At 54.1% G+C, this 70,602-nt stretch overlaps 3 protein-coding genes across 3 annotated transcripts; 1 reads left to right on the forward strand and 2 right to left on the reverse strand.

The window, feature by feature from the left end:
* Positions 1-11,429: 11,429 nt before the first annotated feature.
* Positions 11,430-30,194, reverse strand: LOC144937823 (gelsolin-like). The gene is made up of 17 exons (XM_078865312.1): positions 30,080-30,194; positions 23,339-23,553; positions 22,676-22,830; positions 21,706-21,867; positions 21,098-21,247; positions 20,719-20,808; positions 19,876-20,008; positions 19,077-19,165; positions 18,372-18,587; positions 17,653-17,774; positions 16,748-16,838; positions 16,063-16,233; positions 15,384-15,561; positions 13,503-13,624; positions 13,169-13,246; positions 12,982-13,042; positions 11,430-12,490 (listed from the first exon to the last, which is right to left on the reverse strand). Exons 2-17 carry the CDS (start codon positions 23,532-23,534, stop codon positions 12,327-12,329), a joined length of 2,178 nt encoding a protein of 725 aa, XP_078721438.1. The 5' UTR covers positions 23,535-23,553; positions 30,080-30,194; the 3' UTR covers positions 11,430-12,326.
* A 1,452-nt stretch (positions 30,195-31,646) lies between these two features.
* On the reverse strand, positions 31,647-52,225 carry LOC144937825 (gelsolin-like). Its single transcript, XM_078865313.1, has 17 exons — positions 52,070-52,225; positions 46,165-46,361; positions 44,798-44,952; positions 43,601-43,762; positions 41,525-41,674; positions 41,022-41,111; positions 40,534-40,666; positions 39,967-40,055; positions 39,134-39,349; positions 38,595-38,716; positions 38,304-38,394; positions 36,621-36,791; positions 36,185-36,359; positions 35,500-35,621; positions 34,587-34,664; positions 33,996-34,056; positions 31,647-33,248 (listed from the first exon to the last, which is right to left on the reverse strand). Exons 2-17 carry the CDS (start codon positions 46,355-46,357, stop codon positions 33,067-33,069), a joined length of 2,190 nt encoding a protein of 729 aa, XP_078721439.1. The 5' UTR covers positions 46,358-46,361; positions 52,070-52,225; the 3' UTR covers positions 31,647-33,066.
* Positions 52,226-54,135: 1,910 nt separating this feature from the next.
* On the forward strand, positions 54,136-59,254 carry ZBTB12 (zinc finger and BTB domain containing 12). The gene is made up of 2 exons (XM_078865708.1): positions 54,136-54,261; positions 57,159-59,254. Exons 1-2 carry the CDS (start codon positions 54,213-54,215, stop codon positions 59,252-59,254), a joined length of 2,145 nt encoding a protein of 714 aa, XP_078721834.1. The 5' UTR covers positions 54,136-54,212.
* The last annotated feature ends 11,348 nt before the right edge of the window (positions 59,255-70,602 follow it).

Consider the following 70,602-nt stretch of genomic DNA (forward strand, 5'->3'; position numbering starts at 1 on the left):
TCCGGAGTCTGAGACCAGGGAAGGCACCGGGCAGAGATGATCTCCCAAGCGAAATGCTGAGGGAGGGTGGCGTTTGTGCACAGACTGGCCTATATGACATCATAACAACAGTCTGGACCACTGGACGGGTTCCGCAGGACTGGAAGGATGCCCTGGTGGTCCCCCTCTTTAAGAAGGGGGACCGTACCGACTGTAACAACTACAGGGGCATCTCACTCCCCAGTGTGCCGGGTAAGGTCCTGGCAAGGATTATTCAACATCGCCTTGCTAGGCACGCTGAGGAGAGGCTTGCGGAGCCCCAATGCGGTTTCAGGAAAGGGCGGTCCTGCACAGATGCCATATTTTCTGTCCGTCTGCTACAGCAGAGGTGTAGGGAATTCTAAAAAGACCTACATCTCTGCTTTATTGACCTGGTCAAGGCCTATGATACCATCAGTAGGACTGGGCTCTGGGTTGTTCTTCGTGCTTTCGGAGTCCCTGACCCTCTGCTCACGATCATTAAGGACCTTCATGATGGTGAGCGGGCCCGGGTAAAACTACGTGGCCGGGAGTCGGAGCCTTTCCCTGTACACCTTGGGGTGCGACAGGGATGTCCTCTGGCTCCCACATTATTTAACATCTATTTCGACTGCGTAGTTCGTGAAGCCTTCAATAGCTGTACCGGGGGAATTACCATTTGGTACAGATATAATGGGAGGCTGATCGATGCCCGGGTGCGATCAAGGGATGGCTCCCTATTGGTCAACCACGTTATGTATGCCGATGATTTGGTAATAGCTGCTCATTCAGAAGAGGAGTTGGAGACGCTGCTGCTGAGACTGGAGTGTGCCACTAAGAGGTGGGGCCTTACCATCAGCCCCACCAAAACTAAGCACCTGCCTGGGTATTTTGTACCATCCGGCACTCCACCCCCACAACTCCCAATCGGTGATGGGGCAGTTGTGGAGAGAGTGGAGAGTTTCCCATACCTGGGCAGTGTGCTTATGACCGGCTCCAGTTTATCAGCAGAGGTCTCACTCCGAATCAGTCGAGCGGCAATATCTTTTCATCGGTTGCGTAACGCTGTGTGGAAGCTACCTGGTCTGTCGCTCCGCACGAAGCTTCAGGTCTTCTCGGCCACGGTCATTCCCTCCCTTCTCTACGCTTGCGAAACGTGGACCCCCCTAGTGGAGCATCTTCGCCGGTTGGAAACATTTAGGCTGGCCTGCCTACGATCCATCCTGGGTTTAACCAGGCTGGATTGTGTGAGGAGCTCACAAGTCCTTGAAAGATCTGGGCAAAGTCCCATCAGTGAGCTCCTCCGGCAGGCAAGGCTGCGTTGGCTGGGTCATGTAGCCCGCATGCCCAGCCACCGCATGCCTAAACAGCTTTTGTTCGGCCGGATCGAGGGGGCTAAACGGGCGCGGCACGGGCTAGAGAAGAGATGGAGTGATGTGGTACAGGAGGATGTGGAGCTGAGTGGACTTGCCGATGACTGGTACCAGCGGTGTCAAGATCGGCCTCAGTGGAGGAGGCTCGTGAAGGACGCTACTGGGCAGTTGGAGGCAGTCGCCCTCCAACAACAACGGAGGGCGGAGGAGCGACGCTCACAACAACGAGCGGAGCGCCGGGTGGCTAAAGCACAGCAAGTTGGCACAGTAGGGGGCACAGGTGGTGCATCAGCCAGTCATCTCGGTCATCTCGGTCAGTCGACCCGTGGCACCTGGGTCTGCCCCGTGACCTCCTGCCAGCGGGCGTTCGACACTTCACGTGGCCTCAGGGTGCACATGGCCTGGCACAAGCGTCGTGGTGACGTCACCGCCACTTAGTGGCGAATGGCGGTTGTTGTTGTTGTCTGTAGTTGTGTGTGTGTGGGCGTGTGTGTAGGTATGTGTGTCTGTAGGTGTGTGTGTGTGGGCGTGTGTGTGTGTGGGCGTGTGTCTGTAGGTGTGTGTGTGTAGAGGTGTCTGTAGGTGTGTGTGTAGTTGTGTGTGTCTGTAGGTGTGTGTCACTTGACGGTGGTCTGTGTCCGTAGGTGTGTGTGTCTGTAGGTGTGTGTCACTTGACGGTGGTCTGTGTCTGTAGGTGTGTGTGTGTAGGTGTGTCTGTAGGTGTATGTGTAGGTGTGTGTGTCTGTAGGTGTGTGTCACTTGACGGTGGTCTGTGTCTGTAGGTGTGTGTGTGTCTAGGTTCCTGGGGAACGGTAGTGTAGCGGTTAGCGCGCTGCGCTATGAACCCGGCGACCCGAGTTCGATTCCCGCTCACGGCCAACACCAGTGACGATTATCTGAACCGGTCCTGGGCCTCCCCTAGGTCGACTCAGCCTCAAATGAGTACCCGGTGCGATGTGAAAACATCGCCACTGGGGAGACAAAGGCGGTCGGGCGTAGTGCTGGCCCACCCAACCCCACGTGTACCGTTCCGGCCTTCATAGGTGCTCGCTAACAGCACCTGCCCCTACAGTCTGTTACAGGCTATACGGGGGAACTTTGTTGTGTGTCTGTAGATGTGTCTGTAGATGTGTCTGTAGGTGTGTCTGTAGCTGTATGTGTGTCTGTAGGTGTGTGTCACTTCACGGTGGTGTGACTTCAATTGTGGGGAGCGGTGGTGTAGCGGTGAGCGCTACGCTGCGCTACGAACCCGGCAATTCGGGTTCGATTCCCGCTCACGGCCAACCCCAGTGACGATTATCTGAATCGGTCATGGGCCTCCCCTAGGTCGACTCAGCCTGAAATGAGTACCTGGTGCGGTGTGTAAACATCACGACTGGGGAGACAAAGGCGGCCGGGCGTGGTGCTGGCTACCTTACCTCCTCGTGTGACGTGTCGGCCTTCATCAGTGCTCGCTAACAGCACTTGCCCCGACAGTCTATTAAGGCTATACGGGAGATCTTTGTTTTTCACGTGGACTAAAAGTGTACCTAGCCTGGCACAAGCGCTGTGGTGACGAATGGCGGCTGTTGCTGTTGTTGTGTCTAACTTGTGAGTTTGTGTATGCACGGTAATTCTTCATAACGTGCAGGGTCACTCTTTGACACCTCGTTCGGACGCTTTCTCAATCGCCCGTACCTGACCCAGGCTGTGTCACTGCGTCTGATCTCGTGGGATCGACTCAAGCTCAGCAGGTGGTGAGCCTGGTGGGTTATTGTACTGTACTTGGGTGGGTGGCCACCGGGGCTTGCCAGGTGTTATATGCTTGCGGGGGGCGAGGCTGGTGGGTCTACGTGATGGTCAGTCGAGGAGAGTCAATATTTTACGACAGATTCCTCGCCTAGCCCACTCTACAGGTGCCTCGTGTCAGTATGGGTGATTTTGCATAAGGAATCGATCGATGGGTTTGCACTCGTAATTTGTTATTCGATTTTTGTGAAAGACCCAAGGCAGAAAGTGTCCTGGTTTTGATCATCCGCGAAGATGCTCACGGTCCACCCGCACAAACCACAGCAGCAGATGCGGATACCCGATGCACACATTGGAAAATAAAAAAACTAACAAGTAGCAGTGTGACATCACTGCGGTCATCCAGAACACGACCGCTCCACAAATACGAAGAAGACATCACCGCAGTGATGATGATGATGCACGATCACTCCGCTACTGCTCCTGCTGCTGCTCTTATCTGGACTTTACCAGCTGAATGTGACATGTCTAAGTTGTTTGCTCTGCATCGCCATGGGCCGCACGAAAGAAGATGAATTCGTTTTCCGTCACCCACCGCTCCTCCTCCAGCGATTCGACATCACCGAAGTAAACCAGTAATGTCAACAAACCACAATCGCATTGCTATCGGAAATAGAAATCGCCAGAAGGGCGAAGGCGATTAACCGTATCCCCGGTTCAGCATCAGGCAAGTCTTAACGAATCAAATACAGTGCGGGCTTACGGTAAAATGTTATTTAAATTAAGTAATAAAAATAAATAAATTAATGTAAACGCTGAAAGTTAAGTCATCGTTGCCAGGAAGCCGTCGCCTGCAACAGAATTCTCAGAAGTGGAGCTCTCGATCCGGGCCGGTTGGGGAGCGTTGGCGGTCGTGGTTGCGCGCTTTGTTGGTCTCGAGCGCTCGGCCTTGCTTGTGTCACAGCGACATGTCGTAACGCGAGCAATGCTCATCATGGCAGCGAGCGGTGTGTGGGCGCAATGGCAACTTGCATAACGGGAAGGAACATTTTTTTGTTCGAATTCAGTAACAACAACAACAACAAAAAATACCCCTCCTCGATATTTAAAGAGCCGCAGTGCACTGCACAATATACTACACAATACACTACACAATGCACTACACAATGCACTACACAATGCACTACACAATGCACTACACAATACACTATACAATGCACTACACAATACATTACACAACACACTACACAATACACTAAACAATGCACTACACAATATACTACACAATGCACTACACAATACACTACACAATACACTACACAATGCACTACACAATACACTATACAATACACCACAATGCACTACACTATACAATACACAATACAATAGACAATCCACAATACACTAGACAATACACTACACTATACACTACACAATGCACTACACAATACACTATACAATACACTACACAATACACGACACAATACACTACACAATGTACTACACAATACACTACACAATACACCACAATGCACTACACTATACAATACACAATACACTACACAATACACTACACAATGCACTACACAATGCACCACACAATACATTACACAATGCAGCCCTTTGTCAATCCACTGCTGGATGGTGGCCTGTTCCTCTTGGGGGGCGGGGGGTGGGGGGGTGTTTGACCATACTTCACCACGCTGAGTCAGGGCGGATTGGTGAATGTGTGGAGACCCAGAATTGGTTCTGGTATTATGATTAGTCTCTGACAGCGCTGGTGCGATCCAACTCCAGTGACCGGCCCGGGCTACAGCTGAGTATGCGAGCCGCTGCTACACTTGGACACAACACCCCTTTGTAAATCCACTGCTGGATGAAGGGCGCATGTACAGCACAGTCCACACACGCGCATGTACCTACAACACAGCACAGTACGTACACATGTAGATTCAACTTCTGCAAAGCTGCCAGGACGTGTTGGGGTGGGGCTGTTTGGCCATACTTCACCGCGCAGGTCAGGGTGGGCTTTGTGGAAGAGGCAGGAAACTCCGGGAGACGGCTCAGCTGTCACTCACCGCTGACTCGTATTCGCCGTGGCCGGGAATCGAACTGGGGTGGGCCGAGTTCGTAGCGCAGTGCGTTGAACGCTCCACAATTCTGCTTATAGATAATTTGGTGATTATGCATTTGGCAGTGGTGCACAGGCAAAGTAGCTACTACATCTGCTACGGGCCCCGCACTTTCAATGGCTCCGCGCTAAACGCTTTCAAGCTATCAATGCCGATTCAGTGATTCTGCACTTGCTCTATTACTATAGTACTATACTGCCTTCAACTTTTATGAACGACTAGGTGTTTAAGGTTAACGATTTGTCGTGTTATCTGGCTGTATATAAAATAGAATAAACACAATTACTTTACTATACAAGTAACATAAAAAAAGAATTTGTGTGTGTGTTTTTTTTTATCCAGGGCCCCGTTATAACATCCGGCACTGCGCAGGCACAAATCATTAATTTTCTATGAAGGAGGGCCATTGCCCGAAACGTCGTCTATTATTTTAAGGCCACGGTGTTTTTGACCAATGTATTCTCTTCTTTCACTTTGTTTAAATGACACTGAGAGCGGCGTGTGGGTGGTGGGGGTGCCGGAGGCTGTCACGCAAGGGTCGCTCTTTGTGTGCTGATGGTGGTGGTGCTGGCGGTGATGGTGCTGGTGGTGATGGCGGTGGTGCTGGCGGTGGTGATGGTGGCGAGACAGCGTCGTGGTGAGCGCTGCGCTACGAAACCGGCGACCCGCTCACGGCCAACACCACCAGTGACGATTATTTGAACTGGTCCTGGGCCTCCCCTAGGTCGACTCAGCCTCAAATGAGTACCTGGTGCGGTGTGTAGACATCGCTACTGGGGAGACAAAGACGGTCGGGCGTGGTGCTGACCACCCACCCCTTCGTGTGCCGTGCCGGCCTTCATAGGTGCTTGCTAACCGAACTTGCCCCAACAGTCTGTTACAGGCTATACGGGGGATCTTTGTCTTTGTATCGTGTGGTGTGTGGAGCGGTGGCGCAACAGTTATGGCACTGGGCTGATGCACCCTGTGGACCAAGTTCCGGCGGGAGCGGTGGCGTTGTGGTTAGCGCACTGCACTACGAACCCGGCGACCCGAGTTCGATTTCCGCTCAGGGCCCGACACTAGTGACGATTATCTGAACATTAGTAATGGTGGGGGAAGGGGGAGAGACAAAGGCGGCCGCGTGTGGAACTGTCCACCAATCCACCCCGCCGTGTGCGCCGTGCCGTTCTCGCTAACAGCACTTGTCCCAACAATTTTTCAAAATCCATACGGGGGATCTTTGTCTTTTGTATACATGCACTAGCATAAGTACCCGGCGTTGCCCGGGTGAAAAATATATTTCTTAATAACCTTACATATATACACACCCTCACCACTCACCACTCACCCTCATCATTCACCCTCACCACTCTCCCTCACCACTCTCCCTCACCACTCTCCCTCACCACTCATCCTCACCAATCACACCCTCACCAATCACCACTCACCCTCAACACTCACCCTCACCACTCACCACTCACCCTCACCATTCACCCTCACCACTCTCCCTCACCACTCTCCCTCACGACTCATCCTCACCAATCACACCCTCACCACTCACCCTCAACACTCACCCTCACCACTCTCCCTCACCAATCACACCCTCACCAATCACCACTCACCACTCACCCTCAACACTCACCCTCACCACTCACCCTCACCACTCTCCCTCACCACTCTCCCTCACCACTCTCCCTCACCACTCATCCTCACCAATCACACCCTCACCAATCACCACTCACCACTCACCCTCAACACTCACCCTCACCACTCACCCTCACCATTCACCCTGACCACTCTCCCTCACCACTCTCCCTCACCACTCATCCTCACCAATCACACCCTCACCACTCACCACTCACCCTCACCATTCACCCTGACCACTCTCCCTCACCACTCTCCCTCACCACTCATCCTCACCAATCACACCCTCACCACTCACCCTCATCATTCACCCTCACCACTCTCCCTCACCACTCTCCCTCACCACTCATCCTCACCAATCACACCCTCACCACTCTCCCTCACCACTCACCCTCACCACTCATCCTCACCAATCACACCCTCACCAATCACCACTCACCACTCACCCTCAACACTCACCCTCACCACTCACCCTCACCATTCACCCTCACCACTCTCCCTCACCACTCTCCCTCACCACTCATCCTCACCAATGACACGCTCACCAATCACCACTCACCACTCACCCTCAACACTCACCACTCACCCTCACCATTCACCCTCACCACTCTCCCTCACCACTCTCCCTCACGACTCATCCTCACCAATCACACCCTCACCACTCACCACTCACCCTCAACACTCACCCTCACCACTCACCCTCACCACTCACCCTCACCACTCAACCTCCCCTCACCACTCACTAATCACCACTCACAATCGCCACTCACAACCGCCCTCACCATTATATTTTTGCCCCAGTCAACGCCGGATATTTCCCATTCGTAGCAGTTTATATCAACTCTATAAGCAACTTATATTAAACAGGAAGCGCGATCCTAAAGTAATTTACAACCTTCGATTAGTCCTTTGTGCGATTCAAAGAATCGATTCCTGGCATGTTGGGGGTTTACATTTTGAATGATAGAGTTTCATTTTCATTGTTATTTTATTTTTTTATTTTTTCAGGAGTTTTTAATTACATTTTTGCCCCGGTTAACGCCGGATATTTCCCGTTCGTAGCAGTTCATATCGACTTTAAGCAACTTATAGTAAACGGGAATCGTCCGAATCTAAAGGAATCTACAACCTTCGATTCCTTTGCGCGAACCAGAGAATCGATTCTTGGCGCGTCGGCTTTAAAAGTAATAACACAGTTGTTTTTTCATTGGTATGTAATGTTTGAAAGTTTTCATAAGATTTTAAATGTATTTTCCCCCCGGGCAACGCTGGGTATATCGAGTTTATACCACAAATGCGTGCGCATATTTTTAACGGAAATTAAGAATGGCGTCCACCCGGCAGCGAATGCGTCGCTACCCGTTGCCAGGGGCAACCGCCGTCCAATGAAACTGCGTATGGTCCGGCGACACACAGACACACACACAGACAGACAGACAGATTTGCGATTTTATATATATAGATGCACGCGTGTGTGTTTAATGCGTGCGTGTGTGTGTGTAGCGTGTGTGTGTGTGTGTAGCGTGTGTGTGTGTATAGCGTGTGTTGCGTGCGTATGTACACACTCTTATCTGTATAGCACACAATGGCACGCGCCAAACATCTGGTGGCTTTAACAATGGCCTCGTGAATAACAACAGCAGTCATCACCACCAAAGACAAAGATCCCCCGTATAGCCTTAATAGACTGTTGGGGCAAGTGCGGTTAGCGAGCACCTATGAAGGCCGGCACGGCACACGAGGGGGTGGATGGCCAGCACCACGTCCGGCCGCCTTTGTCTCCCCAGTGGCGATGTTTACACATCGCACCAGGTACTCATTTGAGGCTGAGTCGACCTAGGGCAGGAGGCCCAGGATCGTCACTGGTGTTGGCCGTGAGCGGGAATCGAACTCGGGTCGCCGGATTCGTATTGCAGTGCGCTAACCGCTACACCACCGCACCCCACACACCCCACACACACCCCACACACGCACGCGCGCACACACGTGAGCCACTCGACGCAGTTGTTTTGCACAGATGTCTTCATTTGCAACACCCGTCCTGCTGTATGTGCTTTGCCTTTGTCATATTTGGTGACACGTGCAAGGTCGCTTTTGCAAATTGAGTCTTCATCCTGGTCGCTTTTGCAAATTGAGTCTTCATCTCACCCCGTAACGCAAATCGACTTGAATTCACGAACTCCCATAACCACTCACTCACCCACACACTCCCCCACCCACCCATTCACCAACTCACTCACCAACTCACTCACCCACTCACTCACTCACCCACCCACCCATTCACCCACTCACTCACCCACCCACTCACTCACCCACTCACTCACCCACTCACCCACTCACCTCACTCACCTCACCCACCCACTCACTCACCCACTCACCTCACCCACCCACTCACCCATTCTTGTGAATGAGACTCTTTCTCCCGGTCTCTTGAGTTATCTCACCCTGCTTACACGAAATGCGACGTGGGAAACACCGACACGCGTGCACCTTGACACAATGCACACATCTTTTGAACGACCAAACAGACCGATTCGACCGAACAGACAGACGGGGCAATCTTGACTGCTGCACTGCCATCTACCGCTCGCCTCCACCATTGCTACTGTCATCACGTGGATGTCTCGACATCCCACTTCCCTCCACACTCACGTCACACATCGGCCACACTTCACCACGCTGGTCAACGCGTGTTCGCAAATCAGGACCCGTTTCAGGTATAACCATCCACTGCAAACCCGACAAGCCTCCAGCGGTAAAATTTTGACTTAAAACTTTCGTGACTGCAGGAATTCATGTTCTAGAATCTAGATAGATAGAAAAAATAAAAGTAAATACAAATTAAAAGTCAATAAAAAAATACAAATAAATAAAATAAAAGTAAATAAAAATTAAAAGTCAATAAAATAATAAACGTAAATATAAAAATTATTTTATTAACTTTATTTGTTTCCATCTACGTGACTTTACCGAAAGAACCAAAGAATGAGCCTCCAGCGGCCCCTGGGCCAGGCATTTCCGCCACGGGCCGTCGTAACAGCCCCCCCCCCGTGAGTGACCCACGGCGTCCCGGCCACATCTGCCGCGGTGTTCTGCCGGCGAGTGCCTGGGACAGCCACAGACCGAGACAGTTCTCCCCCCGGGGCACGCTCGTCCACAGACGGCTGCGACTTCTTCTCCTTCTCCTTGTTGCCTGCATTGCTCTCGGCCGTTTAAACATACAAAGAAGCTAAGATCGTTCCAACGCATGTTCCTCGCTACTCCGCGGCAGTCGTATAAAGGGCGGGTGAAGTTTAACAGTGGCTGGGTGAGAAGCAGGGGCAGCTATTTTAGCTTGGGGGGTGTGGGGAGCACTGTATATTATATATGTTCGATTCCTTCCCCTCGACTCTCTTAGCGCCCCCCCCGCCCAACATTCCCCATTGTGACTCACCCGGATTGTTTCCGAGTTAAAGACAAACTGCAACACTCGGCAGTGCCGCGCGCTTAGGGGTCGTCCATAAATGACGTCACGCGGTTTTGGACGATTTTTTTACCCCCCCCCATCGTCACACGGCGTCACAAAAAGTCAGACCCCCCCCCTGAAATATGACGTCACAAAGCTCTGCCCCCCCCCCAAAAAAAAAAACATGCTTCAAATCGCTTTAAACTATTGTCATTGTAGTGCGTATTTAATGTACCGCTGCACTCTGATGTTGTAGGAAAAAACATTTAAAAGTCAATTTAATTAAGTAGAACGTGTTGTCTATATTTATGTAAAGTTTGATGTGACGTCACATTTCTCACCCCCCCTCGTCACACATCGTCACAAATGTTTGACCCCCCCCAGGTGCGTGACGTCATTTATGGACGGACCCCATCGCCTGTAGGAATGCGCACAGCAATGCCGTGGCTTTAACCACCAACATCTCCGATAGGATTTATCGGCGTTTCCATCATTGTAAAGTGCGATAGATATTTTTTGTGGGCTTTAAAAAATATATGTATATATATGAGTGCCACGATGGCGAGATAGTAACTCCCTCGCCTGGTATGCAGCGCATGGGTTCGACCCAGACCCTGGCGCCTGCTGCTGTATATTTGGAGTTTGCGCGCCTCGCTCTCTCCCCGTGGATCTCTCTCCGGGTCCTGCGGGATTTCCTCCTCCCCATTTAGAGAATCAACAATCACGCGTTTAGAGTTATTTGGCTGCTGTGAATGTCCACGTGATGATGACGATGAGAAGCCACTTCGTTGAGCTATCATTTGTGGTCAGGTCGCTTCCAGAAAAAGAAAAGCTGCACAAGCTTAAATGGGCCCTACCTGGTGATAAAACTTGTTTATATAGTTTATATATTCGGGGGTGGGAGGCTAAAACAAATCTGAGGCCCTGGTTTGCACTGCAGTCGCAATAGCAGTAGTCCTCAACATTTGTTGGCATCTAACCGACGTTCCCAGTGCACTAGAAATTTCTCCTGCACGGTATCCATGCAGCAGCCCACAAAACGTCCCTGCGTTGACCCAGGCCCTGGTCACACAAACACACCAGCAGCAGCAGCCAACTTGTTTTTTTGTATTCTTTATTTTGCTCGAGTGGCAGTTTTACACGCAGACGAAAACTCTCCAACAGCCATACCAATTGTAGCAGCCCCCATGAATTCCAGACAAGCAATCGTAACCACATCATCAACCCCCTCTCCGAAGAATGGTTCAGTCCAAGCAAACTCCCCCAACCACCATTGTACCTGGCGTGGGGAATGGCTCACCCCGTGTGAAGTAATGTGGGGCTGCGGCCAATGAAATATGAATAAATGAGCATCACTGAAGAAACAGGAGGCACATACTTGGAATTACACCGAGAGACAGAGGAACACATGAATTACACAAAATACATTGACTCTCTTGACTCTTAAGTTGGTGGATTTGGCGAGGGCACATCATGGCTGATGGTGACGAAGCGCGATGGTCAAGACGGCTAACTGAATGGCAGCCCAAGAAGAGAAGGTGCCCGAGAGTTTGACGACCGCAGAAATGGAGCTATGCGATCAGCTGGTATGCACACACTTGCGATTAGATCAATGCTGTGGGGAGCCCTTCGTCCAGCAGTGGATAGACCATGGCTGCTGCTCCTGATGATGACGACAAATCACACAATTCACTGCTCTCGACCACGCACGTGAAGTGCTCAACATACGCACAATGGAACATCCCGCCAGGGCCCACGACGACCGTGGCTGGAATGCACCACGAACCCGATTGAGCTTGTGGAAGAAAAAAACAGCGATAGAATAAAAAAAAGACTCGATGGCATTGCTGCAGTTTTCAAAACAGTTTTTTTCGGCCTTCGGCACAGATTCGGAGCAGGGGGATGCAAAAAAGGGCCCTTGCCGATAACAGAGACAGGAAAGGTGGCAGATTGTAGCGGAGTCGAGGAATTGTAGGCCCCAGTCTGGTTGTGGACAGGGCCCGGGCTGTCGCGGCCGTCACGAACTTAGAGGGAGGCCTTCATCGCCTCGAAGGGGTCCGAGTCCCACTTGGTGGGGTCCCAGGCGAGGAACCAGCCGGAGAAGGTGGGGGGCTCGTGCCCCTGCTTCACCACCACCACGGGGGTGTTCTTGCTGCGGCCCGACGGGTCCGTCTCCAGGTACGATGTGGCTGAGACGGGGAAACGAAAACCCGAGGGGATTGCAAAGAAATCACAAACGACGATGTTCATGCCGAGCCCCCCCACCCCCCCCATGCAATACATTCTGGGGTGCCCTCCGCCAAAAGGTGGCAGCTGCCTCTGTGTGGCACAAGATGAACGCAGCACCGGACAGCAAGTGGGGGCGTACGGGGGGGTTCACTCTGCTTGCGCAGAGCAGTGGCACACCGCTTCGTGTTGAAGACGAAAGTGGAGATCTCGGAGCTACTTGTGAGATTCCTGCACAGTCGGGGGGCACCACATTCCCACTCTGTCCTACAACACAAAGCAGCAGGGTGGCTGGATGCACGTGTTGTTGTTGTTGTGGTGACGTCTCAGTGGTGATGGGATAATGTCGGTGGTGATGGGATGATGTCCCGGTGGTGATGCGATGTCGGTGGTGATGGGATGTCGGTGATGATGGGATGATGTGTCGGTGGAGATGGGTTGATGTCATCCTCACCGCATTTCTCAGCTTCCTGTTTCTCGCTGTCGTTGGCCTCGTTCCCGATCCAAACGAACACCTGGGGGAGGGAGGAGGGGGAGGGGGTAAGGAGGAGGGTGAGGAGGAAGGTGAAGCAGAGGTAAAGATCGTTTCTTACTGCAGCATCTTGTTTGTCTCGCTCTCTCTCTCCCCAGGCAGTGCTCACCTGGTCCCACACGTCGAGCAGCATCACGTCGTCCGTGGCCATGTCCTCCTGGGTGAAGTCCCCAGGCACCTGCTCCACCTGTCACCCGCACGACGTCACACTCCGCAACGTCACACACCGCGTCACGCCCCACGTGACACCGCGTCACACCCCACAACGTCACACCGCATCACACCCTACAACGTCACACCACACCACGCTACCCCAACACCGTACCAAACAACTCGACAGGCCACGTGTGTAGCCATCGCCGCCAAAATCATTGTCGTCATCGCGTCATAATCGTCATCATCGTCGTCATCCGGCAGCACAGCAAGCGGGGTGGCTGCCGTGCCTGGAAGCGGCCGGTCTTGTTGGAGCAGGCGAAGAGGCGAGGCGGGTGGTCGTAGATGCTCGACGCGAGACGCAGCGACGTTTGGTACTCCTTCTTACCGCCCAGCGCCGACCAGAACTCCGCTGCGCCGGGGACGGACGGAGGGAGGCAGGGAGGGAGAGAGGGAGGTCGTGGGGATTATTTGACCATACTTCACCACGTGGGGCGGGTTGTGGTCACAGAGTGCGTGTAGACGTGGACGCGCGTGGAGTTGGCCACCGACCCTGTGGTGTGCCGTGCCGGCCTTCATAGGTGCCACTCACTAACAGCACGTGCCCCCAGAGTCTGTTAAAGGCTATTGGGGGGGGGGGGGGGGGGAATTTGTTTTTATTTTTAAATGTGCCACAAATATTACACGTATACCGCGTACAGCGCTGATTCGTTTGTTCTCAGGGGGAAATGAATTTAAAAATATATATGTACAGTTTATTCAAAACATCAACACAAGGATCAAAATCCGTACTCGAGGGGGAAGTCAAGTTACAGGTTGGACTGTGCCACTCACACAAGGGGAGAGGGGGGGTCAAGTCACAGATTGGACTGTGCCACTCACACAAGGGGAGAGGGGGGGTCAAGTCACAGATTGGACTGTGCCACTCACACAAGGGAAGAGGGGGGGGTCAAGTCACAGATTGGACTGCACCACTCACACAAGGGGAAGGGGGGGGGTCAAGTCACAGATTGGACTGCGCTACTCACAAGGGGAGAGGGGGGGGGTCACAGATTGGACTGCACCACCAGGCGCAAGCTGCCAAGTTCACCATATCAGAGTCGCACCATGCACCGGCGATACAGTTTATCTTATTTAACATTTTTGTACCATTAATAGTATTTATAAGTCATGTTTATCATCTGTATTATTGTTCCAATAACCCAATGAAGTCCAAATGTGTTGGCCGTATGCATAGGGCCTATGGAGAACACATCTCCATAGGCCCCATGCTAGACTGACCCCGTGTAGCGCTGATTCACTTAGTGCTCTCTTTTCCAGGCACACATCCCCTGTACTACAAAGGGGTATGCGTGTATTGTTCGTGTTGCTTAATCATTAAAATTATTACGTTGTGTAGTGACGTAAATAGAGTCACTATGGCGTTTAGCGCCAGCTATTGTCACAAGAGTTGAACTGGGTACTAGGGGGCATGGTTCTGGTGACGGTCAGAGAGAGGGCAAGTGACAGTCTGGGTGCACCCGAGAGGGCACGTGGCCTGGACAGGGTAGCGAGGGGGCCCAAAGGGTGGCTTGAAGGACACGTGGTGCTCGGTCGAGAACCTTCTGGTAAGATCCAGAAAGGGGCGTGGCCGAGGGCGGAGCGAGGCCACGCCTAAAAGGGAGGTCCCGAGAGCAATCGTGGCTGTCTGAATGGAACCTGTTGGTGCTACGTCTCTTCGATCCTCGGTCTTCAGTATTTACGCTCGGCATCATGGGTCAGGCAGTGGGTTACTGACTGACCCGGTGATGTAGTTACCCCGTTGTGGTCTTAGAATAAACGTGTTGCCTCCAAGTTCAAGTGTGTGTCTCCGTAGAACCCACTACATATGGACCTATCCCTACACTAACTGGGTTCTGTCTCCCCTGATGCAAGGAGAAGGGAGATCGCTCCCTGCGTGGGCGGTGTTAGTGGTTGAGTGGGTGGTGCTAGTGGTTGAGTGGGCGGGGCTGGTAGTTGAGTGGGTGGTGCTAGTGGTTGAGTGGGCGGTTCTATATAAAAGTGGGCGGGGTCCGCAAAGAAAGCAGCTTTCGGCTTGCCCACGTGTCCCCCGCCGAGCCCCCCAACTCACCCCTCCCCTGCCCCCCCTTCCCACCCCTCCCCCTACCCCCCCCCCCGCCCCCCCAACTCACCGGGCTCCTTCCCCTCAGCCACATCTTTGACCCCGCCACCCCCCAGCAGCTTGGCGACGTAGGCGGCGGCCTCCTGCTCGGCCCTCTCGGCTCCCTTGCCCTTCCACACGGTGGCGCTGCCGCCCGCCAGCAGCACGAACGCGTCGCTCGAGTTCAGGGAGGCGGCGCTCAGCACCACCTGCGGGGAGTCACGCGGCACAACGGGCCGGTCGGCGCGCTCTCTCGGGTGTTGGCCGCGCCGGCACGGCACGCCGGCCCGGCGGTTCGAGTCCAGCGGCCCGCCCCGGTGGATTACGCAGGTTTCCTGGGGTTCGATGGTCGGTGCGGGCCGGCTATGCCGGGGAGCTTGGATGTACCGCGCAATGACACGTGTTCATTGCTACCGTGCCCACTGCTCTCCCCCCACCCCCACGACCCTAACACCGCACATCCTCGTGGTTCATATGGGATGGAGGGCAGGGCCAGGCGTCCTTTGATCGATCGTCGCTCTGCGTGTGGCAGCCCCACGAATCCGTTCCAACCGTCCGCGGTGCGCTGTAGAAGTTGTCACGGGGCCGTGTCCAGCTCACCGTCGTCAGTCGGTCGTCATCGGTCGTCGTCGTTCGATAGCGGAGGAGTAGAAGCCATCACGTGGACGTCGTCAGTTCCGCCGCCGGGTGATCGAGTGCCGGTTCCTCACCTGGATGGCGCGCAGGCCCCCTGCGGCGGAGCTGCGCACCTGGTAGAGGCGCGTGGCCCCGCTGGCGCTCTGCCCCCCCTTGCGGGAGGTGCCCCCCGCGTGCACCACCAGGGGCTTGCCCCCAAACAGGCTCAGCAGGTGGGGGGGCTCGTAGCCCTGGACGACGCGCACCTGGGGGAGGGGGGGGGGTGAACGACACGCGGCGGCGGTGTGTTGGTGTCATCATGGTCATGACGCTCGCCGATTCCTCCTCCTCCACACACGTCGAGGACTTGCCCTTTAGGACCTACCTACTCACTCATTCACCTACCTACCCACTCACTCATCCACCTACCCACCCACTCACTCACTTACTTACCTACTCATCAACCTACCCACTCACTCACTCACGTATCCACCCGTCTTACTCATCCACTCACCTCACTCACCCCACTCTTCTATCACTACCGCCATGGTTGCCGTTCCCGTGAACTTCACTCGTGAATTCCACCGCCAGTGTCAAGGGACGACTCGCGCAGGGGCCACTGCTCGCATGCCTCGGCCACCTCAAAGCACCTCGCATCACTCGCACGTCATCACAACTGTTCCATTGCCCTGCTGCGGTCGGTCCAGCCGAAGGGAACCCCCTCCAGCCCTGCCGCGCCAGCGTCAGCCGTCTCTGTGTGGCGCGAGGTGTACGTGGCACCTGCACGGGCGATCCTCCCTGGGAGTTGTCGAGCTGCACGGTGAGGAAGGCGGAGCGCGCGAGCTCGTCGCTGCTCGCCTTGAGGCCCTGCCTGGACAACGCGCGCACGCAGAATGCCGCTGGGTCACCACGTCGTCCACTCCTCCTCCAACCCAGCTGATTGACTCGTGCCACTCAGCCATCCAACCACCCAGCCAACCACCCACCCAGCCAACCACCCATGCAACCACCTATTCTCCAACCCACTACACAGCGGACTCACCCACTCGCTCGCTGAAAGCGAAACATTTGCACCAATGGTATTCGCACAAATCTGCCATCCCGAAGGAAGGCGCCGTGTTTCACAGACGGGCATGGTCTGCGGTGGATTCGCAGTGGTGGTGCGATGCTGCTGCTGCTGCTGTGTACAATCCCAATTGAGTAATTTGAGGTCAATGTTCAGCATTGGGATGTTTGGCTAATACCGGCTACTTTATATGTTTTGTTTTTTAGGTTTTTTTTTTTGCTCTGGGAGGAAACCGGAGAACCCGTAGAACACCCACGCAGAACAGGGGGGAGAGTGTACACGTGTGTGCATGTACTGTAGAACTTCTTTCGCACCGTACATAGCCAACCATGCTAATCAGAGGTGCAGGGGAAGGACAAACTAAACACAAAAAGCATTTCTAAAGAAATAATTTTTCAATCTACATGATTTCAAATTGCATAGCTCCAGTGGCTTCCTAATATCGGAAGGATGAGCGTTCCAGACTAGTCCAAACTACACCCTCGGAGGAGGCGCCCAAGTCGAGAAAAGAGCCCAGGTCCCTTTTTGCTGCGGGGCACAGGCGCTGCCCCCGCTGCACCGCCACCACCCTGCCGCTCTAGTCGACAGCACGTTTGTGGTTGGAGGTGGCGGTGCTCACCAGGTGTAGATGATCTGTCCCGTCTTGTAGGTGTACAGGATGATGTAGCAGTCTCCGCCGTAGAACTGTCCGTAGGTGGCGCGATCCACGGACACCTTGTCCAGGCCCTCGATGCGCCACACCTGGTCGGCCCGGACAGCGAGTTGGGGGTTGGCAGATCAGTGGCTCCGCGAGTGTGCGTGTGCGCATGTACGTTCATGCGTGGGTAGGAAGGCATGAATGTGTGTATGTCTGTTATGTACAATATGCGTGTGTGTCTGTGTCTTTTTAGGCGTTTCTGTGCATAATGATGCGATTTATTTCTATAGGGAAGCACTACCACCGAGACAATTCTGTTATTATTACCTACCTCTCATATCCCATCATGCGAGTGGTAAGTGGGCGAGTGGTTGAGTGGGCTATTGGGTGGGCGGGTGGGCGAGCAAGTGGGCTATTGGTTAGCGGGTGGGTGGTTGGGTAAGTTAGTAAATGGGATATTTGTATTTGGTGAATTGGCGAGTGCGTGGGCTATTGGGTCGGTGGTTGAGCAGTGGGTGGTTGGGTAGGAAAGTGGGCGGGAGGGTAGGTGGGTGGGCTAGGGGTTGAGTGAGTGAGTGGGTGCCTTGGTGACTGAATGGGCGAGGCAGCGTTGGTGGGGGATCGCGCGGGCGAGGTCAACAGCAGCCTCTGTCGTGTCCCGTTACCCCCCCCTTCACCCCCACCCCCTCCCCCCTGCTCACCTGAACCTCTCCCTTGCCGTCGTCCACCATGCCGTACTGGGCGGCCATGGCGGGGCTGGAGTGCAGGGTGGAGGCGTCGAAGGGCACCTGCTGGATGCGGGCGACGCTGCCCACGGTGTAGACAGCGCCGGGCCCCGTCGAGTCCCCGGGGCTGTGCCACTTCTTGAAGAACTGCTTGAAGAGCGGCGTCTCCCCTCCCTCGGGCAGCACTTGCACCTGCGGTGGGGGCATAGGCGAGCGGGCGAGGGCGTGGGCGAGCGAGTCGTTCGGTGGGCGAGTCGGCGAGCAAGTTGGGTTTCAGAGTGGGTGGGTTTTTGGGAGTGGGTGGGTGGATGAGTGGGCAAGTCATTCATTGAGTTGGTGGGTGAGTGAGCAGTGGGATATGAGAGGTGGGCGAGTTGGTGAGTGGGTCAGTACATTGGTAGGTGTGAGGATGCACGAGTGAGTGAGTAAAGTGGTTGTCCTCTGGATAGGCTGGTCACCACCATGGGAATGTAGAATTTCCACCACTGGCCCACGACAACCAATGTAAATCAGCACCACTCATTTTAGCCAGGAGACATCCTGCCATTCCATGCAATTATACTAATAGTTTAAACACACACACACACAAAGACACACACACCAATGTAAATCACTGTCGCTGTGATGTCGAAATGTCCACACGGTGTCATGGATGCAACACACAGGTGCGTGGCCTCTCACCTGCGTGTGCTTGGCGTACCCCATCCGCGCGATGAACGCCTCCGCAGCCTGCAGGGAGGCCTTGCGCTCCTCGGCACTCGCCTCCTGGCCTGGGCCACGCGACACGCGACCCACGACCCACGTGACTCCCTCCACCCCCCCGCCGCTCATCTCTCCCTCCTCCCGCTTCCCTTCCACTCCCTCCATCCATCCCTGCCCATCCTCCCTGCCATATTTTCTGCTCTCCTTTCCCTCTCTCCATCCCTCTCTTTTCTCCTCCTCCTATCCCATTTCCTCTCCATCTGTCCCTTCTATACTGCTCCCATCACCGTCTGATCACCTCCATGCTTGACTGCTCCCCCCCCTCTGCATTCGCTGCCTTCTCCACTACCTCCACCCCCCCCCCCCCTCTCTGCTCCTCTTCCTCCACCCTTCCCTGCTCCTTACCAGTTCCATTCCAGTGGAGGTGCGCCGTAGCGTGATTTACATCGGCCCTGGCTCAAGGAATGCACATCTACGATTGGTTGGGATTCTCTACCGCGATTGGTTACGCTGCTGTGCGAGAGATCTGAATGACTTCTTAGTCTCGTGACACGGCACCAATAGCACAACATCATCATCACCATCGTCATTTGCCACGTGAAATCCATTTCTGGATTAAGGCCTCCCCAAGCCACCACTGCCACGACCTCTTGCAATCCTGCGATGTCATAATTTGACAGATATCACTCGATGGGGGTTGTGGGGGGGAATAATTAACTTTTTGTAATGAATCTAAATCGATCGATGTGACCCGCATTCCACCCGTGCCGCCGCTTACCCTTCCACACGAAGATGCGCCCCCCTCCTCCGTTGTCGAGGATGAAGCAGTCGCCGCTCTGCAGGAGTTCCTGGCGGAACGGACTCTGACCTCCGACCTCGGACGTGACCAGCCCCCCCGCGGCATCCGACACCTGCGCGCAGGTGAGAGCGAGAGTGGCGGCAGCGGGGGTGGCAGAGAGAGAGAGAGAGGGGGGCGTTTGGATGAACTCTCTGGGTCTCCGTTAAGGGGGAGTGTGGAAAAAACAAGGATGAAAAATCACACATAATGCAGGGTTTTGTGTAAAACCGCGTCACGCGCGGTTGCCCTCGGAAATACCGAGTCCGCGATGATGACGTTGCTGTTGAAGCCGCGCAACGGTACGGCATCACGCGGCACACGCGACGGGTTTAGCCGCTTGACTGCTGGCTTCTAGCGCCAGGTTCCGGGCAAAACAATCATTAACTTCCACCAACTGAACGGGGCGAATCGTCGATAGCAAGACGACGTCATACGAACGCTTGGTTTTATGTATCGGACCATCTTTAACGGGTGTTCCGTGCCTCCATCTCCCGTCACGGATGGACGGAGCGAACGACACCACCGCGGTGGGGTGCTCGCACGGAGCCAGCGGGAGCAGCACAGCAGAAGGAGAGGAGGTTGCCACAGTGAGGGGGGTGAGGGTGGCTATCGCAGAACGAGGTGGTCCCCAAGAGCAACGCAGCTTTACGCGATGGTTCCGTGGACGCTCCGTGCTAGCGTTACCGTGACCCCCGACCCTTCCCCCGCGACACGCGCACAGACGGAGCGAGCGCGCTGGCGCTATCGAGAGCGGCAGCTGGTCAGCGGTCGCCGTGCGCTCGCCTTGTAGAGCTTGGCCGAGCCCCGATTGGACAGGTCCACCTGGTCGTCGTCCTCGCTGGCGGCCGGGAGAGAAGGCTTCGCGCCGAGCACCTGGAGGTCGAAAATCATAAACTAGTCACCGCCACCGTCACCGCCAGTCACCGCCACCATCAACAGCACCAGCAGCAGCCGTGACCCGTCCACTGCTGGATGAAGTCCTCCCCCCAAAACGGCTCCTTCTCTCGCCGCGACGGCCGTGCGACGCCACGGTCCGTCCGAGCTCGTGCGGCCGCGAGAGGCCCTCGTCGCCGCATCCCCGTGGTGCACGCCGCCACGGCCAATCCCAGCCTCTCGTCAACCGAACCCTTCGGGTTGACCCGACCTTCCCGGGGAGCCTCACCTCGAGGACGGCTGCAGGCTCGGAGCCTTCGTCGATGATCTCGATGCTTCCGCGACCTCCTCGCTCCTCGTCGCGGATCCCTTTGGCCACCTGGGTCGCCTTCAGCTTCTCAAAGCGGTTGCTGTTAGAGCCGCACCACTGGTAGATGTTCTGTGCAGGGAGACCGCGAGCAATCATCCCCCCCCAGGTCAGTAAAACGAGGACCGCTTTATTATAAAGTCTTTTGCAATCTGCAAGTCTCTGTGCAAGTGTTCATCTGCGCGTGTGTGTGTGTGCGGGCGCGAGTTTGTGTGTCCTTGTAAGGGGAGCGGCAGCGTTGCGGTTAACGCGATGTGCTAGAAATCCGGCGACTCGAGTTCGATTTCCGCTCACGGCCACCAACACCGGCGGTAGCGATTATCTGAAACGGTCCTGGGCCTCCCCTAGATCGATTCAGTCTCAACCTGGTACGGTGTAAACATCGCCACTTGGGAGACAAAGGCAGCTGGGCGCAGTGCTGACCACTGTTCCGGCCTTCACAGGTGCTACTCGCAAACAGCAGTTGCCCCAGAGGCCTTGTTACAGGCTATTCCGGCGGGAACTTTGTCTTTGTGCGTGCCCATCCTCACCGCCCCCAGGTCGATGATGAAGCAGTCCCCCTGGTTGAAGCTTTCCCAGGAGAGCGGCACCTCGGTGGCGCGCACCGTGCGCCGCCCCTTCACGTGCAGCAGCCGCTTCACGTCCGCCAGGTTGGGCACCACGTGCTTGAAGCCCGAGGCCACGCCGCCCGCCTGCACGGGAGGGGTCAGAGGCGTTGCTTGCGATGAACGTCGTCCAGCTCGGGCCGACGGCGTAATTTGCTCAGGCCCGGCTGTCCAACCGAGTCCGTCAGTCAGTCAACTCCCGTGACCTCCTGCCAGTAGGCGTTCGACACTTCACGTGGCCATTAAGGACACATAGCCTGGCACAAGCGCCGTGGTGACGTCACCACCACTTAGTGGTGAATGGCGGTTGTTGTTGTCGTTGTCGTCGAATGGGTATACGGGGAGCAATGGCAGAGCGGTTAGCGTGCCGCGCTACGAACCCGACAACGCGAATTTGATTCCCGCTTACGATTAATCACAGTGGCGCGTATCCGAACCGGGTCTGGGCCTACCTTAGGTCGACTCAGCCTTCAATGAGTACCCGGTGTGCTGTGTAAACATCAGGGAGACAAAGGCGCTTGGGCATGGTGTTGGCCACCCACCCCCTCGTGCGCCCTGTCGGCTTTCATAGGTGCTGCTCACTAACAGCACTTGCCCCAACAATCTGATATAGACTACCTGGGAGATCGTTGTTTTTGTAACGTTGGGGGGGGGGGGGGGGGTCACAATGACTTCTCGTGACGATCGTCCAACGCGAATTGAAACTTGAGCGTGACGTTGCGTTGCCGTTCGGGACTCGCCCTCCAGAAAGGTGGCCGGATTGATCCACGTCCCAGTTGGCGACGTATACCGGCGGGCGCGACATCGTGCAACCTCGTGGGACAAGGCGCCAGCGTATCGCTGCGGGAGTGCAAAACGGGAGGGCGAGCGAGCGAGCGGGCGGGCGGGCACGCACCCTGTACTTGATGCCGCCCTTGAAGTAGGAGAGGAACGAGTTGGACTCGTGTCCCTGCACCTCGCGGTACTGCACGGGCCGCCCCCCCAGGGAGTCGTCCAGCTGCACGGTGAGCAGGGCAGCAGCGCCGGACTCGTCCTGAGAGCACTCGCTACCTGCGGCGGGGAAACACGTGGGGACACACGGGGGGACACACGGAGACATAATATAATGCGAGTTGTGTATCTGCACCGGACTCATCCTGAGACCTCGCTATCTCAGAATCCAAATATTTATTTACACTGGAGGAATGCGATGAGCTATAAAGCTCTTTGTTACAGTTTAACGCGTAGGCTTATGCGACCAATATTATCCATTGTAGAGGTTTTTGGGTTATGTCGCGTAAATACATCGTAAATGTTGTGGATGTATTTACTCTCCAACACACCGGTGTGTTGAACTAGTAACGAATTTGCACGATTCTGTTTACGTGTGGTGGCGGGTATAACGACACATTTATATTTACGCGATCGAACCCAAAAAAAATTCTATTATGGACACTTTTTCACAGATGTCCAGTGGGGGCAGGCATGGTGGGGACACGGGGAGTTGAGTGGAGACAGGGACATGAGTTGGGGGGGGGGGGGAGAGACACGGGGGAGGGGTGACAGGGGACCCACGCACCGAGCCAGAAGTGCAGGCTGTACTGCAGGGCAGCGCCACGCTTCGTCTCGACGCTGTCGAGCACCACGTAGGCGTCCCCCGTGAAGAAGTTGCCGTACTGGTTGCGCGCCACGGCCACGGGACTCAGCTTCTCCACCCTCCACACCTGCAGCCCCGCCTCCTGGCCCGCGCCCTTGAACCCCGCGTGCAGCACCATGGCTTCAGGTCAGGGAGTTCTGGGGGTCAACAGGACGAGGGAGGACGTGAGGGGAGTGAGATGGAACGAGACGATGAGATGTGGGCCGTGAAGCTGTGGGGATGGCCGGGAGGACCCCTTGCGACCGTGCGCCATGGAAGCGAGGGTTGGAGGATCACGTGGAGAGCTGGGCCAGGCGATAGCAGTACAGCAAGTGGGTTTGTATTTCAGCGGACCCAGGAATCGCGCAAGGGGTGCGGCGATGGGGGGGGGGGTGTAACCTGCGGTTGTCCCATGGCGATCAAACCACGATGATTGATTCTCAGAATAAGCAGGATACGGTGAAATCCACATGGAATGAATGCGGTGGGTTACTTTTGGCGAGTGGGTTGGCACCGTCGACTCAACTATGCAGGAGAATGAGGTTTCGTCACGGGTGGCTGAAAAACCTGGTTTTGGACCCAGGCTCCGAGTGGAGCTGGCACTGTCTTTGTGTGCATCTCTCTCTGCCTGTGCTGTCCCCGTGTCTGTGTTTTATCATTCAGTCTTACCGGATGATGGTTGCTTGTGTTGCAACCGAAACGTCGTATTCTATTATTATTTGATTTTATTTTCTCCGTGACTTTACCGAAAGAACCAAAGAGTTTTTATACGTATATAGCATCGTCGTTCATTTTAAATTACATCTGTCACGGTTGGCGAGGAACCACGGGCAAAGCGGCAGCAGCAGCCAGCAGCCGGGCTCTACCAGAAGTTGCCAAAGCTCAGTAGGTGTATCAAATCACGCACGGTGAGAAGCGATTTCTTTCCATCGAATGCGATTGGAATGTGCGAACTGGGGATTGTTACTCTTTCACGCAGAATTGTTATGATTCTTCTACTCAAGAATTACCATCGTCTCATTTTATATTGCTGCATCCACACAGGGTTTGTTCACTCACTCGGCGTAAGGTGGAACAATTTGCACAAAGGAAGTAGTCCCTTCTCACGCGAATAGCTGAGCGTGTGGGCGATGGTAGCCGTCTGATTTTCGGTGACGCTGCTGCTGCTGCCGCCTCATTGGCAGCGGTGCACAAGAACAATTAACAACCTTCACACCTTCATCAATAACACCGTGTGCATGTGTAGCTTTAAAAGGATAAATACATAATCGGCGACGTTTCAGGCAATTGCACTGCTTCATGGCACAAGTGTGAACACAACTGATGAATGAGACTTATTTGCTGAATAAATTATCAATAAAGTACCGAATTTTAAATCCCGATTGAGTAAACTTGTCAGAATAAATAATATTGATAATGTTGGAATGAAGAGCAGATTGAGACTTGAATGCATGTGGTCCCTGGCGGTGCAGCGAGACAGGAATGTTGTCGGGTTTGTGGTTGTCACCCTCACCGCGGTGCGGCAGGGTCCAGAGCCACATCGCCTGGGGGTCGTGTCGGGGGTCGCCACTCCCCCCCCGCCAAGTCACGGCGCCAGCCAAGTGAGAGGCTCAACGCTCTTCGTTAAAGAAGCCATCCGAGCCATGTTCTTGCTCGGATGGGCGTCGAGGTGGCGCCCACCTCTCCTGGACGACAGACTGAGGAGCCAACGGTGGAAATTCCACATTCCTAAATGGGCGCGCGGGGCTCTGTCAGCGCACTGCGCGAGCGAGCAAGTAAAGCGACGGTCGAGAACGTCGATGGAGCGGCAGCCAAGGAATGCAACGCGACCCCGAGGGGTCACGTCGACCGCGGGAGACGGAGCGGTGAAATCGGCTCGTGCGCAACGCGGTGCCGGGCGCACCGCGGGATCGCGAGTGGTGGCGACGGCTCGGGGAGGCATTTCATCCGGCAGTGGATTAATAATAATAATGCAATTTATAACGCGCGCAAATTTACTGATGTAACGGCCGCAACTCAGAGGCGCGGAGCCAAGCTCAGAGTCACTCGAAAGCGTGGTTGTAGAGGGGAGTTTTAAAGTTTCTCTTGAAGGAGACGATTGAGCGGATGTTGCGAATGTGCAGAAGGATGGCGCTCCAGACTGTAGGGACAGCCACCGAGAAGCGGCGCATGGACGTGACCGTCCTGGATCTTGGTATCGAGAGGAGGTCGCGAGTCGCGCTGCGCAGGCATCTGCCGTGTGCTGAGCTGCAAGTCGTCGATAGTGAAGACAGGTATGGGGGGATTGAGCACGGAGTTTTGTCTCGGGCAGCCCAGAGCTGTTACAGTCCAGTGTGTGTGTGTGGGTTCGCATGTTGTATGGTGGATTCAGATGTTGTATGGCCCTGAGTGTGCTCATGTTGTCTAGGTGTAGGAGTGAGTGTGCATGTACGTTCATAGTGTATGTTGAATGGGTGTGCGAGTTGTATGGGTGTGTGTTCATGTTGAATGGGAGAATGTGTGTGTGCTGCATGAATGTGCAGCGTACGCGCGTGTTGCATGGGATGTGTTTATATACACTTGCTGTACGGTGTGTTACATGCGTGTGTCGCGTGCACTGCACGGCTGTGTTATACGAGCTTGTTGTAAGTGGGTGTTGCGAGGGTGGTGTGGTCCAGGTGAATTATTGTGGAACAACCCAGCCAACCGGTTCTCAGCGCTGCTGTAACCCGAATCTGTGAGGCTCCCTGCCTCCCGTAAGCCCCGATCCTGTAGATACGATGTGGGGTCAGAACGTCACAACAACAAATAATGCAAAAGCACGGCAGCATTGTCACCCCACGCCCCCATCGCGGCGAAAGCGCTTGCGCTCTACGGGCGGCGTCAAATCCCAATGCACCGACGAGCTGCCGAGCACCGCAGCTGCTGGCATCGAATCTCGTGAGCGAGTTTCTGTCGTCTATGAGACAGACGAGGGGGTGGCTCCGTGAGAGCCTGACAATGGCTGTGCACGGCACCTTGAGGGGCTTTCTTTCATTCTCTCCTGGCGGGAGTGGCAATCTCCTGGCTCAGCAGGTCACGCGGGGAGTCGCCCAACTCCCCACCCGACGCTGGTTAAGTATAAGCGACCCACACCCCCTAACCCCACAGTCCCCCCCCCACCCTGCCCGGTTGCCACCTGGCCAGGTTTGCCTGGCATCGCCCACTTGTCGAGGTGGCTGCTGCCCTGGGAAACCTGTAAGTATCTCCGGGACATGAAACGTTTCAGTCTGTTGCATAATAATAATAATAATTCACTCAATTAAGACAATGCATTCAAAGGAGACACTCCCCCTCCTGGTATTGGGAGTTATTATCCCCCCCCCCCTGGGGCACCTACAATACATCACCTGCTCTAAAGTTACCTGTTCAGCCGGCTGTCACGCGGAGCCTATCCCTTGTCAGGGGACGCCTGCGGGGTGGGGGGGGGGCGTGCGCCAGGTTTGAGGGCCCACGGCTCTGGCACCCAATGCCACACAACCACAGCAACCAACGGGGCCCTATCTGGGCCCCTGTCTGGGCCTCTGTCTGGGCCCCTGTCTGCCTTGTTTGTCCCAACTTGTCGTTCCAGTGCCCGGGGAAAAGTTAGAATAACATTTGGCTCACGTACGGCGATGGAATAATTTAACGTTTTGATTTACTATGTCAATCATTGCCTAATGTTTATGGGACGGCCCAAAACTATTTGGCTCGAGTTGGCCTCACTTGCTCTCGAGGTGAGACGCAGCTCCTTGTGTGTATAGGAGAAATAAATACAAAAAGTCCACAATATATCGGTGCAATAGCTGAAGAAAAATGAGGATTGGCTAAAACATAAAATGCAATTTCCATGATTTTCAGAGTTATGCAATACATCAGCGACGAAATGCAAATCGCATGCATCACATTGATTACGTGGGCTTGGCCAGGACACGTTGGGGCTAAAGAAAGACTTTTGTTATTTTGCCAGGTAAGGCCCACTGAGCTGTATAGCTCTTTTTCAGAAGCGACCTGGCCACAAATGATAGCTCCACAAAGTGGCTTATCACGTGGACAATTATAGAAGCCAAATACTCTAAACGTATATTGGTAAATGTGGAGAGAAAAAAGTCCACTCGATCACGGGAAGAGAGATAAGGAAACTCCAAATATACAGGCGTTGGGGTCGGGATAGATCCCAACGACCCAGTGCATACCCGGCGAAGTAGTTAACATCTCGCCACGCTGGCACCCACAGATAGACGAGAATGGTTTCGGAATGGCAGCCAAAGTATAGAACTTCTCCTGGGAGGACTATCACCGCGGAGATGGAGCGACGGGATCAGTCGATGTGCAGGAGTGAGCATGAATGTGGCATCGCAGGGTCATGATGGATTGCGATGACGCTGGTGCCTCGTGTACGCTGGGGGTTCGCGTCTCCCCTGCAGCAACTGAAGGCGCTGACGTTCACCAGCAACATTAAGTAAACATAATTAGCTGAAATCGGGAATCTGAATAATTGCACCCCTATTAACACCAAACTGGACACCTTGATTAACTTATTTTTAGTACAGTTAAGATAAAACTAAAACTATATTCACCCGCGATTTCGAATGCGAGAGACAAAGTTAACACCCCGTCCCCTCACCAAATATCGAAGTCAAAATCGAGTCTATTGGTGCCTGCACGTGTTTAAATCTATTTATTTATTCTATAATCCAGTAAAATTATTATAAATGTTAAACACCACCTGGAAAATAACTTTGCTTATGCACTTATGCAAAGTTTCACTCGTCCATATTTGGTGATTCCCCTTTACGCGAGGTCATTAGATATTTGGGTCACGCATTTACTGCTCTTTGTAAATCCACTGCTAGATGACGGCCCTCACACAGCGCCTCGTGGGCCGAGAGGGTATTTGACCAGACTCCACCAACCGGGTGAGTACGGGTTGCAAGCTGGCTCTGCACCACCCTCTACTGCCCGCAGTGCCCGCTACACCCATCATCCTACACCCATCATCCTACACAGCACTCATGGGTGGTGGCGATCACCCCTCCAAGGGCTGTTCCAGGCTCTTTCACTGCTCGGCTGTCGTGACCTGACGTGTAGATCTGAGATGGTGGGGACTCCCTCTAGGTCTGTCGAGTCCTAAATGAGCACCGTCTACACACTGCTTGCTCTAGGAGGAAACAACAGCAGCGGTGAGCAGTGCAGGGAAGGAAGAATTAGCAACGAACAGCGCGGAGTCACTTCTAAGTGTTCACTTCGAAAGGATGACGATGCAGGAGAAGTTGAATGTCAAGCAATTGGGTCCCGATCAACCGAACATCGATATCAGCCAGCCCTCATGCGATCGGGGGAAAGCATCCCGTGAGGACATTTCGCCAGAGCTGCGATGTTAGACATGCCAGGCTGCAGTGTGGATGTGCAACGCAGAATTCACTTGTGTGGTTCCCTCGCGCCTTGGCTAAGTTGTCGTGCCAGCCCATCTTGAATTGTCCTGTAGGCTCTTGGCATTGTCAAAGGGAACCTGGGGGTCATGGGGGCAGCGTTTGGACTGCTCTGTTGTTTGGAAGAGAAGGCGGCTACATCACTTTCACGGGGAAGGCCGATAACATGACGAGGTTGTCAGAGGCCACTCACAACAGCCCCACCTCGTGGACATGGCACGAGCCGCCACCGCCACCGGGGAGACAAAGGCGGCCGGGCGTGGCGCTGGCCACCCACCCCCTCGTGTGCCGTGCCGGCCTTCGTATGGGCTACATCACTTGCCCCAAAGGTCTGTTCAGGCCACACGGGGGATCTTTGACTTTGTCAATGTTTAAAAGAGCCGGGCGTGGTCTTCACCACACCCATCGTTGTGTTGCCCTGACAGGCGCTCTCTAAACAACATCATAGAGATGAAGGGAGTCGTTATCTCGAGTGTGCGTGTGTCAGCCTCAAACGAGTACCTGGCGCGGTGCGTAAACATCGCCACTGGGGAGACAAAGGCGGCCGGGCGGGTGCTGGCCACCCACCTCCTCATGTGCTACTCGCTAACAGCACTTGCCCCTACAGTATGTTACAGGCTACACGGGGATCTTTGTCTGTGTGCGCCCAAAAATATATTTGTTGTGTGCACCTAGCCTGGCACGAACGCCGCGGTAACGTCACCGTGGCAAATGGGAGTTGCTGTTGGGTGCGTTTCGGAGTGCACGTGTGGAACTCTACAGCATTCACTTGTGCACGCCGGTAAGGGGAATTTAACAGAGGACCTTTTGTCGCGTGCATGAGTGTGTGTCTGTGTCGGTGTGTACGAGTGTGTGTCTGTGTGTATGAGTGTGTGTCTGTGTGTATGAGTGTGTGTGTCTGTGTGTGTGAGCGAGTAGTATGTGCACAGGTCGTGAGCCTCTGCTAGGTAGACTCAGTCGTAAATGAGTAAAACATGAGCACCGGGAAAGACTAAGATGGCCGGACGTGGTGCTGGCCACCTTTGATAGGTGCTCACAAACAGCACTTGCCCCAACAGTGTGTTGTAGCTATACGGGTGCGTCTTTGTATTTCTGTGTGTATGGTGTACTGCACACACACACACTACACACATGTTCCTGTACGTGTGATCGCCTGCGCACATTGTGTGTGTATGCATGTCTCTGTGTGTATGGTGTACTGCACACACACACACTACACACATGTTCCTGTACGTGTGATCGCCTGCGCACATACCTGTAACACGCAGGGCACTGGAGCGATACCTGCAGTGCAGCGACGGTGACGAGAGGGTGGGGAGACCCCCCTTCATTTATATATGTGTGTACCGAAGGGGGAGGGGTGGCTGGTATTGGGTCTGACGTGTCACAACCACACCCTCGTCGAGGAACCGCCCCGACTGTAGAGAGTGTGTGTGTGTGGTGAGTGTGTGTGTGGTGAGTGTGTGTGTGTGGTGAGTGTGTGTGTCTGTAGAGTGTGTGTGTGTGGTGAGTGTGTGTGTGTGGTGAGTGTGTGTGGTGAGTGTGGTGAGTGTGTGTCTGGTGAGAGTGTGTTATGTGTGGTGAGTGTGTGGTGTGTGTGTGGTGAGAGTGTGTGGTGATAGTGTGTGTGGTGAGTGTGTGTGTGTGGTGAGTGTGTGTGGTGAGTGTGTGTGTGTGGTGAGTGTGTGTGTGTGGTGAGTGTGTGTGTGGTGAGTGTGTGTGTGGTGAGTGTGTGTGTGGTGTGTGTGTGTGGTGAGTGTGTGTGTCTGTAGAGTGTGTGTGTGTGTGGTGAGTGTGTGTGTGTGGTGAGTGTGTGTGTGTGGTGAGTGTGTGTGGTGAGTGTGGTGAGTGTGTGTCTGGTGAGAGTGTGTTATGTGTGGTGAGTGTGTGTGGTGAGTGTGGTGAGTGTGTGTGTGGTGAGAGTGTGTGGTGATAGTGTGTGTGTGGTGAGTGTGTGGTGAGTGTGTGGTGAGTGTGTGTGTGTGGTGAGTGTGTGTGTGTGGTGAGTGTGTGTGTGGTGTGTGTGGTGAGTGTCTGGTGTGTGTGTGTGTGGCGTGTGTGTGTGTGGTGAGTGTGTGTGGTGAGAGTGTGTGTGGTGAGTGTGTGTGCGGTGTGGTGAGTGTGTGTACAGTCTGGTAAAGGCTACACGGGGGATCTTCGTCTTTGGGTGTAGGGGTCGATGCGAATGTGTCAGTGTGTAAATGTCGCAGCGGTGAGCACACCGCGCTACAAACATGAGTTCAAGCCCCAGCCAGGGGGGGCTCACATCGTTCCTCCCTTATCTCGGCCAAACGTCCATAGAGGGGTCCTCGAAGTTTGGCAGCATTGGTTGTGAGAATCCCGATTGCTGATGTATTACACCAATGCTGACTACACGAAGCCACCGACGAGACTGCGTGGCTGATGGAGTGGTGATGTACCATCAGGTATGTGCAGGCCACGGGACGGAGGCAACACGATGATTACACTGAGGCTTGTGTTCCGCACAATGACGCTGATGATTACTTCCCATGAGATGTTGCAGAATCGAGCTCTGGCAAACAAGCAGCAATTTAGTTTTACCATCGACTTACACCGAGACCCATAGACTCCCATACACGTACATGATCCATAGACTGGCGTATACACCCATAGACCTGCAAGCACTTACATGGTCCATAGATTCACATAGAGATTCATAAACTGACGTGCACTTACACGATCCATCCACGAGCAGAGACTCTTCCAAGCCCAATAGCCTGTCCGCGTATCTAGCTCGTGTGATATCTGAACCGGTCCACAACAACAACAACAACAACGATAAGAACAATACAAACTCGATCCCGAGATGCCCAGCGTTGGTCTTCGCGGAGTGAGTTTAATTCCACGGTGCAGGGGGTGGTGACAGGGGCCGTACAAAACGAGCGGTCGAACGACAACAAAAACCTCGCACGGAACCAAAGACGCACGGAGTTCGGCAGGCTGAGCGCGCGGCGGGGGGCTCAAGACGTCTCGCCGCCGTGGAAGAGTAGGCCAAATATCGTCTGGAGGGGGACATTTGAGAGCTCCCTCTAGTGGAGGCGTTTCCACCAGCGGTGGCGTGAGCGAGCACTTGCAGCGCTGCGCCTTCACCTTGGTGACATCGAGTGGAAGGGAGTCACCGGCTGGGTGGCGACCGGGCTATAGGGCGGAGCGCTGCTGCTGTTGCTGATGAGCGCCATACACAGCGAATCCCACCGCACGGAACGCACTTCGTACGCCCCTCCCCCCCACTGCGTTGACGGGAAAACTCTCGCACCCGAAATTGGTGGAAACCTCCACCGGGCCAGTTGGGCCATTTATTTACGGCAAAAAAGCACCGATCAGCTGGCGGTCGGATTTTCCGTCGACTCGCGGCTCGGACCCTCGAGGTGTCGCTCCGCTCGTGCGTTTCACTGCGCCCCAAATGAGGAGCTCGTCGCACATCGCCCCTCCACGACGGCGTCGAACACACGCACAGCCCGTGGCTCACAGTGGCTCACGGCCCGCGGCTCACCGCCAGTGGCTCACGGCTCACGGCCCGCGGCTCACGGCCAGTGGCTCACGGCTCACGGCCAGTGGCTCACGGCTCATGGCTCACGTCCACAGGTCGGTCGATCTGAGAAGCCATCACGAAACTCAAAACAAAACCAACATTAATACTTTCATCATCGTCGTCGTTGTCGTCAATATGATCAAGATTATTACTATGATCATCAGAAAAGTGAATATCTAAAATGGAACGAGGCTGCAAATATATGGCAAAGTGGGTAGCTGATGATAGCGATGTTTATATTCTTTGTGTTGCTGATGCTGCTTTTGTTGCTGCTGCTGCTGCTGATGATTATGTTTATGTTGAAGATGCTGCTGATGATTATGTTTATATTGCTGCTGCTGCTGATGATGCTGGTGATGTTGAAGATGCTGCTGGTGCTGACGATGCTGATGACAACGACGATGCAGCTGCTACCGTTGAAGGCGCTGATGCAGGTGACACTGTTGGCAGTACTCATGCTGCTGGTGATCGTAGCGCTACTGCTGGCGCTTCAATTTATCTACTGCATCTTTATTGCTGCTATGGTTATTATAACTAAAGGTTCCTGCTGCTGACGGTACTTCTACCGCTGGTGCTGCTGCTGCTTGTTGTGCTACTTCTGCTCGTGCTGTGTCTGCTGGTGCTGCTGCTTCTTCTGCTGTTGCTGCTTGCGCTGGTGCTGCTAGTGCTGCTGCTGCTGGCAGCTCCCGTCACATGGGGTTTCCGGCCTCCAGCTCGGCCTTGGCCCTCTCGAAGGGGTCCTGCTGCCAGTAGTCGGAGTCCCAGGCGAGGAACCAGCCGGTGAAGGTGGCGGGCTCGTGCCCCTGCTTCACCACCACCACGGGGGTGCGCTTGCTGCGGCCCGACGGGTCCGTCTCCAGGTAGCGCTCCGCTGCCGGGTCGGGGAGACGCGAGGGGGTCACGCGGGTGGCGGCGTTAGTTTTGTGTTTTGGGGGATTTCAAAAATATATTTTAGAATAAAAAATGTTTTTGCCATGTCGGCGAAAACAACCGTGGCCGCGGTTTTGCCGCTGTAGTTGCTGTCGAGTCAAATTCACGGTCGCGGTGCGGGTAGGGGGGGGCTGAAAACCACCGCCGTGATTTTTCGGAAAATCAGTTTTTAGCCGCTTCTGATCGAAACGATTTGACGCAATTAAAATGGAGGCGCCCGGTTCGCGTAGGAATGCCGTGCCAATCGACGCGGTACGACTGGCGGTACAGCACGACTGTGAACACCCGCGTGGGTGCGTTACGCATCGTCAATTACAGCCACAGCGTTCTCCAAACGTGGCAATGTAATGGCGACTCTCCACAGGGAGACTTGAGACTCGGTGCTTCTCTGGGTAAGCAAATATCATGACTGTACTGCGCGCGTGTGTGCGTCTGTGTGTGTGTGTGTGCGCGCGTGTGTGTGTGCGTGTGTGCGTGGTACTGGGCCTCGCCTAGGTCGACTCAGCCTCAAATGAGTACCTGGTGCGACGTGTAAACATCACCGCTGGGTAAAGGCGACCAGGCGTGGTGCTGGCCACCCACCCCCTCGTGTGATGCGCCGGCCTGTATCGGTGCTGCTACTCGCTAACAGCACCCAGAGTCTGCTGAAGGCTGCACGGGGGATCTCTGCCTTTGTGCATGAACACACCTGACTGCAGGGATTCCTTCTTCTCGACGTCGTTTGCATCGCTGCCGATCCAGACGAAGATCTGTGGAGCAGAACGAGGTGAGAGGCGATACAAATCCCACACAGGCACGGGTACACGGTAGGATCACATACTCCCCCCTGCATAATAACACCACCGCCCAACACAACAACAACATAGCACACATAATCACGGGATACACGACAGCGCATAAGACGCTACCCAGCCCACTCCATATGATGTTATATGCACATAAGACACACAATCACATAACACACAACCTGGTCCACTACCAACAACATCACACTACACACAGACACACCAACGCACACCGCAGCACACACGCCATCACATCACACACACCGCCACACACCACGACAACAACACACACCGCAATGCATTACACGCCGCAGTAAAATACACCTCACACCGCATTGCACAACCGACAACAACACACACCACTCTGCTGCGCAAGCTGGGGTCCCACCCACCTCACCACCCCCTCACCACCCCCTCACCACCCGCTCACCACCCGCTCACTACCGCTCTCCGAGGGCACCGCGTGAAGGCGAGACGCGCAGGCCTTGTCTCACCTGGTCCCAGGCGTCGATGAGCATCACGTCGTCCGTGGCCAAATCCTCCTGCGTGATTTCTCCGGGCACCTCCTCCACCTGCAAGGGCAGGAGGCACACGCACAGCCTGGCTGCCTCACCTGGGGGCAAGGTGAGTGAGTGTGTGTGTACATTTGTGTGTGTACGTGTGTGGACGTGTGTGTACGTGTCATCTCGGTCAGTCGACCCGTGGCAACTGGGTCTGCCCCGTGACCTCCTGCCAGCGGGCGTTCGACACTTCACGTGGCCTCAAGGTGCACATGGCCTGGCACAAGCGTCGTGGTGACGTCACCGCCATTTAGTGGCGAATGGCGGTTGTTGTGTGTGTGAGTGTGTGTGTGTATATGTGTGTGTGAGTGAGTGTGTGTGTACGTGGCCTGGCACAAGCGTCGTAGTGACGTCACCGCCACTTAGTGGCGAATGGCGGTTGTTGTTGTGTACGTGTGTGTGTACATGTGTGTGTGAGTGTGTGTACGTGTGTGTGAGAGTATGTGTACGTGTGTGTATACGTGTTTGTAAGTGTGTGTGAGTGTGTGTGGGAGGAGCGGTGGTGCAGCGGTTAGCACGCCGTGCTACGAATCCGGCGACCCGTGTTCGATTCCTGCTCACGGCCAACACCGGTGACGATTATCTTAACCGGTCCTGGGCCTCTCCCTAGGTCGACTCAGCCTCAAATGAGTAGCTGGTGCGGTGTGTAAACATCATCGCTGGGGAGACAAAGGCGGCCAGGTGTGATGCTGGCCACCCACCGCCTTGTGTGCCGTGCCGGTCTTCATAGGTGTTCGCTAATAGCACTTGCCCCAACAGTCTGTTAAGGCTAGACAGGGGACTTTTGTCTTTGAGGAGTGGTAGTGCTGATGATGGAGATGATGACGCTGCTGCTGATGATGTTCACCGTGAATCTGCCGGACTTGTTGGAGCAGGCGAAGAGGCGTGGGGGGTGGGTCTCCGTCTTGTTGCGGAGTCGCGATGAGGTTTGGTACGAAACCTTGCCTCCCAGCAGCGACCAGAACTCATCTACTCTCACACACGCACGGAGCACACACACACGGAACACACACGCACACACGCACGGAGCACTCTCGCACGGAGCACACACGCACACACGCACGCGGTGCAACCAGTGCCATTTCCACTAGGTGGGGCTGTTGTGAGTTACCTCTGACAATGCGGAGTTCTGATTAAGAAAACCTCATCATGTTATTGGCCTTCCCATGAAAGTGATGGAACTGTCTAAATTTATAAACAATACTAAACAAAACAACAAAGCACTCCAAACGCTGTCTCCATGACCCTCAAGTCTACACTACACAACTCCTTTGACAATGCCACTGCCAAAAGCCTGGAGCGTGTAGGCCGTGACCTGCTCTATTTGCACAGTGCCACCTCGAGTTGTGACATCGTCCCATTACAGCCACGGGCGCCTTTTTCACTGCCCTGAATGGGTCTCAAACGGTGTGGCTAAAATACGAAACTGATCGCAACGAATGAATGGAAATCTCCCACTTGGCCGAAACGCCAGCGGAGGGAGAGAAGAGTCCCCGGGGGGCGGCCGCGCGTGGAGAGAGAGCGATCGTCACCTGGCTCCGAGTCCTCGTTCACCTCGGTGGGCTGCACCCCGAGCAGCGTGGCGACGCTCGCCGCCCCCTGGCGCTCGGCCTCCACCGCCCCGCGGCCCACCCACGTGTAGGCCACGCCGGGGCCCACGAGCACGAACGCGTCGTTCGAGTTGAGGCGCGACGCGCTGGCCTCCATCTGGCGGGCACGCATGCATACACACGCGTGAGTGAGCGAGCACGTGGGCGAGCACTTTTTTTTACAATTAGTTCATTGAAAAACCTCCTGCATACCAGGCGAGGTCGTTAACATCTCGCCACCATGGAAGATGGAGCTCATTCATCAGAGTTTGATTCCCGGCCACGGCTAACAGCAGTGGCGAGTGATATCTGAACTGGCCCTCAAACTGCACTTTATCGGGTAGCTCCGCCCACTGCTCTGGTAGCCCCACCCACTCACCTCGATGGCGCGCGTCCGGCGGGCGGCGTTGCGCCGCACTTGGAAGAGGCGCACGTCGGCCGGCTGGCTCTGGCCACCGTCGCGTGACGTGCCGCCCCGGTACACCACCAGCGGCTTGTCGCCGAAGATGCTCATGAGGTGCGCCGGCTCCTTGCCCTGCACAACGCGCACCTGGGGTGGGGCGGGGGGGCGGTGAGCGCAGAGCCACGCGATCGAGGCAGAGGTCCCTGGGCATCCTCGGCAACTGCCACTGGAACTCGGCGACGGCGAGTAATCAGCCTGCACGTCCGCTATCGGCGCACTCTGACGAGTCTGGTGCATCGTGAACACACCGCCCCGATGGCGCGCCGTAGGCTCGTACCCTGGCTGTCTCTTGCCGCCCGGGCTGTCCCTGGGGGCTCATTTTAGGGCCCCTGTCCCTCCGAAGTTTTTTGTTCTGCGATCGCGGTTGCCGAGTAATGGGCCAAAAACGCCCAGCGACCGGCAACAAACAGCGTGCCCCGAGACTCGGTGCACTGCTCGCTGCAAGCGGAAACCTCTCCAGAGTGGCACAACTGGAATAGCAATCGATGGATAAAGAAAAAAAATCGCAATCAGAAGATGATGGAAGTAACGGTCACACGCCACGCTCTCTATTTGTAAGTCTCCACGTCGCCCTCCCTCCCGCTACCGGAGGCCGCTGCATCACCGCCACAAACAACTGCAACCTTGATTCTCAACACGCATAGTTTGAAGCCCTACCGCCCACAACGTACCCATCCACTGGGTTCCGCGTTCGGGAGCAGACGGGAACGGCTGGGAGTCAATCTGCTCTCGTCGGCGAAGCGTCCTCGCTGTTGTTGCCATTGTTTTTGTAATTGCCATGGGAATGTGGAGTTTCCTCAGCTGGTTCAGGGCTGTCGGTGGATTTGAGGGCCATCCCACGCTCCTTTGAGCTTTGAAATTAAATAAGTGCACGAAGAGAAGAGGAAGTATGTTCATTCCCCAGGAGGGGGTTCCAGTTTCCTTCCGACACTTGAACAAACGCCCGCGGCTCGCCAACTAAGGTCTGTTCTTAACGCGTTCCAACTAAAGCTGAAGCGTTACCGCATTAGCTTTCTGTCTGTAACTTGGGGCATGGTAACGCTCGCAGAGGTGATCCAACACGAACTGAATCTAATTCCCAAGTTGAGTTGCCATTTGATACTTTGCCTATTGACAATTGGTCCAGGGGATGGACGAATTTCAGTGAAAATAATCATTATCTTAAATTACATGGGCGATGATCGGGGCCTACCCCGGTATTGCCTAGATTCGCTTGCCCAGGAAGGCATGGGTACCCGGGCAAGGTGAGGCAGGACCTGAGTCCAGGTCATTTGGCCTTAACAAATGCATTTATGTATACAATTAATGAATTAGTTATCGAAGAAATGACATTATCACGTGTGACATCATCTCATTACACGAACGAATCTCAAAAATAATTAGCTTGTTAATGTCTTCATCTCATCATCATAACCTGTGATGGGAAAAAGCAGACCAGGTGGTGGGTGAGGGTAACTAGGTGTGGTGAATGAGGAGGTGGATGAAGAGGTGGACAAGATCGGGAGGATGAGGCGGAAGTGTGAGGAGGTTGACAGCTTGCGGTGGACAAGGCGGTGAACGAGGAGCTGGATGAGGTCGATGAGGTGTGGGGTAGCTCACCTGCACAGGGGTTCCACCCAGGGAGGTGTCCAACTCGGCCGACAGGAAAGCCGAGGCTGCCACCTCGTCGCGTGTCGAGGTATGACCCTGCCTGCAATAGCAATTCAAAGCCCTTCATCACTCTACTGCTGGATGGAGGCCTTCCCCCCAGGCTGTGCAGGTAGTAGGGGTAGTCTGACCTCATTTCACCGCCCTGGCGAGCGTGGGCTGGTCACACGCCGTACCATCCGAAAACACACGGGACGGTTAGAACGCTGGGGCAGGAGTGGGTACGGAGGGGGCGGTCCCCACCAGGTGTAGATGATCTGTCCCGTCCTGTAGGTGTAGAGGATGATGTAGCAGTCTCCGCCATAGAACTCCCCGTAGGTGCTCGGGTCCACGGGAGCCTTGTCCGAGCCCTCGATGCGCCACACCTGCAACACGGTGTGCGGCACGTCAGCCAGCCCCACCCACTTTCACACGGCCACGCCCACTCAGTCGCTACCACCACCCGCACTGTGAGCCGCCTCCTCCTCCTCGCTCGACCTCCACTTGGCAGCTCCTCCTGCTCACAGGGCCCGCCCCCTGCTCTGGTAGCTCCGCCCACTAGTCAAATTAAGCCCTCCCATCACACCCTCCCCGTGAGTGGGCTATTGTTGGGTAGGGTGGGCGAGTGGGCGAGTGAGTGGGGTCTTGGGCGGACGAACGAGTGGGTGCCTTGGTGACCGAATGGGCGAGGCAGCGTTTGGTGGAGATCGCGCGAGCGAGGTCAACAGCGACCTCTGTCATCTCCCATCACGCCCCTCTACCCCCCTCCCCCACCCCTCAACCCCCGCCACCCCCCTGCTCACCTGCACGTCTCCCTTGCCGTCGTCCACCATGCCGTGCTGGGCGGCCATGGCCGGGTTGGAGTGCAGGGTGGAGGCGTCGAACGGGATCTGCTGGATGCGGGCGACGCTGCCCACGGTGTAGCGGGGCCCCAGGCCGTCGGTCTGCTCGCGGTCGCGCCAGCCCTTGAAGAACTGCTTGAAGAGCGGCGTCTCCCCTCCCTCGGGCAGCACCGACACCTGGCGCGGGGCGGCGGAGCGCGGTTAGAGGGAGATGCAGCACGAGGAGGAGGACGAGGACGAGGAGTGGCCGTGGTTTCAGAGGCGGCCGGCGCCCAGCGGTGAACGTGGATTTTTTTTTTTGGTAATTGCGGAATTAAAAATAATCTAGCTCTCTTTTTGTTGTTGTTCCATGGAGTTTGCCGCGAAAACGTGGAACGAAAACTGAAAAGTACATTGAGGGGCCGCAAGAGGAACACGCGCGTTACGAGAACGTACTCAGGTCAAACTAAAAATACACTGTTCAAGAAAAGTGAGTGGGCTTGGGCAGGACGTGCCATGGCTGTCTGGGACGGTGGCTCTGTGGCAAATCCCAACAACGGCGTGGGCAGCCAAGGAGCACGACGCGTTTCCGGTAGAGGACGTTTGCCGCGGAGATGGAATCGACGGAACCGGCTCGTGCGCGGGGTTCCAGGCGGATCGGCACACCGCAGAATCACCGCGAGAGGCAGCGGCTGCAGCCTGTGGAGGCCTTCGTCCAGCAGTGGATCGACCACGGCTAGATGAGGATGTGTTGTGGTAGTTGACCTGCGGGTTGTGCGGGGTCACCTGACCTGGGCTCGTGCAGGTGTGCTCACCTGGGTGTTCTTTGGGTAGCCCATGCGGACGATGAAGTCCTCGGCCAGTTTCAACGCGGCCTTCCTCTCTGCGATGTCGGCACCGCGACCTAAGGTAGCAACATCATCATCATCATCATCATCGTCGTCATCAACGTCGTCATCAGCAGAAATATTATCATCAACAGCAGCAGCAGCAGCAGCTGCATTAGTAGCATCTTAATCTGCAGTAACTGCATCAATATTATCATCAATAGCAGCAGTATCAATATTATCATCAATAGCAGCAGCAGCATCATCATCAGCAGCATCATCAGCAGCAGCAACAACACGCCACAAACCGTGAAGCCGAAGTTCATTGGTACAATGTTCATGCAAAAATTCTTCCACCTAACAAGACGCCGCACAGAAGCATTGCGGAATATTTATTTTATAAATATAACGAGGAAGGCGGTCTTAAGCAGAGAAGGGGTATCTGCTGGGGCTTGCAATTGAACAGGAAAGACATGTCCACGTTTCTGATCGATATATCCCAGTAAGTAATAGCTTAATAACTTTCTCCCCGAGGCGATTAAACCCAACGCTGACCCTTCCACACGAAGATCTTCCCCGCGGGCCCGTGGTCCAGCAGGAAGCAGTCTCCCGACAGCAACATGTCTTGGCGGAACGGGTTGTCAGCCGCCACCATTATCACCTCCATGGTGCCGGAGGCGTTTGACACCTGGGGGGGAGGGGAGGAGACGGAACGTGGTCGGGACGGACGGTGAGGACGAGTAAGCTGAGGGGAAATTGTACTTTGACTAAGATGCGAAATAAAATAAAAATATACAATTTCGTACGGACGATGTTCATCTAGCGTCTAGTCACAAGGACGTGTCGGGATGCCGGTCATAAGACTTATCCGTGTACTGCTGATCTTTTTTATCGCCATGTTTTAAGACACGCTCTTACCAATGTGACCAATTCTGACGAGGGTAAGTCCATGCTAACAACAAAACTCTACGTTGAAATGTTATTTAGATTGGATAATTGTTATCCCATGTTATGGACGGACAGACAATCGCGTGGCTTCTCACCTTGTAGAGTTTTGCGATTTTCCTGTTGGAGGCATCGGCCTTGACGTCATCGGCCTCTCCTTCCGGCAAACTCGGCATGGATCCCAAAGCCTGAACGTCACGAGAACAACAACAACAACAACAACGGCAGTGACAACAACAGCAGGTGATGAGTGATGTGTGACACGTGATGGATGATGAGTAATGGGTGACAGGTGATGGATGGTGAGTGACAGATGCTGAGTTGTGAAAGACACGTCATGGGCGAGTGATGTTTAATCGACGGTGGGTGATGGGTAACGGACGAGTGAGAGGTGATGGGTGAAAACTGGTGACGGTTATCGGCCAACGGGTGGCGGCAGACAGGCGGTGTGTAACGAGCTATTGGCGACGTTCGTTAACGTTGACTCTCGTGACACGTGACAGTCAACAGATGACGAGGGGACGAGCAACGTGCGTGTGTGTTTGCGCGTGTGCACGTGTGTGAGTGCGTGTGTGCGTGTGCATGTGTGCGTTCTCCTCACCTCCACCAGGCCGTCGGGCTGCATCCCCTCCTCCAGGACGTCAACTCTCGCTCGCCCACACCGCTCGTTGTCTCGGATCCCCTTGGCCACTTGGGTGGCCTTCAGCCGCTCGAAGCGATTGCTCTTCGAGCCGCACCACTGGTAGATGTTCTACGGGGGTAGAGCGAGGGGGGGGCAGAATGGAGGTGAAGGAGTCGCACCATCACGATCGCCGTGCACACGTCCGTGGTGGTCGGCTGGGCTGGCGCGGAGGTCGGTGTGCCAAGCCGGATCCTGGGTTCCAATGCGGGTTTCAGCTGCCACCTGTGATATAAAAAGCGAGTTCACGAGTGCAACGTGACTGCTTGACTGCTTGTGTTGTGGTTATTGCAAACATGATGCCTTGTATAAAGGTGTCAGTTTTTGTACCAGTTGAAAGGGTAAAAACCTATTACTATATTTTGCCACTGGTAAAGGATGGTCTCAACCCCGGGTCGCCAAATGACTGCACGCAATTAAAAACATTCCCGACGGTGAAGGTGAGGGAGGCTGCCGTTGGTGTTGTGGTCAGCACACCGGCGTGGAAATGCCGAGGTCGCAAAAAAAGACAATCGTGTTAAACATGAACATTTAACCGTGAACATTTAGCACGATTTGAACATTTAACACGATGTGAACATTTCACACAAATGTGAACATTTCACACGGTTTCGACTGCGATGCGCTGAACGTTTCCTTTCCGTGTCAGGCCAGGTGAGGAAGTGCTCTTCCCCCGACCTGCGTGGGGAGTTCACTTGGAAGGCGGATCTCTGAGCTCGCTCTGCGATACCCAACTTCCGTCCCCACAAGAACCATCCTGCGGCACGCAGCGCGTTGCTCCGCTCGCCGCGAGAGTCCCGATGGGACACCGCACTGCGGCCGGCGTCGTGCCAACGGCACAATTCGGGGAACGTCTGAGCGGCGGGACCACGTAAAGGATTCGCTTTCGGGGGAAGTTCAAAGCCCGGCCTTCTGGTTTGCTCATCTGCGGGAGTTGAAGCGAGCCAAGCCCGCCGTGCTCTCCGCTCCTCGTCCCGGCGATTCCGTTTGCCCTCAAGCCGAGGAAGTGGGGCAAATGGCACGTGGGCGCTCGCGTGTCTAGGGGAAGAGTGAACGTGCCCAGGTGCGCGCCGTGGGTAGCGGTTGGCGGTCTGCTCGAGCCGATAGAACCCCCCTGGGGCCTCCCATCGTCACGTCATCCAACCCCACTCGCCCGTCCGTCTCTGCAACGCACTTTCAATGTTCGTCATCGCAGGCAGCCGCCGTTTATCCACCGGTGGATGAAAACCTCCCCACGCTGTTGCTTTCTCCCACGGTCACGTGACGGGATCTAAGAGGTGGCTCTGCGATAGCCACTTTCGCGGGTCGTTTTCTGCGTCAGCGCAAGAGTTTCAAACGTGCGCTTCATCTCGGTGGCATGACACTAATAGCACAGTCGAGATAAAATTGGGAACCAATGACTTAGTCACATGACACGCTGCCATCTAGCGACGCAATCGGGGACACTCTCCCAGTCACTGTACAGGACACTTTTCCCTACACCTGCACCTACATGTTTTACAGAGTTACAAAAATTAACATTCCCTCTTTGAGACACCTTATGCATGTGTGTGTGTTGGTGTCCGCTCATCCTCACCGCGCACAGGTCAACTTTGAAGCAGTTGCCCCTGTTGAACCCTCTGTAGGTCTATGGGTCACGTGCCAGCCTGTTGGTCACATGTAGGTGCTGCGCTTTGTGGGGAGGGGTGGCGCAGCGGTTAGCGCTACGCTGCGCTACAAACCCGGCGAATCCGAGTTCGATTCCCGCTCACGGCCAACATCAGTGACGATTATCTGAACAGATACTGGGCCTCCCCTAGGTCGACTCGGCCTTAAATGAGTACCTGGCGCGGTGTGTAAACATCGCCACTGGGGAGACAAAGGCGGCCGGGCGTGGTGCTGGCGACCCCCCCCTCGTGTGCCGTGCCGGACTTCATAAGTGCTCGATAATGGCACTTGCCCGAACAGTCTGTTAAGGCTATATGAGGGATCTTTGTCTTTGTGCGTGTCCATCCTCACCGCCCCCAGGTCGACGATGAAGCAGTCCCCCTGGTTGAAGCTTTCCCAGGAGAGCGGCACCTCGGTGGCGCGCACCGTGCGCCGCCCCTTCACGTGCAGCAGCCGCTTCACGTCCACCAGGTTGGGCACCACGTGGCGGAAGCCCGAGGCCACGCCGCCCGGCTGCACGGCAAAGATCAAAACAGCAAAGGGTAAAGATCCCTTCCCAACCCGTGCGGCCTATGTCGCCGGCCAGGGCAAGTGCTGTGAGCGGACACCCAGGGCTGGGTCTCTGCGGCTGCCTATGGCTGTGGTGGTGGTGGTGGCGACAGGTCACGTGAATCTCTGCGGTCCACCAGGCGACCCAGGAACATATGTTCGTCACGGTGGCGAGATGTTAACTACCTCGCCTGGTATACAGGAGGTCGTGGCCTAGATCCCAACCCTGACGTTTGTATATTTGGAGTTTGCGTGTTTCTCTCCCCGTGGTCGCATGGATTTTTCTCCGGGTCCTCGTGTGCCATGCTGGGTTTTCACTCCACATTTAGAATAAACACGCGTTTAGAGTATTTGGCTGCTATACATTTCCACATGATGATAAGCCACTTCGTTGAGCTATCGATTGGTGGCCAGGTCGCTTCTGAAAAAGAGCTATGAAGCTCAGTGAGCCTTATCTGTTAGAATAAAAACATTGTTTAACACGTAGTCGGCTTTCACGACCAATATTCCCCATAATAGAGTTTTTTTAGGGTTAGATCGTGTAAATATCAATGTGTTGTTAGCCCCACCACCACCCAACACAGCCAATTGGTAAGGTTTGTCGCGTAAACGAAACGTGCCAATGTGTCACTAGTTCGGCACACACACCGCTTGTGTGCTGCAGAGTAATCACACAACAACATTTACAATTCGAGCACCGCGACATTTCGCCGGGAATTACGACAACAAAAATACTTTTACCCTCTCTGGCAATAAAACAGGCGGTTTGAAGATGCTCAAACACCGAATAGAAACCAATTTGCAAGAAATCAAGTCTTGCCTTAACCACACACAGAGTACTTGTGGTGAACGTGCAAACAAAAACATCTCTGACAATATTTCCATCGTCTTCCAAACCGATTGGCCTACACCAGAGACAGCCTTCACTTAAAAAAAGGTCACGTGATAAATAAAAAAATAAAACAAACAGTCGTCTGCGCAGTTTCTATTCGGCGTCACCTTGTACTTGATGCCGTTCTTGAAGTAGCCGCTGAAGGCGGTGGACTCGTAGCCCTGCACCTCGCGGTGCTGCACGGGCTGCCCCCCAAGGTGGTCGTCCATCTGCACCGTGAAGATGGCGGCCGCTCCGCTCTCGTCCTGCGAGCACTCGTTGCCTGTCGGGGCGGAGGAGGAGGACGAACGAGGCGTCGGCACGCGCGCGGGGTTTGGCGCCCGGCTGGGCAGAGTGGCCGGCGTGGCGCTGCGCGAGATCGGCCAGCGGTGTCGTGAGACCCCGTGGCGTGGCGGGGTGGAGAGGAGATGGGTGAGGAGAGCTATGGTGTGTGATGGAGGGAGGTCTGTTAGATGAAGCTGATTATATGTTTGAATAGTGATGTGTGATGTCTAACGAAGCCGGTGTTCTTCATTCCAAGGCCCGTGGGCCACTGGCGGCCCCTGGAGGCATATAGCGTGGTCTCTGCCGTGCGGCCCCGGACAATACACAACACGTGACAACTCCCCCATCATTGTGCTGCTGTCAGACCCAATGGTTTCAAATACGCGTGGCGGCCCTCACACTGATGATGTTTTATTGGCGAAAGCGGCCCCCCTTGTGAAAATTAGCGAAGAACACTGCATTACTCTATTCTACGCTTGCGCACGATGGCAGCAGTCATGTGTTCAGGGACCCGATGCCAATGTCGAGGTCTGCAGGCCACGGCGAGAGGGCTGAGGGAGAGAGAGTTCGTGTGGTTTTGCTGTTCCTACTCCTCTGTTGAAGTAGTGCAGACCACAGTGGGCTTACTGTGCGGGCTGTAGTTTGTTTGGCCACAGTTGCACCACTGTGGCTTGTCTTTAACGTATCTCTATGGTTCTCTCTGTATCTCTGAGTTTCTCTGAGTCTCTGTATCTCTGAGTTTCTCTGAGTCTCTGTATCTCTGAGTTTCTCTGAGTCTCTGTATCTCTGAGTTTCTCTAAGTCTCTGTATCTCTGAGTCTCTGTATCTCTGAGTTTCTCTGTATCTCTACGAGTCGCTGAGGAGTATCTATGTGTCTGTATGGGTTTACTGGGCGGTCCACGGTGTGGGCTGCAGGGCTACAGTCGCCCCCACGTGGCTTGGACGGGATGACGGTGGCCTCCTTCCCGCGGTGACTCCAGCTGCCACGTGGTTTCGCGTCACCTTAAACGCAGCTAGCAGCGTCGTCTGGACGAGGTGGACGTCGTTAATTAAAAATTAAACTATCTGACGATGATGGCGGCGATGACGATAATGATAGCTGTGATGATTATGATAGCGATGATGATGCTGATGATGGCGGTAATGATGATATCCAAACGTCTGATGGCCATGATGCTACTGATGTTGCCGATGCCGCCGATGCACTCACCGAGCCAGAAGTGCAGGTCGTACTGCATGTTGCCGGCGCGGTTGCGCACGGAAAAGAGCAGCACGTAGGCGTCGCCCGTGTAGAAGCTGCCGTAGAGCTCCGTGGGCACGGCCACCAGGTCCAGCTTCTCCACGCGCCAGACCTGCAGGCCGGGCTGGCGGCCCGCCGCCTCGAACTCCGCGTGGTACACCATGGCTCTGGGGAGGGGGGGGCGGGCGAGGGGGGAGGAGAGCGTCGAGCGTCTGTGCGGCCACGCGTCCGTGCCCGATTCGACGTCTGCGGGAAAACTCGGGTCCAAGGGAAGGGATTGATGGTTGCCAGAGACACACCTACTCCCTCAATGTCCTTTGTTGAACCGTGATATTACCAGCGTAGATACATATTCAGTGGGTTATGATAATTATTATTAGTGGGCAGGGATCGAGCAATGATATCTGCTGATGAGTTGCTGATGAAACCCGATTTAAGAGCTTATTGGCTCACAGGGTAATTCAAAATAAACTGAATTAAACGGTGGTGACCCATTCGACATGCCCAGATCGGGTGCACTCCGCACTCAGCTTTGAGACCGTGAGACCAGCCAAGAATGGTCGTCCCCACGGACCCGCTCGCTCCTCCTGGCGTCCCGAGTTCGACTCCTGCTCACGGCCTACCACCGGTGACGATTATCTGAACCGGTCCTGGGCCTCCGCTAGGTCGACTCAGCCTCAAATGAGTAGCTGGTGCATAAACATCGCTACTGGGGAGACAAAGGCGGCCAGGTGTGGTTCTGGCCACCCACCCATTTCTTCGTAGGTGCTACTCGCTAACAGCACTTGCTCCAACAGTCTGCTCAAGGCTATAGGGGGGATCTTTGTCTTTGTAGATGAGAGCAGTGGTGCAAGCAGTTGGCGTACTGCGCCATGAACCCAGCCGCCTGAGTTCTATTCCTGGCCAAGGCCAATGCCACTGACGAGTGACATCTGAAGCGATCCTGGAAGCGCCCCTCCTTCAGCAGCCCGCAGTGATCAGCGCGGTGAAGTATGGTCAAACAACCCCAGAGACGGATCTAGAAACTTCCCCAGGGGGAGAGAGAGGCAGGCCAAAACATCTCAAACATTCAAATAGGGCCCTACATTCGTACAATATAAACATTCAATGTGTTTTTGTTGGTAAATATTCATGAGATACTATTTTTTACTGTGGTCTTAAGAAGAGGTGGGGTGGGGGGTAATCGCCCCTATCCTCCCCTAGGTTGACTCAGCCTCAAATGAGTACCTGGGAGCGGTGTGTAAACTGGGGAGACAAAGGCGGCAGGGCGTGGTTTGCCGGCCACCCATCCCCTTCGTGTACCATGTCGGCCTTCACAGGTGCCACTCGTAGAAGGAACTTGCCCCAAAAGTCTGCTACAGCTTATACGGGGGATCTTTGTCTTTGCGTTTGGGCTGAGCTCCCAGGCGTCCCAGCAGTGACCCCATATAAGGCTACAACATTTCCCTCCAGCCCGCAGCCACGCGGGCGGGGCCCCCTTTCCACAGCTGCCAAAAGGGCTCTGTGTGTGGTGATGATGATGACTCACGGAGTCGGCCCACGCACCCTCGAGTAATCGACGGTCGAATCCTCCCGAGTCGATTCTTTAAAGGCGAGCGGACGCCGCCTCGGTCACAACGATTGGCAAACACTCGAGTTTCCCGTTACTTTCGATCTCCCGGCGTGGCGGTGTCAACAACGGAGCGAGTTCTTTAAATCCGCCCCCACACACCCGCACCGCATCTGCACAAGCTGACAGCTTGCCGCGGTAACAATGGGGTTCGCTGTGGGTTGGTCGACATCACCCCCCTCCCGTTCGCGTGTGGTGGAGTAAAGAAGTGTGGGTACTCCGGCCTCTTAGAGTGGCGAGATGTTAACCCCCTCGCCTGGTATGCAGGAGGTCGTGGGCTCGATCCCGACCCTGACGCCTGCTGCTGCTGTATATTTGGAATGTGCGTGTCTCTCTCCTCGTGGTCGCGTGGATTTTTCTCGGGGTCCTCCGGTTTTTCCCACCACATTTAGAATCAACATCACCACGCGTTTAGAGTATTTGGCTGCTAGAAATGTCCACGCGATGAGCCACTTGCCTTGGCTATCACTTGTGGCCAGGTCGCTTCTGAAATGGAGCTACACAGGTCAGTGGGCCTTACCTGGTAAAATTAAATTAGTTTTTAAAAATAGTTTTATAACATGTCAGGCCGGCGTGGAAGAGTAGGCCAAATACCCATCTAGAGTGCATCTCTCCCTTGAGCTCCCACTAGTGGAGGACCTTCCGCCAGCAGTCGCGCGCTTAGGACATTGCAGGGTTGCGCCTTTGCCTTTACGTACTTATCGTGGCGTTGCGGAGCAATGGCCCTAATAAGACACACATTCGTCCGATGCAATTGCTTTTGCAAGCAAATTGTTGCCACTCATCATCACAGGATAACATCGAACGTGGGGTTTTATTTGTTTAGAGGGGAGGATGTTTTGATAGAAAAAACAAAAATCACAACCAACGCGTTTCAGTCGCCGCTCACTCGCTCGTGTTCACGCAACACGGTCGAGTTTAAAAGTGGCAGGAAACGGGAAGATAGAAAACAGATGACGATGACGATGAGAGTTCCATAGAGACAAATGTTACAATGTCACGAACATGCAAACCTTGGGCCAACGTTGGTTGAGGATGTTTGTCCAACGTCAACCAACGCTGGCTCAACGTCACAATTCGTCAATCAAGAAATACCATGTAATAGACGATGTTTCGGGCAATGGCGCTTCTTCATAGAACGTAAATATAGATTCCAGAGGCAAACTGCGGTTCATCAGAGTTGGAGAATGCGCGATACATCCCGGGGCCAATCGTTACTAATGATCTGACTGACGGGGCAGATGAGTCATATCGATAATAACTGATGATGGTGCTCGATGAGATGTTGACGGATAGATGACAGATCGTAATGATGATGGAAAATGACGCGATTAATAATAATCTACAAGTATGAGTGGTGATGTTGGTGAATGCTGAATAGTAACACTAATTATGATGATGCCCCTTGCTGCTGATGAGTCACCAGAACTGTGAAGAATTCCGTGATATTTCACGCGCGCAGGAACACACAGACGGGGCTATTGTTTTCATACAGTGAGGCCCTTCCAGTTCATTGGCTCGCTCATTCCGTCTCATTCCATTTCATTCCGTCTCATTCCATCTCATTCCGTCTCATTCCATCACCAGCTCATTCAATCTCTTAACTCATTCGGTCTCATTCCATCTGATTCCACTTTCAGCTAATTCCGTTTCGTTCCTTCCTCAGCTCATTCCATCTCTCTAGGGGCCAGTCAATCTCCAAGCTCATTCCATCACATCCCGTCTCCATCTCATTGCGTCTCATTCCATCCTCAGCTCATTCTGCCTCGCTCCATCTCATTCCTCATTGCGTCTCATTCCATCCTCAGCTCAGTCTGCCTCGCTCCATCTCATTCCTCATTGCGTCTCATTCCATCCTCAGCTCAGTCTGCCTCGCTCCATCTCATTCCTCATTGCGTCTCATTCCATCCTCAGCTCCTTCTGCCAAGCGGTGGAAGCAGGAAATGGCGACCCCTCCCCCTCCCTATAAAACATTTACAAAGAACCCCCCCCTCCGTGTAGCCGTCACAGACTGTTGGGGCAAGTGCTGTTAGCGAGTAGCACCTACACATCGCACCAGGTTACTCATTTGAGGCTGAGTCGACCTAGGGGAGGCCCAGGACCGGTTCAGATAATCGGCACTGGTGTTGGCCGTGAGCGGGAATTGAACCTGGGTCGCCGGGTTCATAGCGCAGCGTGGCGCTAACCACTACACCACCGCTCCCCACAGAGAGGTATACACATTAACACACAGACACACACACAATAAGACACAGTAACGCATACACGGGCATAACAACAACAATCGCCGTTGGCCACTAAGCGGCGATGCAATCACCACGGCCATTTGTGCCAGGCTAGGTGCACGCACGGTGAACACGCAGGAACACGCGCGGCACGCCACGTGAGTGGGAATCGAAGTCGGCGCGGGGTCGCTCAGGGGTTCGGAGCGCAGTGCGCTCACCACTGCGCCACCGCTCCACCCCAGCAGGATTGGGGGGGGGTCTTGTTTTGAGTTGTCGTGGCAGATGAGGAGGATATGGGTGGGTGGGGGGTGCGAGACGACATCAGATCCCTTCAAGCGCCCCCCTCTCTTCACCCCCCATCTCTCGTGCATTCCACACGTATTGCTCACGCAGCTGCAGCGATTCGACAAGAACCACAGGCGGAGGAGGAGGAAGGAGGGCTGGATGGACGATGGGAGAGGCGCTCGCAAACACAATCATTGTTAAATAATTAAATCTACTTTGTAGCTACCGGCGGTACTGACCAGCGTGGTGAAGTATAGTAAAAACAAATCTTTGTCATCCTACGACCCGATATAAACTGGCCTTGAGCCTCAAGTTCTGGTCGTTTACCCTGCAAGGCTCTGTTTCCTGCATTCCATACGCGGTGCGCTTTGGGATCTACGGATGAAATGCGCCTTACAAATATGGATTATTACTACGAATATTATTAATATTAGTATGTCCGCGCCACCCGCCAAGAAGCTCCTCTGCGCCAGAGCTCTCTCCCCGAAGGCACCCGGCCTGGTTAACGCCCGCCCTGGTCAACACCCGCCCTGGTTAACATCCGCCCTGGTTAACACCCGGTCTGATTAACACCCGCCCTGGTCAACACCCGCCCTGGTCAACACCCGCCCTGGTCAACACCCGCCCTGGTCAACACCCGCCCTGGTTAACACCCGGTCTGATTAACACCCGGTCTGATTAACACCCGCCCTGGTCAACGTCCGCCCTGGTTAACACCCGGCTGGGATAGAGTCCTCGTTGGCATCGCCGTGCGTTTTGGCTGCGATGTTCCGGCTTGCGAGACGGAGAAGTCACGGCATTCTCGTGAGCTCTCATTCCGACTTGAATCGTAAGACGGCGACGGATTACAGATGATCGCGATGCGCCCGTACGGGCACTTGAGCCGACGTCTGGCGAGCAGTTGGTGACTGATGCGACGCGTCTCGAGACATCGTGGAAGGGCGAGAGGGCGCACGTACGGCAGTAACAGAGATCGTCCATTCTATGTTCGTAGCTAGAACAATACGGAGAGCTGCCCCCCCCCCCCATTGTTGAATTTACTCTCTAAGGCCCCCCAGGATGACGGCACGAGTCATGAGGAGCGTGACGCTGACGCCGCGCGCGTCCACGACAGTCATCATTCACAGTCCATTCTCAATCCACTGCTGGATGAAGCCACCCCAACCCTCCCGCACCCCGCCTCATGCCGTGTTGGTTTGTCGAGTTGCTTGACCATACTTCACCACGTGGGGAGGCCCTGGACCGTTTCAGATATCACCCGCCACGATTCAGTCCGCCGCCGGGATCGTGACCGCAGTGCGCTAACCACCGGCGCCACCGATCAATTCCGCATGTCTCAGCACACGCGAGATGCATAACGGTAACCGTGCACATGTTACTCTTTGTTGCATTCGCGCAAATACCAAGGCTCATCATACAACCAGAACGACTTGTGTGGCGGGCAATGACAGCGAGCGCCGACTCAGATAAGCGACGGATTTGTAACCGCGGTGCGCTAACCATTGCGCCACCACTCCCGCCCGTTTAACGGTAGCCTATTGTACATTGCACCGAAGTTAAGCGAGAAGAAAGGGTGCGGGCATGGGATAGTTACGGGGCCGTTATTGTTAGGATCGTTAGAGGTGACGGGGGCTTGCGGATTGCCTTCATCCAGCAGTGGATTGACCACGGCTGCTGTTGGTGATTATTGGTTAGTTAGTTAAGTAGTTAGGTAAAGAGCTGCGCAGATCTCTCCCACCAGGTCTCCGTCGCCTACCTTGCTTGGGTCTCAGGATCCAGGAGCTGAGTGCGAGGCCAGAGATTGGGATGGGAGCTGCGTAGAGGAGGCGCTCACTCCCATTCGATAGAAATCCGTGGAAGTTCCCAGTGCGCACTGGATGGCTCTTAAGTTCACTGGGTTCATCATCATCATATTCCATGTTCAGCCATGGCCAATCCACGGCTGCGTGAATGCTTCCCCAAGCCATCGCCACTTCTAACGATACGTTTTGTGGACCAATCGTGTTGGAATTAAAATTATTCGAACATTTTAGAAAACAAAATGACAAAACTCATCAGACAGAGGAAAATGAGACGTTTAGAGAGATGGTGTTTGCAATCGGTTTTCGTTGTGAAGTATGGTCAAATAACCCCCCACGACCTACAACGACGTGGGGATGAGCATGCAGAAGATAAAATTGGTTCATTGTTGCTCTTAGGAATCACTAAAACTGTCCCCACCAGTGATCAGGGAGGCATTTGTCCATTCAATTAAAGCCACCGCCGTACAGACACGAGTGCGGTCGGCAGAGACGCCTATGCGCTACTGATGATTCCTAACAAGATTGGCGCTGTATAAAACGATTCTGATACACGGGCACACCATAGAATCGTGACAATATCTCATCGTGCGCCGGTGTTGTGAGTGTATCCGGGCTACCGCGGATTTCTAAGACCCAGTTTCATTCCAATGCCGCCTCCCCGCGCCCCCTCTCGCTCTCACTGCCCACAAACTCGACTTCCCATTGGCAGCTATCTTCATCCCAGTTGAATGTTACGAGCCCTGCCCAGACAGACGCGTTCGGGGGTTAAGGTGGCAGGGGGCACTGTCCAGAGGCCCTTTCCTTCACCACAGGCGATCCCGCACCATAACATCTGCCAACCCAGCAGCGTTTTAGCTGAACAAGCGTGGTTTGTGCCGACGAGGCACGGGAGTGCGACACCGGAGCGGCGTTTGCTCGCTTCGATTCATCTGCGCCGTGAGCGACTTGAAAAATAAAATCCCAATAAAGATGCCAAGCAACGTTGGGAGGCATGTGTCTGGAACCGTAGGCCCAACGTCTCGTGTTGACGACGATGTCCCGTGTTGACTTTAATTCCGGGGCAATCGTGCCCCTTAAATTTGTGGTTCTGAACCTTGACTCAAGTCTACAACCCCTTCGGTGCTCAGGAAGGGCATCTCGTTCATCCCCAGGTTAGGGGCCGTCCATAAATGACGTCACGCGATTTTGGACGATTTTTTACCCCCCCCCCCTCCATCGTCACACGGCGTCACAAAAAGTCAGACCCCCCCTAAAATATGACGCCACAAAGCTCTGCCCTCTCCCAAAACCATATTTCCATTTTGAAAATAAAACATGTTTCAAATCGCTTTAGACTATTGTCATTGTAGCGCGTATTTAATGTGGCGCTGCGCTCTGATGTTGTAGGAGAAAACATGTATTAAAACGTATATTTAATTAAGTAGAACGTGTTGTCTATATTTATTTAAAGTTGCGCATTTTGATGTGACGTCACATTTCTCAACCCCCCCCCCTCTCGCCACACATCGTCACAAATGTCTGACCCATAACACGCTGACGATCAGTGCGTATGCTGAACTTATTTCGCACCGTGCTCAAGAATAACTTGTAATTAAATAATAAAAAGTCCCAATGTGTTCGATCATCATTGCCAGTTGCCTGTCAACCTATGCCTGGATTGAGATCTTCCGTGGCTGAACAACCCCGACATTGCTGATTGACCATACTTCACGACGCGGCTGTTATTTCGATTTAAAACGTTCGTGACTGCAGGGATTCATCTTCTTGGTTCTTTCGGTAAAGTCACGTAGAATGGAAATAATAAAATAATAAAAATAAAACATAATAAAATAATTCTCACGCGGCTTTCTCAAACCATTTCCACCGCGCGCAACACACCGGACATTTCGGGCTGAGTCGACCTAGGGGCGGCCCCGGCCACCACGCGTGCCCACACTGCCCCCTGGTGGCCAACTCCATCGCCTCGCTCGCCCCGGTGGCGGAGGCGGCGTAACTTCCCGATCCGGGTCGCCACGGAACCCGTTCCCGTTCACGCCGGCACCCTGCGTGCCCTTCGTGCTGATACTACTGCTGACGCTGATACTACTACTGCTGCTGATGCTGATACTACTACTGCTGCTGCCGCCGCCGCTGCTGCTGATCGTCGGTAAACACTGCTGCTGCTGCTGCTGTTGTTGTTGTTGATGATGGGATTACGCCGGCCGGGGCCCTATAGAGCCACAAAGGCGTGCGCCACTGCTACTGCTGCTGATGCTACTGCTGCTGATGCCACTGCTGATCTTGCTGAACACTGCTGCTGCTGATGCCACTGCTGCTGATGCCACTGCTGATCTTGCTGAACACTGCTGCTGCTGATGCCACTGCTGCTCTTGCTGAACACTGCTGCTGCTGATGCCACTGCTGCTGATGCCACTGCTGATCTTGCTGAACACTGCTGCTGCTGATGCCACTGCTGCTCTTGCTGAACACTGCTGCTGCTGATGCCACTGCTGCTGATTCCACTGCTGATCTTGCTGAACACTGCTGCTGCTACTGCTGATACCTACTGCTGCTGTTACTGTCCCACCTACTGATGGTGCTGAACGCTGCTGTCACTGCTGATGCCACTGCTGCTGCTGATGCCACTGCTGCTGCTGATGCCACTGCTGCTGTTACGGCTGACGGCAAGACTGGGCTGTGTGCTGTTGCCGATGCTGCAGCTGCCGCGAGTGCTGCTGTTGCTGCATCTGTGCCGCGGACACTGCTCTTGATTGCGTGAGCTCAACGCCGCTACTTGCTGTTGCTGATACTGATACTGCTATTGTTGCTGATACTGCTGCTGCTGTTGTTGCTGATACTGCTGCCGCTACAGCTGCTGCTGCCCCTGCTCGTGCTGTTGATATTACGGCCGCTGCTGTTGCTGATACTGCTGCTGTTGTTGATACTGCTGTTGTTGCTGATACTGCTGCTGTTGCTGATACTGCTGTTGCTTTGTTGATTCTGCTGCTGCTGATACTGCTGCTGTTGCTGATACTGCTGTTGCTTTGTTGATTCTGCTGTTGCTGATACTGCTGCTGTTGCTGATACTGCTGTTGCTTTGTTGATTCTGCTGCTGCTGCTGATACTGCTGTTTCTGATACTGCTGCTGTTTCTGATACTGCTGCTGTTGTTGATACTGCTGTTGTTGCTGATACTGCTGTTGTTGCTGATACTGCTGTTGCTTTGTTGATTCTGCTGCTGCTGCTGATACTGCTGTTGTTGCTGATACTGCTGTTGCTTTGTTGATTCTGCTGCTGCTGCTGATACTGCTGTTGTTGCTGATACTGCTGTTGCTTTGTTGATTCTGCTGCTGCTGCTGATACTGCTGCTGTTGTTGATACTGCTGTTGTTGCTGATACTGCTGTTGTTGCTGATACTGCTGTTTCTGATACTGCTGCTGTTGTTGATACTGCTGTTGTTGCTGATACTGCTGTTGTTGCTGATACTGCTGCTGTTGTTGATACTGCTGTTGCTGCCGCTGCTGATACTGCTGTTGCTTTGTTGATTCTGCTGCTGCTGATACTGCTGTTGCTGATACTGCTGCTGTTGCTGATACTGCTGCTGTTATATCTTTCGAGCCCGCGTCTCGATGTGACATCACTGCTGTTGTTTATTTCGTCACGCATCAAACGTCAAATCTTTCATCACACACACAGATGCCGAATGAACTACAGTGTAACAATGTCTTTTTGTTCCTGGGTAGTAAGTGTTATTTCCTAATTGCTTATGCCTCAAAAGTTACAGAAATTGGCTATTATTCCCAACAAACTTTGCTTTTGTGACCAGGACAGTGATATTTTTAAATGTACCTATTTTCCAGAACATTCCAGATAGATTCAGTGCTGAGTAAACTTGGAGTAACTTCCAGAACATTCTAGAACTTTCCAGTAATATAAATAGTAGTATATATACAGGGGCCTTAAGCCCACCAGCTCAGTTTAGTTCCGGCTGCCTAAGTGGATACATATCTGCATTTTTCTGCGATGGCATCAAAAGGCTGCAAGCAATCCGGCAGACACATTTTGCTCGGAGCAAGACTGGCACCCTTGGGTGTGAAGGTTTTAACTTGACGTGAATGGCTGTACCCTTCCTCGTGTGTGCGTGTTCACTTCACTGAGATGACGCTACAGATTCACGACAGCTTCTCCCTCTTGTCGGTATGGTGACCCAGGTGATGCTTTCGTCAAGGCCCACTCCGTTACTCCTCTCAACCCCTAGAGAATGTTACTTACTCATGTCCATTGTCCTATTCCACATCCCCGAACCATGAACACAACCGCCAACCCGTAATCCTAAACCCTCGCCTCATCATCGCGAACTCCTAAACCTTAATGAATACCCCTAATTCTGAATTCTGGCCATACATCCTAACACTTAACCATTAAATGATATAAGAGTAGGTTTTTCCCCTTTTTTTCTGGCAACAAAACTGAAACCTTTTTACGAGGAATCATGTCTGCATTAACCACAACACTTGTGGTCAGAATGCATTGTCCTTCAAACTGATTGGTCTACACCTGAAATGATCCCCTAAGCCTGAACTCTGAGCCCTAGTTATCAACACTAAGCCTCACACTTCACCTCCCACTCTTAACCCCCAACCCCAACTCAAAAAACCCAAACACCTCTAACCCATAAACCCAGACCCGGTAACCCACCATGGAAATAAAATTAAATCAGCAGTTTCCATGACACAGTTCATCAACCGAAGCCTTGGGAAGGCCTCGTGTGTTTGACTGAATATCTGGTCGGCACATTTGATGAAAATCAGCGGCGACGATTTCCTTTCTCGGATGCTGGCGATGTTGAATGCGTGAGCGTGGTTACATCCGTGACGTGGGCTTCCTCGTCTGTGTCTCTGCGTCTCGTGGGATCTGGCAGAGGGAAGGAAGCGAAACGTCCCCCCACACACCGCCCCCCAATGCTTCTAGGACGACGCCTGCCTCTGCGGGTCGTGGCCGAACCTCTGACTTCTCTCCTTTCTCCCCTCTCCCCTCCCGCCCGCCCGCCCGCCTCCTCCGCCAGCGTCGTCGCCGCTGGCCGCGGCACCGGCAACGGCACCGGCAACGGCACCGACGGCGGCACCGGCGGCGGCGCGGCCGGCGATGGCCTCGCGAGCCGGCGTCCTCCGCCTGGAGATGTGCGGGGGCAGCGGCGCGCTGCTCGCCGCCATGAACTCGCTGCGCGCCGAGGGCAAGCTGTGCGACGTGACGGTGCGCCTGGGCGCCGCCGCCTTCCCGGCGCACCGCGTGGTGCTGGCGGCCGGCTCGCCGTACCTCCGCGACCAGTTCCTGCTCAACCCGAGCGCCGGCGAGCTGCGCGTGTCGCCGTTGCCGGAGCCGCGCGCCGCGCTGGCGCTGCTCCTCTCGTGCTACACGGGCCACCTCGACGTGCCGGCCGCGCAGCTGGTGGCCTACCTGACGGCCGCCAGCTACCTGCAGATGGACCACGTCGTGGAGCGGTGCACCAAGGCGCTGTCCGAGTACTTCCAGCCGCGGTTCGGGCTCTACGGGGCGGACGGCGCCGACGGCGCCGCGACGGACGACGACGCCGGGTTTTGCTCGAAGGCCGCGGCCGCCAGCCCGCTGTCGGAGCGCTCGTACGACGGCGAGTCGGACCGGATGCCGGACGGCGCGGGGATGTCCGAACCGGAGTACGATCGCTGCGGCGTTGCCGTCGCCAACGGCGCCGCCGACGGCGCCACCGACGACGACGACGACGAGAACAAGGCCTTCGACGGCGCTCGCTTCGGCGCGGAGAGGGAGCGGTCGACGGAGAGAGCGGCGCCCCCGGCCGGGCGCAAGCAGCAGGAGTGCCCTCCCCGGAGCCTCTCCATCGTCAAGGTGGAGCAGCTGAGCGGCGACGAGTTCGACGGGGACGCCCACGCCAGGCGTCCGCAGGTGGCGCTGCCGCACCACCACCACCACCACCACCACCACCGTCGTCAGCTTGAGGCCGCCCGGCACCAGCTGTCTCCCCCGTCCGAGCAAAACGCCTTCGCCGTGCACTTGCCGGCCGATCCCACGCGGCACGGCCACTTCGAGTGCCGGCGCCAGCGGATGGTGCCGGCGGGCAGCCCGGACGGCGCCACGATCATCACCGGCACCGGCGTCTCCGACGGTGAGCAGCAGCAGGAGGAGACGAACGCTCAGCCGTACTTTCAGATGCCGGGCCACAGCCCCGTGTACTCCTCCGGCTTGCACCACCAGCACCACCACCACCACCACGACGGCACCAGAGCCGGCACCGGCAGCACCGGCTGCGTCGGGCCGCGCGCCGGCAGGGGCGCCGGCCGTTTTGGCATCGTCCCGCCGAGCAAAGCGAAGAGCGGCCGCGGCGGCGCCCGGGGCTTCTCCTTCCGCTCGTTGCCGGGCGGGGCGGCGGTTTTGACGGCGCCGCCCGCGGCCTCCGGGCACCACCCGCACGGCGACCCGGCGCTCGCCGTCTACTCCGTCGCCCATTCGGCCTTCGCGGCCGGCGTCTCGCCGACCGGCGCCGGCGGTGTCGGCGCCGCGAAGCACTTCGAGTGCAGCCGGTGCCCCAAGACGTTTTCGCACGCCGAGGTGCTGTGGGCGCACATGCGCACGCACAAGGTGTTCACGTGCCCCCGCTGCGGGCGCCAGTTCTCGCAGAGCAGCAACCTGACGCGCCACCTGCGCATCCACACGGGCGTCAAGCCCTTCGCCTGCGCCCTGTGCGGCCGCTGCTTCACGCAGAAGAGCTCGCTGCACGACCACATGAACCTGCACAGCGGCGACCGGCCGCACCGCTGCGCGCACTGCCAGGTCGGCTTCGCGCACAAGCCGGCTCTCCGCAGGCACCTCCGCGAGCAGCACCAGCGCGGGGCGGCGCCGGCGGCGGGCGGCGGCGGCGTCGTCTTCGCGGACGCGATGGCGGCGGACGGCCGCGGCGGGGACGGTGGGGACGGCGGGGACGGCGGGGACGGCGGGGACGAGGAGGCGGGCGAGGGACACGGTGGGCGTGCGTACGAGCTGGCGGGCGGGCACGCGCGCGCCGACGACGGCGGGGACGCGTATCAGCGCGGGCCCGCGGCGGATGGACGCCCGGACAACGATTCGCGCGGGCACGTGGACGAGGGCGTCAATGGACACTACTTGTAGGTGGACGCGCGGGATGGAGGCGCGGGTGGACCGTGGACGAGGGGGGACGGGCACGTGCGTGAGCTCCGGAGGCGGGCCGTCAGGGCCAGCAAGGCCTTCTCTGCTGGCCTAGAGATTGTCAGGATCATAAAATTATATTTTTATAATTTAATATTTTCACGAATGCTATGTGTATTTTACAAAGTTCGTTCCCATCAGTCTAATAACGTCATTTCATTGCTCCTCTCGCCCTCAGTCGTGCTGCTTCCAGGGCAGCTCATCTAAATGAGAGCTTTTATCCAATCAGATTTAACACCGGTGCTGTCTCCGCCTCTCCGGGTAAAAAAAATCTACCCTGAGGCCTTCAGAATGTCGAGTGAATCCCCTCTGCAGTTGAAGCAAATGGGGACGATGTTGTTGATCGTCATATTCTTTAACCAATCAGATGTCGAATTTGCCACGTTGGGCGTGTTCTTTGACACGCCGGAGCCTTCTAGCTGGCCTAGGCGCCTACGTCAGCCTTATTTGTGTGGCGTGATCGGAGGGCCACTTAGCTCACTGAAGTAAAACTCGCTAGCACGTCACGTAGCATCAGCTAAGAGGGGGGGGGAGCCTGTTGAATCCTGATTGTGTTATTTGTGTTTTACGGCATTTTTGATTGCTTGGTGGTCGTATGAGTAAATACGACTGTTTCTTTGGTAATGACATTGATTTGGGCTATGCGATGTCTATTTGTGATGCAGCATCCTGTCGTACTGCGTAATAGTGGTACATCCTTGATGGTTTCAGTCACCATGTATTCATGTCTCTACAATTAGTGTATTGTAACTCTCATAGGTGTTGAGCCTCGTGTTAAATCACTTTATTCCACTCGATAAAGGTTACTGTCACTGTGAATGTGGGGTGGTTATGTCGAATGACAACAGCCTATAGCCCTAGTGTCATGGTGAGGTTATTCGAAGGCGGTTTAATTTGCGTGAGGATAGCACTGAAGGCCTAGGTGTGAAATACACGGCCCGCCACTGGTGAACTCGTAGGTGAACACGAGGTGTAAATGAACACTCCGTAGGTGGGGAGTGGTGGCGTGGCAGTTAGCGCGCTGCAAAATCGGTGACCAGAGTTTGAATTGCCGCTCACGATCAATAACAGGAGCGAATATTTCATCTGGTCTTGGGCTTCCGCTGGGTCGACTCGTCTTTAAATGGTTACTTTTTGTGATGCGTGAACATATAAGCACTGGGGAGACAAAGGCGGCCGGGCGTGGTGTTGGCCACCCACCCCCTCGTGTGCCGTGTCAGCCTTCGTAGGGTGCTACCCGCTCGCAGCACTTTCCCCAACAGTTTGCTGACGGCTGCGCGGGCGATCTTTGTCTTCGTAGGCGGACAAAGATGTGGATGGGCACGTGGACACAAATGTGTGTGTACGGCCACTTAGGTGGAGAAACGATTGCGGATATGTCACGGGACACATCCTAGCCACGTGTCAGAGGCACGTGGTCTTGCAGAGGAACGTGGATGTGATTCCGACTCGTCTTCCCGGACAGGACAATTGCATGTAGACCAAGCGGCAACGTTCGTGACCAAAGCCAGCGGACGTCCACTGCCTTGCAGGACAACGGGAAGATGGACATTGCCTCGGAGAGAGACGTCGTCTTGTAGAGGGACGACGAAGGCAGACACGGCCTTGAGGAGGGCGCAGCGAGACTTCTGTTGTCCGGCATCCGTGGGGAACGGAGTTCATCAAATGTCGCCGGTTATCCGTGCGTCATGCTCCGGGTTCACCAGATTAGCCAAGCTCGTGGCATGTTTCAGGGAGGAATCTAAGCCCACGTTGACGACGATATTGAGACGTAATAACTTCCTCGTGTGCAGTCCGTTGTCGAGCATTCTAAGTTGATTGCAGAGAAGCAGCGGCGCCGTTTAGAGTACAGTGCAAGTAATGTGTGTACAGACTGCCGCTAGCGCCAAACACGCGGCAGTGTCCTGAAGCTCCCGTAAACAACAACAACAACGACAATGACGACAACAACAATGACGGATCGACAAAAAGCGCACAGCAAAATGCCGGACGGCTGCCGGAATTTTCTCCGGATACGTCAACGGAAGATTTGCTTTGGCGTCTACGACAGATGCCGGTTAATGGATCATTCCGGATGGTAAAGTGTCAGATAAACGGAGCTTTTTTTCTTTTACTGCTTCATCTCTCGATGGATGGACGTTGAGAGAGACGCACGAGCTTGTAAGATGGATGGAGATGTCGCATGGCCTGAAGTGGAATTCTGTTGACTTCAAAGCCGGGGGCTGGTGAATTCACGAAGGGATTTACATCCGCCAGGCTGCCACCCATGGTGCAAGGGAGGTGGTGTCAGCATTAGGCAGTACAGCAACAAGGCTGTCTCGGCTACTGACTGCAGAGTTTAAGTGTTTAGTATTGTGTGTGTGTGTATATATTGTAATGTATGTATCACCGCACACACGTTCATGTAGTATTATACGTGTTGATGCTGATCGCTGAAAGACGTTGGTCACAATGAAATTTTTTAAAACTTTGTGTTTGATTTTTTTTAATGACTTTTAAATAAATACTTCATTGAGTCAAACGAAATTCACCCGCGTCTCGAACCTGGGAGTTTGTACTCGCACTCGTTTCCCGCACCAGCTGCTGACCACGGCCGTTTACGTGGCCTCCAACGTTGTGCGCGTGTGCGCGTTATTCGAGTCGTGCGCTAAACTTTTAAAACTAAATGCCCTTTTTATTTTTTTTTACCAGGTAAGGCCCCACTGAGTCGGATAACTCTTTTTTTATTTTTTTTATTTTACTTTAATTAATTTTAAATTTTTACCTACGTGACTTTACCGAAAAAACCTAAGAATATGATCCTTGCAGTCACGAAAGCTTCAAATCTAGAATCGGATAACTCTCTTTCAGAAGCGACCTGGCCACCACAATGGGTATAGCTCAACAAAGTGGCTTATCGTCACGTGGATAATTTTACGCAGCCATATACTATAAACGCGTGTTGTTGATTCTAAATGTGGAGGGGAAAAAACACCGCTGTTCGCTAATCCTCTTCATCCCCTCGGGTTTCCTTTTGACCGGCGGTTGTCCATCTTGGGGCAATTTTTGGTAACAAAAAAAAACCTCGGCAGGACCCGGACAAAAATCTACTTGACCACAGGGAGAGAAAGAGAACATGCAAACTCCCAACATACAGGCATCAGGGTCGGGCTCGAACCCAGGCGCTCCTGTCTCCCAGGCCAGGTGGTTAACATCTCACAGCCACCGTGTGCCTTGTTGGCGTGGTGCGCCTGCTTCCCGGCAGGGGGCGTCGCTGCTTTGCGTGCCACGCGATGCTCCTCCCTCGGGCTCCACAGCCGCAGTTTAAGCATCATCCGGCAGGTGGGGCAGTGGTCCGAGTGAGCCCAACGCCGCACCGGACATGCTGGCCTTGCCCGCAAGGTTCGTGAGTTACCCCACACAATGCCTGGAAACTGTCTCCCGACCAGCCACCCGTGATGCTGACTTCATCGCTGAAGTCCAGGCTCAAGACCGTCCTGTCTCCTCTGCCAAGGCTTCAACATCCATCTCAGCATTCCCATCTCCGCTTGCTGTGCTGTCGTATCGTTCCACTTTCTTTGAAGTGATCGTATCTATGCACCACGTAACAACACTGGTCCTGGAATGCAGGAGATCGTTGGTTCGATCCCGACCCTGACGCCTGCTGTGTATATGGAGTTTGCGTGTCTCTCTCCCCATGGTCGCGTGGATTTTTCTCCGGGTTCTTCGGGTTTTTCCTCCACATTTAGAAGCACACGTTTGGGAGTATATTGCTGCTATAAATGTCCACATGATAAGCCACTAAGTCGAGCTATCATTTGTGGCCAGGTCGCTTCTGAAAAAAAGCTACTTAGCTTAGTGGGCCTTACCTGGTTCTGAAAAAGAGTCGTAAGACTCAGTGTGGCTCTACTGGATAAATAAATATCAACATTAAATTGAATATGCAGGTATGGATATGTATGTTGGTTGAACTATTTTCGCACCGTACGTAGCTAACCACGCTAATCGGAGGTGCGGGAGCCGGACAACAAACTGAACACAAAAAGCAATCCTCAAGTTCTAGATGATTTCAAAGTGCAGCGTAGCTCCCCAAATGGCTTCCTAATATCGGAAGGAAGAGCGTTCCAGACGGCCGCGAGAAGCGTCATCTGAAAGCATCGCGCGATGCGGTGACGACCGCATCTGTTGGATGGCCCAGCAGCCAAAATCCGCTCCTGCCGCTGCTGCTGCTCGGAGGATGGCCACCAGAGTTGGCGTGGTGATGGTTCATGCTCCTTAACGAGACCGGCAAAGCTACCGTGGTTCATTGGTGTCGCGTGAGCCACGTGGGGTCGTGGAACGCTGCATTCGCACGACCGGTGCGAGAGGTGTGACGACGGGTTTGTTTGGGGGGAGGCGGCCTTCATCCAGCAGTGGATTGAGCACGGCTGAGTGTTGGTGAGCGGCCTGCGGGTAACGAGGGGGCCACCCCCCCGGTGTCGGTGTTGCCCTCCCTTCGTGGGAGGTTCGCTTCGTTCGCTTCGCTGCGCCGCGTAAAATATTTACGCCCTCGGCGGTGGGATGGAGGGGAGGGGGCGAGCTGATAAATATTTAAAGCATCGCGTGACACTCAATAGTCGACGAAAACATTCTTACAAAACAACGAATGCCTTGTTCTCATCGTCAGCCATGGTCATTCCACTGCTGGATGATGGCCGTCACCGCCGCGAACCTCTCCCCGAGGTGGCGTCGATGTCCGCTGTGTGTTTGGAGTTTGCGGCGTCTCTCTCCGCTCGTCGCCGCGTGGATTTTGCTCCGGGTCCTCTGGGGGTTTCCCCCCCTCTCCACATTTAGAATGAACATCGCGCGTCCGGAGTTTGGCTGCGACAGATCGTTCCGCACGATGATGAGCCACTCCGTGGGGCTTTCGTTTGTGATGTCGCTTCTGAAAAAGAGCTGCACAGCTCAGTGGGGCCTTACCTGGACAAAAAAAAATTCATAGATCTTTTACTAACAAACATCAGAGTGTTGTTTTGGGTTAGATCGCGTCACTAGTACAACACACCGGTTAGCGCTGTGCTCGTGACGAATTGGCCACGTTCTGTTTACGTGACAACGCCTTACTCGTTGGCTGTGTCGGGTGGTGGCGGGTTTAACGACACATTTATATTTTTACGCGATCTAACCCAAAAAACACCCTCTAATGGATGATATTGGTCGCCAAAGCCTACGTGTTAAACAAATCAACAAACATTGCAGGCGGTGGTGGTGCACAAGCACACAGCAACAACAACTCCCAATGGATTCGTCAATAACAACAACAACAAACACCGTGAGGCTGGAAGTATAAAACGTGACGTTGTGAACAACGTGGCTACCGTCCTACAGCGTTATTGATCATTTAGGTAACAAATTGCAATGCAGTGCTGTGGTTGTAAAATGTATGAAGGTAACCTTACGTTGACACACGCGCGGGCAATGAAGAGGTGGTGGGCGTGCGTGAGTGGGTGTTCTCTTTCTTTTACAATTTCTATTTTAACGAGGAAGTCAGCTATTGTACTTTGGCGCAACGCTGTCGTTTAAGAGCTGAAGTTGTGCGAGGTGATGACCCGTGACTCAGGGGTCGGAGCGCGGAACCGGCACGGCTGAGGGCCTGGGTTCAAATCCGGGTTCAGTCCGAATTCCAGTCCAGGTCCTAATCCAGGTTCAGTGCGAGCTCCAGTCCGAGTTCTAGCCCATGTCCCAGTCCGGGTTTTTAGTCCGGGTCCCAGTCCGGGTTTTTAGTCCGGGTCCCAATCCAAGTTCCAGTCGGAGTTCCCGTCCGCGTTTTAGCCCCAGCCGCAGAAGACTTGTGACAGATAGAGCCACATTTGTCAAATGTGATTTGTTACTTTGAACCTTACCCGTGCATCGATCGTTCATTTATCATGTGCGATTTAATTGGAGGACTACTGTGTGTTATTGTCTTGGTGTGGTCTCGGACTGTTGTTGTTGGTGGTGTCTTGGTGTGGTCTGGAACTGTTGTTGTTGTTTTGCTGCCTTGCCCAAGTTTGCATTTGGTGTTGACGAATCTGCCGGAATTGCTGTGCTTGTGCAGCTTGTACTTGTATGCCGGATTCATACCTCGTGACTATTCTCTAGTTTGCACTCCTATCGTGTTTGTATTGAACGTTAATGCAAATCGCTGACCCGCTCCTACTGGACATTTGTGACAAAGAGCTTCAAAGCTCATCGGATTCTTCCAGGATTCTGATTACATCGAGGTCTCTAGTGTAGCGAGTTCATGATCGCAAGCCTGGTGACCAATGACTCACATCGAGACCCATAGACTCACATACTATGGATCTTGATACAAGGTTATCGAGTGTAACGAATTCATGGGCTCAGCCCGGTTACCAATGTCCGGTTAAGAAAACAGTACAGCATTCGCTTTGGTTTGTCGCTTAATGTGGCAACATTTTATGCGTCGCTCAATGTGACAACGTGTCTCTCTCGGTAGCAAGGTATGCACTTTGAAACCAGTTTGTGGATAAAAGTGGGGCAATCTCAGAAGCACTTCTGTGATGTTTGCTTCCGTGGGTGGTTCTCTTATAACACGTGGCAGAGATGCATTGCTCCGATAAAGTTCCAAATTAAGTCTTCATCTCGCGACATGGCGCCAGAAGCACGTTTGGACCAAAAAAACGGGGAAAGAGACAAACATGAATAACGACGAATAAAAATACCTCAAGTTGGAAACAGAAGTCTCAGCCTCATGCACCTGGAGCTTTCACGCCAATTGTGAAAATCCTTCACATCCACATTTTCCTTCGGCCAGCCGTAGGTTTTGAAAGCTTGTGAAAGCCACAACACTCGCTCGGCACAGCTGGCTCCATTGTTTCCTTCCCGACATGGAGGAGACAAAGGCGGCCGGGCGTGGTGTTGGCTACCACCACCCACGTTTCTCGTGTGCCGTGCCCGCCCTTCATAAGTGCTCGCGAACAGCACTTTGCCCCAACAGTCTGGTAAAGGCTGTGTACGGGGGGGGGGTCTTAGTTTTGAATGTACTTTAGACTGCAGTGCCTACACTGCGGTTTCGTAAACTACGTCCAATGCACTTCTGAACACAAATGCGCGTTGTGTTCGTTTTAATCCCGGCATCGATCGTCTGTGTCAACAAGTGTCCCCCGACTCGGCTGATACGTCTCAGGTAAGGTGAGATCGGTTCACAGTTTCCCGGATTAAGCAGACGCTGCTGGAACACATTGGTCCGGAATGCTGATAGGGCGGTGATGGACGTCACATATGTACGCCGTGTTTATGGTTAAATTGTTAAAGCGCAGCCCCACAATCGCTCGCTCACGCCCCTGCTGGCAGAAGGGCGTCCACTCGGGGGAGCTCTGGAGAGCAAACTTCAGGTGGTATTTGGCCTACTCCTCCACGTTGGCCAGACGTCTCGGAGGAGGTGTGAGTAACCACAGTCTTAGAACCAGCGGCGTGGAGGGATTTAAAAAACAAAAACTCAGCCACATTGCTTTCAGCTGCCTAGCCTGGAGATGGAACGGAACCGTCGACCTCCTGGTTGCACGCCCATGAGCGTGCTCACCATTGCGGCGAAGGTGTTAGCCAACAGCACTTGCCCCACCAGTCTAGCGGAGACTATACGGGGGATCTTTGTTTGGAATGTAGCATTGCGCAACGCTGAGCACCGTGGCAAGCTGCCTTCGGCTCTCAGATTTGACCGGGTAGACGTGTTATGTTTGTCGCTAAATCTATCCGTACGCGCGTAAACCGGTTACCGTTTAAAAAAAAAGCAGGTTACTGGTTTAAACCGGTTACCGTTTTTGCCGTTTTCACGCATTCACCGTAAATGAAAATGTTGTTGTTTCTAAGAAGCAACCCTACTTGAGAACGAGCCATGGATGACTTTGCCGATGTTGAACTTGAGAGAAAAAGTTGACTCTCACGAGGACGATAGACTTCAGTCGAGCGATGAGGTGAGCCACGGAATGGCTTTGAGAGGGCAGGTACAGGGTCATGCTGGAGGTCATTCTGCACATCCAGGAGATGATGATGAGGAGGAGGAGGAGGTGATGGAGGAGGAGGAGGTGGAGGTGGTGAGAGGAAACGCCACTCTGCAGGGTGAGTCCGTGTCTACGGCTGCAATTGGAATAGTTCGCATTCCTGCACCTTCCTTGCGCGAAGCAGTTGAGTACCGGCCTGACAGGTATTGTTGCCTTTCTCGTCTGCAATAATCAGGAAGGTGATGTCATGCACAGCATACAACCGAGAAATCTCCTCTCTTGCCTGCCAGTGTCCTGGGCGAGAAAATGAGGAACCCAGTTCTTTAATTCGGATGACGTGTCCGGTGTCAGCACCGAGAATTGTTATTAATAATAATGACGTCACGAGGCTGGTGTGCACATCTTCCGAAATGGAACATTCGAGACCAAAAGCCACAGTAGCAGTGCGATTGTGGCCATACAACACAAACTATGGCCCGCACAGTAAAACCCATGGAGATACACACAGATGCAGAGAGACTCATAGAGATAGATCAGAGATACGTAGAGACTCGTTGGGACGCATTAAAGACACAAACGACAGCGTGCTTCGCAGCCATGCAACCCAAACTATGGACCACATTAAACCCACCGAGACACACAGAGATATTTAGAGACCCATAGAGATGCAAAGAGACAGAGACTCAGTGAGATACATTAACGACAAGCCACAGTAGTGTGATTGTGGACCACCCCTCTCGTCGTGGCCTGGAGGACTGCCCATGCCGTGTTGGCTTTTGGAATTGCTTGACCATACTTCACCACGCTGGTGAAGTTGGTGGATGGGTGTGCCAGGACTGATTCGGGTGATCGCTGAGGTTGGGAATAAAGCTCGTGTTTTGCCAGGGTCCACGGTGCAGTGGTGCGCAACATTTTTTACCACTCCATTTGAATAGTTTACATTCTTAAAATTCACTTCAACCTTCGCAATGACTGACGCGGCGTTAAAATAATTGTCATTTCTCAGGGTCTGTCCAAAACAAATGCGCATTGGGTGGCCCGTTTACATAGGCGGACCTGTCGATTCGTGCTGGAAATTCCACATTCCTATGGCTGCTGTGACATGTGGATCGGACGCGTGATCATTGCGAAAGAAAATGGAACCGAAGATGAAAATACGCAGGCTGCGAATTACGCTGAGAGGCGGGAAGAGGAGCAGATGGCTCGGAGGGATGGAGCGATGACATCAGCTGATGATTTGGAGCTAAACGGTGGTGACCCATTCGCCATGCCCACATCAGGAGCACTCCACGCGCAGCTTTGAGACCGTGAGACCAGCCAAGAATGTTCGTCCTCTAGGACCCGCTCGCTCCTCCTGGCGACTCGAGTTCGACTCCTGCTCACGGCCCACCACCGGTGACGATTATCTGAACCGGTCCTGGGCCTCCCCTATGTCGACTCAGACTCAAATGAGTAGCCGGTGCGGTGCGTAAACACCGCCACTGGGGAGACAAAGGCGGCGGGGCATGGTGTTGGCCACCCACCTCCTCGTGTGCCGACAGTCTGTCAGGGCTATACGGGGGATCTTTATGTTTCTTCCTTGAGACTGCATCTTTGTGATCAGTCTCGACCGCCCTCCGTCATCACAACATCCCACTGCAGAATAAGTCCACTGCAGATTACAGAACAGTACTCAATTGTGATTACATACAACAGCAGCAGCAGCACAAACACTCCCCTACTGCGAAAACCCGGCAAGACCCTCCTGAAAACAAGCCTTGAGACTCAGTGAGGCTCTCCTTGATAACACAAGCGTCGTAGTAAGTTGTAATAACGACGATGATTCCTCCTCGCGAGACGTACTGCCCAAGCCGACAGAGACCATGTCACTAACCTGCTCACTGGTCGTGGATAATAATATGATTATTGGATATCATATTCTAGATTTGAAGCTTTCGTGACTGCAATAACTCATACTCTTTGTTTTGTTCGGTAAAGTCACGTAGGTAAAACAATCAATAAAATAAAATAGATTAAAACAACTAAATTAAATGAAGGAAGCTTGTGTTGCCTCCAAAACGTCGTGATTTAATTTAGTTGTTTTCATTTATTTTATTTTATTGATTGTTTTACCTACGTGACTTTACCGAAAAAAACAAAGAGTATGGATATAATATGTTGGTCTGGAATGCCGATAATCTGATGGACTAAGACATGACACTTTGTTTGGAGAGATACCAGCATTGTGTTTTTTTTTATTTGAGGGCTGCGCAACAAATGTTGTACCATACTCCTATGCTGCCGCGTCTATACTCCCTGCCGTCACAAAGCCCCCCGCAATGACCGGCTTGGTGAAATATGGTGAAGAGCCCTAATCCACTAATACATTGACAGCAAAGATTATTTCTTACGCGTGTGTACACAATATTGGTCTGGGAAGCCGATATTTGGGTAAAAGTAAAAAAAACACAGGTGTTTAAAAAATATATACTCGTGGTGACAAGGTATGGAGGCGATTTATTTATTTATGGACTCCACAAACTGCCTCTGGTTTCCACAACGTGGGGTCTCCATGGCAACAGAGACGCCAACCTTCGTATATAAATACACTCACACATACATCCCCCGAGCTTAGCGATTTCCAACGCGTATGCTTTGATTCCGTACATGTGCACGCCGTTTTACATAATGCTGTTACGTATTAAGTTACAGTCATCATCATCAGCATCAACAGCATCAGCACTTTCAGTATAATCAGCATCATGTAGAGGTCATTGTGTCAGTCCGCTGTTGGACGAGAGCCTGCCTACGCCTGTGCGGGTCGTGGGAGGGTCGTTTGACCATACTTCACCACGATGGCCAGTGTGGCGAAGTATGCCGTGTGGGGTGGGGGTCGTGAAGTGGGGGTGCAAATTACAACTCGACACGGACGTAGGCGTTGTTAGGATTTGACCGGGTTCGTCAGGAAGGGAATGAACCAGAGAGGAGATCGACTGGGGAGACGGAGCGATGGAATCATCCCGAGTGCTGCTATAGATGGATTATTTTCTTCAATGGCATTTTAAACGCAGACGTCCAGAATAAGCACCTCCTCATTTCGAGACCCAAACACCATCGCACCTCCTCCTGGCTTTGACATTTCTCGGACACTGATGGTGTAACCATCAGCCGCATCAGAACATCGACAGGCTGATGCACAACATCTCCTGCACGAATGACAATTCAAGCCACGAGCAACATTAGCACGGTTGGCTACGTACCGTGCGAAAGGTCAACTTACCGTGCGAAAGGAGGTCAACTTACAAAGATAGTGGTGTCATTGTGGCCACGCACCCCAAACCATGGACCATA

The sequence above is a fragment of the Lampetra fluviatilis genome, chromosome 20, assembly GCF_964198595.1.
Source record: "Lampetra fluviatilis chromosome 20, kcLamFluv1.1, whole genome shotgun sequence".
In the NCBI taxonomy this organism is placed as follows: Eukaryota; Metazoa; Chordata; class Hyperoartia; order Petromyzontiformes; family Petromyzontidae; genus Lampetra; species Lampetra fluviatilis.

Bases quoted from the DNA above. Each gene is read 5' to 3' on its own strand.
- LOC144937823 (XM_078865312.1), bottom strand. From the start codon at position 23,534: ATGGTGCTGCACGCGGGGTTCAAGGGCGCGGGCCAGGAGGCGGGGCTG. The intron at 21,868-22,675 runs GTGCGTGCCCGC...CCTCCCGTGCAG, and splicing joins AGGGCGGCATCAAGTACAGG to GCGGGCGGCGTGGCCTCGGG. The intron at 19,166-19,875 runs GTAAGCGGCGGC...CGCGTGGCCCAG, and splicing joins GCGCATCTTCGTGTGGAAGG to GCCAGGAGGCGAGTGCCGAG.
- ZBTB12 (XM_078865708.1), top strand. From the start codon at position 54,213: ATGCTGATACTACTACTGCTGCTGCCGCCGCCGCTGCTGCTGATCGTC. The intron at 54,262-57,158 runs GTAAACACTGCT...CTCCTCCGCCAG, and splicing joins GCCGCTGCTGCTGATCGTCG to CGTCGTCGCCGCTGGCCGCG.
- LOC144937825 (XM_078865313.1), bottom strand. From the start codon at position 46,357: ATGGTGTACCACGCGGAGTTCGAGGCGGCGGGCCGCCAGCCCGGCCTG. The intron at 40,056-40,533 runs GTCAGCGTTGGG...TTGCTACCTTAG, and splicing joins GAAGATCTTCGTGTGGAAGG to GTCGCGGTGCCGACATCGCA. The intron at 34,057-34,586 runs GTGAGACAAGGC...TCTGCTCCACAG, and splicing joins TCATCGACGCCTGGGACCAG to ATCTTCGTCTGGATCGGCAG.